Source organism: Ochlerotatus camptorhynchus, unplaced genomic scaffold (genome assembly GCF_037179485.1).
Source record: "Ochlerotatus camptorhynchus isolate MF236.1 unplaced genomic scaffold, CSIRO-AGI_Acam_v1.1 ptg000418l, whole genome shotgun sequence".
Classification (NCBI taxonomy): domain Eukaryota; kingdom Metazoa; phylum Arthropoda; class Insecta; order Diptera; family Culicidae; genus Ochlerotatus; species Ochlerotatus camptorhynchus.
In genome coordinates, this window is record NW_027040904.1 from 799,626 (window position 1) to 871,714 (window position 72,089).

At 42.8% G+C, this 72,089-nt stretch overlaps 2 protein-coding genes across 2 annotated transcripts; both read right to left on the bottom strand.

Moving 5' to 3' along the window:
- Positions 1-30,394: 30,394 nt before the first annotated feature.
- On the bottom strand, positions 30,395-38,466 carry LOC135711094 (uncharacterized). Its single transcript, XM_065233836.1, has 2 exons — positions 32,191-38,466; positions 30,395-32,133 (listed from the first exon to the last, which is right to left on the bottom strand). The coding sequence occupies exon 1, from the start codon at positions 34,694-34,696 to the stop codon at positions 32,399-32,401; it is 2,298 nt and encodes a 765-aa protein (XP_065089908.1). The 5' UTR covers positions 34,697-38,466; the 3' UTR covers positions 30,395-32,133; positions 32,191-32,398.
- Positions 38,467-57,309: 18,843 nt separating this feature from the next.
- Positions 57,310-58,848, bottom strand: LOC135711086 (uncharacterized). Its single transcript, XM_065233827.1, has one exon. The coding sequence runs from the start codon at positions 58,846-58,848 to the stop codon at positions 57,310-57,312; it is 1,539 nt and encodes a 512-aa protein (XP_065089899.1).
- Positions 58,849-72,089: the final 13,241 nt, after the last annotated feature.

Here is a 72,089-nt window from a genome sequence, read left to right on the forward strand (position 1 = left end):
TGAAAGAACTGCACCCACGGCAACATTACTCGCGTCAGTTGTTATGACGAATTTCTTTTTGAAATCAGGATATTGTAGAATAGGTGAGCTGATCAACAACGATTTCAACTCATTGAAAGATTGTTGACATTTTTCGCTCCAAACAAAACGTTCTTCTTTTCTCAGTAATTTGTTTATGGGTTCAGCTAGATTTGCTAAACTGGGTACGAATTTTCGATAATAGCTGAGAATTCCCAAAAACATTTTGATTTCTTTCGCATTCTTTGGTGTCGAAAAATGTTTAATGGCACATAATTTTGATTCATCGGGCAAAATGCCATTTGGTGTTATTTTATGCCCTAAGAACATAATTTCTTTTTGTAAGAAATTACATTTACTTGGTTGAAGCTTAAGATTGTGCTTCCTGAGGCAATCTAAAATTTCACATAGTTTTTCATTATGGGTTTTTAAAGTATCTCCGTATACGACTATGTCGTCCATGTATATGAAACATTTAATACCTTGCAGTCCTGTTAAAACTGTATTCATAAGGCGTTGAAAAGTAGCAGGTGCATTTTTTAATCCAAAAGGCATACAAACATATTCATAGTGCCCATAAGGAGTTGAAAAAGCAGTTTTGGCTGCATCTTGTGGATCCATTTTTATTTGATGGAAACTACTAGCCAAATCTAAATTAGAAAAGTATCTTGCTTTTCCTAATTGGTCCAAAATATCCGAAATTAAAGGTAACGGATATGCGTCACTTATTGTAACGTCATTGATTTTTCTGAAATCAACTACCACGCGCCACTACCACGCGCTAGCGCAGAGAAAAATTTGCAGTTTTAACTTTCCGACAAACTCACGATTCACTAAAAAAAATAGCTTTACCGCTGCCACCAAATGTGGCGTGTGATATCGTTGAATGACAATATGCGACTTGATTTGGACCAGGAGCATACGCTCCGTTTTATTTTTATATCGAACTTAATTCTAACAGTTATTCTCTCTCTCTTTTCTAGACCTTTTCTCCCTAATCCTAAAACTTGCGTCTATGCGCATATGGATCTCTAAGGGTGCTTTCCTTTGGACATTTTCTTATCACCATTTGTGGCACCATTTGGCCACATCTAACTTAACGGACATTTTCTTATCACCATTTGTGGCACCATTTGGCCACATCTAACTTCACTACTTTTTCACTGAGTTCTCCTTTTTAGGGGTTTGTCATCATCCACTGATATCATAAACTCCGTTTTGACTTTTGTCAAGACTCTCTCTAGACTGTCTCTAGACTGTCTGTGACTGTCTCTAGACTGTGTCTAGACTGTGTCTATACTGTGTCTATACTGTGAATTTCTTTATTCCAAACGGTTTTTATGTTTACAATGTGTTGTTCAAATAATCTAGTACTTCACCATTCTAATGAATGGAGAGGGATATGTATCGGAGAGAGTAATCGGTCTCGATTCTAATTGGTTGTTATTTTGCATCTTTCTTTCGTGCGCTCGGAGGGCTTAAGCTCATGCGCGCGAAAGGGAGAATTGTATTGTCGCGTGGGTGAGTTTTCTATTCCGTGGGAATGTTTGTCGTCGGTCGCGTGCTTCGAGTGGATGTCAGCGTTTACGTTTTCGTTCTTTGTCAACCGTTCTGGTTTCTTCATGTGTGGTGGGAATATGATAGGTATGCAGTTAGGATGGTCATAGTCACTTGTTCGTTCTGAGGCAATAAATTAACCTTTCGAAATCTCAAGTGTGAAATGATGATGGTTGTCTTTGGTGTTAGGAAATTGGTTCTGGAAAATGTTGTTTTACAGTGGGAATGGATTGTTGGGTACGTCTCGGATTGCAAACATGCATTTTGTGAATTTGGGTCGATCGGGTCTTAACGTTAATGTCTTCTGAAATTTATTGTCGTGGGATAGTTTTGTCTGGTCATGACTTGGTCGGTTTTGTGGGAACGTAATTTGCATGTCTAATTGAAATTGAAAAAGTTAAGGTTTGTACCTTACATTCCGCTTCATTCTAACTCTAATGCACTTACGTTACACAATCTGTTATTTATGAGGGTAGGTCATAAAATCAACCCTATGTCCTACGATACTGCATTCTAACAACCATATGTTCTACGAGACGCGTTATGCCTAATGCATACGCGTCCCTGACAGATGGCATTAATAGTTTTAAGTTAATTTATTGATTACGGATCAATATAATCAAAAGGGAGAGAATATCCCAACGGTTATAGCAGATGGCAACATTTTGCCACATTAATCTGTTACTTATAATTGCAAGTTTTCCTAAGCTTTTAAGTGTTAGATCGGATTTGTCACCCAAATTAGCTATTTTTTTGTTAATTATTTGTAATAGTTCTCCAGTTAATACCCTTTCAGTGCTTATAATTTGCTCAACTGTTTCGTTAGATATAGCATTTTCTAAAATTGATTAAGCATCCGCGATATTCTTTTTTGAAGCCTGAATTTCTAAGAGTTTGTTTTGTAAAGTAGCTCTTCGATATCTTCGATTAGGTGCTTTCCTAAAGTTTGTCTGGATTATTCTTACCTGGTCTAAATTATTTTCTATTATGTCCATTTGTGGACCATATTGAATAAAAAAAATGGCTTACTTAGTTTTTGATGATGGTTGTAACCTCCGCATGATTTGTCAACTGCGCCCTTATGTGATGTTCGTCCATATTGTTCGTCTATATTGTATTTCTCCTGTTGTTGACATCAAATTTTGCACATTCACGTGATTCGCACCTTTCTGTTCCACACACACTCCATCAGAAGGTCAATGTTAACGGCTTTGCTTGTAAACGTTCTGTACTTTCTGTTCCACGCACGCTCCATCAGAAGGTCAATGTTAGCGGCTTTATTTGTAAGCGTTCTGCACTATAAGGTTTCGTTAGCGTTTTTTTTTTTTTTTTTTCGTACCCGGTGGTGTGCCGTCAATAGCTTTAATTCTCACTGTAACTGTTCTGCCGTTCACTGCACAAATTGTTTTTCGTGAGCTAACTTTTATCTGCGTTGCATACAAACTGTTGGTTAACTCCTAAACTTCAATTAAATTTTTGTTGTGTTCGTCTAGGTTTTTTCCAAACACAATTATATCGTCGAGATAAATCAAACATCTCTCCATGCACAGTCCTGACATCGCGACTGTCATGAGTCTTGAAAAAGTTGACGGGCTAATTTTAAGTCCCATCGGAAGCCTAGTCATTTGAAATTGACCTGAGGCCGTTGAAAAAGCTGTAATTGGTCTGCTCTTTGGGTCTATTTCACATTGATAGTATCCCTGCGAGAGATCCAAATGCGTGAAATATTTGGCTCCCGCTAAGGAATCTATAATTTCTTCAATATTTCCTAATTCAAATCTATCATCTTGGAGGGCATTGTTCACCTTCCGGTAATCAATCACCATTCTCCATTTTTTCTTATCATCGCATGATTTTTTAGGTACAAGAAGCACCGGACTATTCCATTCAGAACAGGCTTCCTCTATTATACCACTTTTCTTCATGCTATCAATTTATTTTTCAATTTCCTCTTTTTGTGCATATGGCAACCGATACGGTTTTGTATACACGGGTTTTGTATTATTTTTAACAGAAATCGAAGGTGTTAAAACTTTCGTTACTGTCAACTTATCATTTTTTAGTCAAAAAATATCATTATATTTCAAACAAATTCTTTTGATTGTTGATTTCTCTTCACCGTTCAAATGGTCAAGTTTTAGTTCTTTTAATAATTTTTTAGCTCTATCTGGATTCCCCTGAAATTCCTCTAGTTGAATGATCTCATATTTATTAAGTGTTTCCATTTTTGGTTTTAGTTCCTTTAAAAAGACTGGTTTCCTTGAAACATTTAAAATCTTAACTGGTATCTTCCCATTTGTAGGTTGTTGTTTAACATTCACATTTAAATACATTGTCATTTCCGTTCTTACTGGTATACACATCAGCGATATTTCAGGAGAATTGAAGGGTATTTCTATTCTAACATTTTGTAAATTTGCACTCAAAACTTGTTTTTTGAAATTTAGTGTTGTCTCATATCCGTTTAGAAAATCTGTACCGAGCAAAGCAGGTACACTCGGTGTATAGTTTCAGTCCAAAATTTGCTCTTCCATAGCATAGGCTAATACGGATACTGCCTACCGCATAAGTAGCTCCATTAATTCCTCTAATTCTGATTGTGTCACTTTTATTGATTTCGGTTCCTTTTGGAACGAGTTGTGCGGTAATGATGGAACAACTAGCACCACTATATAAAATAAATGGTATTCGCTCATTGTTCCAGTATAAATGTATTGATGGTAGTCTTTTTCCATTAGTCACGAAAAAGATCAACGAGATTTGCCTGATCTTCTTCAGGTGGGTCCTGTCTTTGTTGAGGTGCTGGAACAGCAACGTTAGCATGTCCCTGTCTTCCTCTATTGTTATGTCCTCTTTGTTGTTGTTGATAATGGTTGTTGCCCTTGTTGTTTGGTCGCGTTTGGCTATGCGTAATATGACCTGTGAGTTTTGGTTCAAGTGGAATGACTTGCTGTTCTTACATGGAGGTTTTTGACTTGTACTTATTTATGGGTTGAAGATGTAGGGATGCACATCACACCAACATAAATACTTTTTAGTTTATTTGTTAAATTATCAACTTCATCACAAAGACTGTTTGCGTCGCCTTTCTGTTTAGTGCTTTTAAGTTTAGCCAAGATGTTCTCAGGAGACACTTGTTCCGAGCATCTTGCTTTTACGTCATTGATGATTGCGTCGATAGTATTCAAATTTTCAGGTAAACCTAATCTAGCCTTACCCGTCAGTCTTGTTCTTAAAAATCGAACAGCTGTTGCAACTTGTTCATTTTTCACATAATCCTTTAGTAAATTGGCTGCATCAATAAACGCGTCCAAATTGTCAGCTGTTCCATCGTACGTTTGTACGATGGACGTAGCTGTTTTCATGTCAAAAGCCATAATGTGTGTTTTTGCTAAATAATTGGACAAAATAATTGCATATACCGTTGATTTAAAGGAAACGGGTTTCATATGTTCGCTTAGTTTTGTTTTTAAGATCAATTGTATTTCACTGAATTCAGCTCTTGTTGCCTTGATGAGAAATTCACAATGTTTGCTGTCTACAAGTTTGTTATTAATATCATTATATAAACTTCTTGAAATGTTTAACTTGTTTTTTATTGTACTTTTCAGATACCTTCGAGAAGGTGCTTTGTTTAAATTTACTCTAATTTTGTGAAGTTGCCCTAAAAGAATTTCAATTTCTTTTGGTATATCATTCATTTACAAGGAAATATAAATGTAAAGGGTAAATAATTACTTATCTTTTCATTTTGTGGTTCTAACGGCGGAGGCGTTCTCCTCAACACACTTTCTCGATGGTGATGCTCATCGGGGTCTCGTTGTCTGTTCGTTGATAGAAACGGCGGAAGCGCACTCTTCAACGCACGTCATAGATGTTTTGATGCACTTTCACTCAATTTTTTTTTCGTTCTTCATCTTCTGGAGTGCTGACTCCATTTCGAAACTAATTTTGGCTGATTCCCATAGCCTGTCCGCATTTGCTCCTTGAAGAGGAGTATAATTTACTTTATTCAATTGCCTGAACTGTGTTCGGTAAATTTTATGATAAAACTGAACACCAAACTTGTCCATAAATTCAATGGCTTTTAATTGTTCTTCGATTTGAGTTTTTATTTCGTCCCAAGACTCAGACATTTTGGACAGTCATTAATGCTCACTTTAAAAGATAACTCTTCATTTTAACTTTACAGTCACTTTATGTTACACATTAGACGTTTGCAAATTGTGCAATCTTGCTGCGTTAACTGCTGCACGTTCAGTATTGTTTTTATTGTAATTTGAAAATAACTTGATAGCACCATAACCTAAAGCCACTGCGGCTAAAATGCACAACGCTACAGTTTGCGCAGTCATATGCTGTTCACCGATGCTACTATTTGATGAGGTAGAAATTACCTCGTCTGCACTGAACCAACCCATCACTAATGTTTAATTTGTTCTTCTTGTGAAAATTGAACAGAGTTTTGCACTTTCACTGCGTTCGGACATTCTCAAACTGCTTCACACATGTTTCAATAGTTGTATCATTTTCGGTCCACACTTTTCAACATCACCAAATCACTGCTGCATACTATTTTGATCACTGGAGAAGACTGCAGGCTTCGGCCGTCCTGTCACGGTCGCCATGTAATAAGACTTGTGATATCTTCCTTGACATCAACAATCTTGTTTGACGGTTCAATCTCGTCTCTTTATTCCTTTGCATTTCAGTTTACATGTCACTTAAATTCTACACATTTACATTTCTCTACACTTAGGTAGGAGGTGCCTGGAGTTGCTTCTAATCTTTGCTTAACCAATAAGGAATCGATTTGTCAAAGAGAAATCGACGCTAAAGCCAAACGAGAAAGAGAGTTCGGCGCCAACACGTGTAACATGATGCGCTTGGCGCTGGTCGTGCATATTCATGCGCACGCAAAAATTTATTGATTGGGTAGAAGTGTCCTGTGTGAGAACTTTGTGTTATGATAGAGAAAGAGTCGTATTACGTTTGGTCTTGTTTTTTTGAAGTGGCAATAACATGGGTCGTTGTTCTACGTTTCCCACGTTACATGAGAAAAAGTGTTTGCAATAATTTAGCTTGGAGTGGAGGTTTATACTTGTACAACAAAGTCATCAATTATAAACCTTCACGAAGCTAATGGTCAGAAGTATGGGAACATACGATTCAAAAATGAAGGCTTGGTTAATATTTGTAGCATGCATGTTTCGTGTCATTTGCGCTCAGCCTAATTTCAAGTCATTGGATATGCTACAACCAAATATGCTACAGTGGTTTGATATAATCTGTCTTTATTCAAAATATATTTTCTATCGCTAAGTTCTTTTAATCTAGTACTACGATCTATTTCTAATGAGTGGGAAAAGCTTGGATCGGTAATTATGTAGTGATCGACCAATCGGGTCGAACCAAAGTATGCATTCTATACGGCACGTATGTAGGAAGAGGAAGGGAACAAATGCAGTATTTGCATGTGTGGTATGTACAGCGCTTCGCTGCATGAGTAATTTCATGTATAGGTATCGAGATGTAATTATTTTCAAAATTCATGGTTAGTATTCATGAGTTATAATCAATACAGCATTTATAAGCTGCGAAAAAATCCCTTCCCAAAATTCCATCTGTAGGAATTGGGAAGTTATCATCAACAAGATGAAACTTATGTTGTATGTAATATTCATCTGTTTGCAAGTTAGTGGTAAGGCTTCCATAGGAATTTATTATACCTGTACCAATTCCTGCAATTGAACAATAGTCGTCAGGATTGTATAGTTGTTGCCGTTTAATTTTTGATGCTTTTAATACTGAGATGTCTGAACCGCAATCTATTATGAAACTACATTGCTGTTCAGAACATTCAATGCTTAGCAGCACGAAGTTTGTAGCGGACAAGTTCATTGCGTAAATTGTCCCTGGTGTGGACCTAAAAAAGTTTGTTGCGGTCCGGGCAGATTGTGTTGAATTTGTTGATATCCCTGTTGCATCGGTGGGACATTTTGTTGTTGAATGTTTTGTTGTGATGGATGCTGTACCATTAAGTACATTCCATGGTTGTTAGGGTGGCCACGTTGGGACCAATTTCCCCTTCTTTGCTGAGGATATTGGTGATATCCTCTGGATTGGTTGAAATTTCCCCGGTTGTTGAAATTCCCACGGGTGAAATTATGTCGTTGGAAATTATTATGATTTCCTCTGAAATTGTGGAATTGTCCACGGTTATTTCCACGATAACTCTGTGTGTTTCTACCACGGGTAGAGCTACTAATTCTTCCTGTCATGAACACTTTTGCTGCAGAGTTGTTATTTTCTAGAGTTTCGTTTTCCATCAGCTTCTGGATGGCATCATTTAAATGAGTGAACATCCCTGCTTTTAAAACGAGTTTTGCCTCATTACTCTTCGCACCCTGGCTGAGGGCGTCTATTCCACATTTAGTGGACATTTTATTCGCAGTCTCATGAGGAATTCCATCCTTCAGGTGAACTGATTTAATTTGGCTGCAGGTTTTATCAATTTTGTCACAGAAGTCAGCCAAATCGCCATTATGCTTTATTGTTTTTAGTTTCGCGATCAAACTGTCTGCTGAAACTTTAGACATGCAATTTGTTTTAATTGCATCTATCATCTGATCTACCGTGTGGTTATCATTAATCGCTTGTCTCGCCTTGCCCGTTAAGCGAGTTCGAACAAAACGCGCAACAGTTAATGCTGACGCTGCCTTTTGTTCCGGTGTAGCATCATTGAATGCTTGCTCGACGGTGTCTTTGAAAAGGCTAACTGCGTAATGATGAATCAAATAATTCTGGGGCACCATCATACATTTGTATGAGGCTGGTGCCCAATTTAATATCTACGGTAGGCATCTTTATATTTTGTTGCTTTTGTTTTTTCTTTTAGTTACTCGTTGAGAGCTATTAATAGTTGTTTTTAATAGATTTTTTGGACTCTTCGATTTTTGTGTATTAAATTTATTTTCAGCTCGTTTCAATTTGATTATTTGGTTCACTTCATAGGTCCATAATCTGGTTTGTTTGCAGATTGCATTAAATTGTCCTGAAGGGATTATAGTGCTGTTTTCTAGCAAAAATTTTTCTACCGCTTTAAATAGCGTTTCATTCAGTTGCTCTTTCTTGGTGAGCGTTTCTTCTGTAATTTTATTGTTTATGGATTTTTTAAAATTTGTATGAAGCTGTTTCAGGAGTTCATATTCCTCCATCACAGCTTTTAAAACTTAGTGTTAACGTCAACATACTTGGTTACTTCTGCTGTTGTCTCGAGGGTGGAGGCGCTTTCCTCGACACCCATCTGCTAGATGTTGCTAAAAAAAAAAAAAAAGCGGAGGCGCACTCCTCAACGCTCAGTTGATGTGGTTCCCTCCTTTCCGGTTGTAACCTGCTAGTCGGCTTGACATAGCAGTGGATGTAATTGTAGATACCGTATGTTGGTGGCGACTTTGTCGTCAAGCACTGAGCACTGTGTAACGGTGTTGTTTTATTTTGGGGAAAATTTCACTTTCACACATTTTAATGTAGTTTTTGTGGAGTTGTTGATAGTTCACACTTGTTGTAAATTGGCTATTGACCTAGCCATTTTTAGCGCCTGGGTACGTGAATAGCGTTTGTACAATTGGAACACTGTTAACGTAAGCTGCACTGCCACTATGCACAGAATAAGCATTAGTTTGAGATCGTGATCCTGTTGCCACTCTTCGTGTACATCAAGCTTATTCAAAATATTAACTTGGGGATCGCCCGAGTTCTGTGCTGTTTTTGAGCTTGATTTGCCCATTTTACTACACTCGATGTTCAATATCTGATGCTATCACTTCACAAAGTTTACTTGTTCTTCACGCACATTTAACACCAGCTTAAGTTTTGATTCACTGGATTTTTCCCACGTTTTAGTGTACACATCCAGCTGTGCACATTAATTTAGGCTGTCTTTCATCGTAACACTTTCGCGTTTTCTTGTTCGCGTCCAGCTATGGTATATCGCAGTGGTTTCACTTAGTTTCAACACATTTCTGAATTACTACACTGTCACTGATTTGAGAGTAGGTTTCATAATCACTGTCAAACGGTCAGCCATGAAACGTTCTTTCTGGCATGATTGTGATATCTTCATAGAATGACGAGACACTCTTGATCACTTGAGTTCTGAAATAGAAGTGTTTGTTTATTGCTTCATTTTTAGCGTTACAAATTCCTACTGGAGGAACTTGGAGTCAATTATGTATATGTTATTTACTCGATCACCAATCAGTGATCGATGTAAAGGGAGAGCGAGTAAAGAGAAAGAGAGATACTACGGAGAAGGCTATTAGCACCGAGTGCGCTTGACAACGACACTTCGAGTGCGTTGTTCTGGAAATGTAATATGAGTAGGACACCTTTTGTGCCCTGTCGTAATTTATTGAAAACTGCTGTGGGTCTTCGAACTGCTCTATGCACTCATTTACATTTGTTGCATAAGCGTTTCGAAGACATGGTATTAATTAGTTTGACGCGGCATGGTGCCGGTTGTATGACTGTATGTTTGTTACTAGGTGGGATTTGGCTACATGTGCATTCCGTATGCCACAGCACTGGTATAACTACTATGTATTTTGTAAGGTTACATTGTATTGTTAAAATTTACCTATTTCCATTATTTGTTATACCAAATGGTCCTGCTGTATCAATCGAGAGCAATTCGAAAGGTTTTGTAGGAGTCGTGGTAATAAAAGTAGGTTCCTTTGTATGTCTATGAATTTTGTTTATTTTACATTTTTCACAAAATTCTTTATATGTTTCACTTGAATATGATTCGAAAAGCTCATCTATAGAGATGGCGACCATGGTTTTTTTTTATATTTTCTTAGTAATTTTTCGATTTCCAGAAGTGCAAACTCTAGTGCTTGACTTCCATTTGTATTTGTATGGCACGCGCGTGTTAATGTTACATTAATTTCTCCTAAAACTTTCCTAACCAATCTTAAGATATTTTCTAACTTTCGAAGGATTCTCGGTTTGCCATGCCGTGAGGTGATCTTGTATATTGTTGTTGGAGTAGCGTTGATCTCAATTTCCTCTTAAATTATGATTTCTTCCTTGTTGGAAATTGTTCCTTTGGGTAGGTCTGTTTTGTTGTCTGTACTGTACGTATGGTTGTTTCTGTTTGCGTAATTATTATTAAATAATGATTTGGATGCTGTCTGACGGTGTTCGTCATCAGCACTAGGGCATTATTACTGTCGACATTTTCATTAACTTTGAGGATAGCTTCTTTCGTGAAGTTTCCTGCTTTCAATATGATTTTGGTCTCATTAGATGGGATTCCGTTTATAAGGGATTCTAACCCAACACGTGTTGCCATGTAGAGACTGTTGTCCCTTTTCTTTTAATTTGTTTCAGTGTAGCAATCAGAGATTCCGGTTTCTCCTGACTTTTGCAGCGAGCTTTTAGATCGTTTGCGATATCTTGGAGTGTATTTAGATTATTTCCAAGCCCTAATCTTGCCTTTTTTGTTAATCTCGTTTTAACAAATTTTACAGCGGATGCAAACTGATTTGCTGCCGTCAATTCCGTTAGTAATGTTATAGCATCAATGAATGCTTCTAAATCATCAGCTGAGCCGTCGTACATGGGTACGATAGACGTTGCTTGCTTTATGTCGAAAGGGTTTTGAATCTGATTTGCCATTTTGGTGGTTTTTGTGATCTTTGTTCTTAATGTTTTAAGAGCGTGTTCGTACGAAATGGTAGTTTTTGCGATGCCTGTTATTGAATGCGTAGGACTAGTTTTGTTTCTAGTCGTATGCAATTGAATTGCAATAAGAACGTGTTTCATGAAGGTTTGAAATCAAAGTATATTTTATTTTCATTCTATCGTACATAGGCCTCGCTGCGTTCGGATCGCGGTCGGTGTCTACGTGACACTTTTTGCTGCACTCAGCATAAACAATAATCGCCCGTTCTACGAACTTTGGGTCATTGCGGTTTATGCTGATCTTGCACACAGAAAGGCCCGTATCCACCACACGCTCTATCTAATAAAATTTAAAAAATTATGATCTAAGTATAAATTTTTAAATCTATGAATGTTCTAAGGGTTTCGATTTGGATATAATGTTTGCTTATTTTATTATAATATTTTATGTTTTATTCTTATCGTGTAAATTATAGTTTAAATGAAATGCTGAATATATAATACTGAATATAAGCATTAATGAAGAAAACAGACAATTCTTGTCGTTTTCCAATGAACAATTCTTGTACATATCAAAGCGTATATGAAACTTTACCTATTTTATCATTAATGTAATTTTTAATTAAGATAACAGACAATTCTTGTCATATTCGTTTAATATATTCTTAATAAGTAAGTAATCTATCTATCCACGACATGCCCCTAACATATAGGGCATATGTATTTAATCCTATTCTTCTCTTATTTAACTAACAAAGAAAGGTTTTACACGTGATTTGTGTATTGTATCGATGTTCTTATCTAGTTGTACTTCGACATTTGGGCCTTTATCTTTTATGATTTTATAAGGTCCTAAATAGATTTTATCCATTTTGGATCCAACTTCGTTCTTTAATAAAAGTAGATCTCCTTGTTTATACAACTTTTCTACTGCTGCGTTGTTATATTCATTTACGCGTTTTGCTTTCTCTTTCAACATTCTCTCTCTAACTTCTTTTTGAGAATATTGTAGTTTGTACTTTAGAATTTTTGAATAATCTTCCAAATTGTATGTTGGTTCTATTGCGTCAGGTTCAGATAAATTCGATGGTAATGTACATATTTTCCCAAAGACAAGCTCATAAGGCGTCTTATTTGTACTAGTATGCACTGTCGTATTAAATGCAAATTGGTAATACTTCACCCATGTATCCCATATCAATGGTGAATTTCCGCAGTATATGCGTAAGAAATTACCTAAACTTTTATGCGAATTTTCAAGCTGATGATGGTATGTCGTTGAATGTAATTTATTTATTTTTAATAACTTACATATTTCTAAAAATAAATCAGACATGAATTCCTTCGCTCTGTCAGTATCCGTGATAGGGCATCAGCTACATTGTTATCTGATCCCTTTTTGTACATAATATCGAAATCATACTCCTCTAGTGCAAGTCTAAATTTTGTTAATCTACTCGAGGGGTTATTGAGAGTAAATAAATAAACCAGTGGTCTGTGGTCCGTAAACACTTCAAATTTTCTACCGTATAAGTAGGGTCTAAAGTGTTTTATAGCCCACACTACCGCTAGCAGTTCCTTCTCTATTGTTGAGTAGTTGGTTTCTGCTTGATTTAATGCTTTACTGGCATATGCAACAGGTTTGCCTGTTTTGTTTGACAACACGGCACCTATGGCATATCCAGACGCATCTGTATGTAGATTAAAAATGTTAGTTGTAGAAAAATCTGGATATTCCAAAACTGGAGGATTTATAAAGTGTTGTTTTAATGTATCAAAAGCATATTGGCATTCGTTGGTCCAATTAAAAATAATATTCTTCCTGGTTAACACATTTAATTGTCTACAAATCTTTGCAAAATTTTGAATATTTTTCCTGTAATAGTTTGAAAATGCAACGAATCGCTTAACTTCGTTCGTAGTTTTTGGTATTGACCAGTTTTTAACTGCCTCTATTTTGACTAATTCCCGCTTTAGAAAATTACATTTTGCAGGATTCAGTTTTAAGTTTACTGTTCTTAATCTTTCAAAAACTATCATTAGATTTTTGTTATGTTCTGAAAGAGTTTTTCCGAAAATTATAATGTCGTCTAAATAAATTAGGCACATTTCTGCAAGACCAGACATTGCTACTGTCATTAGTTGTGAAAAAGATGAAGGGCTAATTTTAAGTCCCATCGGTAATCTTTTCATTTGGTATTGTCCCTTTCCGTTTGAAAAAGCGGTTACAGAGCGGTCTTCTTTTCTAATTTCACATTGGTAATAACCCTGGGAGCGGTCAAGATGTGTAAAATATTTTGCTCCTGCTAACGCGTCTATTACCTCTTCAATATTGGGTAGTGGAAATTTGTCATGCTGTAATACTTGATTAATTTTCCTAAAATCAATGACTAAACGCCATTTTTATTATCACCATTTCCTTTTTTGGGCACTACCAGAATTTGACTGTTCCATTCTGATTTAGCATCCTCTATAATGTCGTCATTTTTCATTTTTTCAACTTGTCTCTCTACTTCCTCTTTCTGAGAACGGGGTAGCCTATATGGTTTGGTATACACTGGATGTGTATTTGGTTTGATACTAATAGTCGGTTGATAAATATTTGTTGTTGATAATTTGTCATTTTTTAGACAGAAGATATCCGAGTACTTCGCACATATTTTCATAATAGTGCTTCTTTCCTCGTCCACAAGATAATCTAGTGGTACCTCTTTTAGTAATTCTTCCACTCTTTTTGTATTGTATCGGTCAATTTCGTATTTAATATTGTATACTCTGCTATTGGTTTAATTATTGGATTTAGATTGTTAAGTGTAACATTGGACTTCCTCAAGTTCATTATACGAACAGGTAGTTTTCCATTCGTAACTTTTCCTATAGAATTAGCAATATATACTGATGGTGCTAATTCCTGGTTCAGTACTAAAACTTCTCCTGTTTGAGTAGTACAATCTATATATGTTATCACCTCAGTTCTAGCTGGTAAATGTATTCATACTGAACTGTTTCGTGATAACGGTCTGTTAGTTTTTGAATTATTGTACTGTAGTATCAAATTAAATTTTTCGAAATCAATTTTCGCTCCATATTTCTGAAGAAAATCCGTACCCAACAGACCTTTGATATTAGGAGGTAAACTGGGTACTACATACATGTATCTTTATTGGAAATGTACTATTGTCATATTTTAAATTTGTTTTAATATATCCCAAGGACATAGTTATACCATTTATGCCTCTAATTTTTACTTTTTCTTCTTGATAAATCTGTATATTTCTTGGTAAATATTGTTGATCTAATATGCTGCATGAAGCACCAGTATCAACAATAAATTTTAATTTTTCATTTTCAAATATAAAATCTGCTTTTAAAGCTTTTGGGATTGATTTTTCGTTTACTTAACGAAATAAATCAATCAAATTGCTTTTGTGCTCATGTTGTTGTTGTTGGTTTTGTGGTTGGTTTTGGTTCTGTGGGTTAGCTTCGTCACTCATGCCTTCGGCTAAGTTAACGTTGCTTCTTTCCCGATATGTTCCACGTCCCCTACCAGTGTTTTGATTGTTTCCTCTGTATGTGTTATTAGTATTGTGGTTTCTGTTGTATTGATTTCGCACTCAGCATAAACAATAATCGCCCGTTCTACGAACTTTGGATCATTGCGGTTTATGCTGATCTTGCACACAGAAAGGCCCGTATCCACCACAGCGTGTTCGTACGAAATGGTAGTTTTTGCGACGCCTATTATTGAATGCGTAGGACTAGTTTTGTGTCTAGTCGTATGCAATTGAATAATTTCTAATTTCTGACTTATTATCTTCTGAATTTCAAGATTCCATAATCTAGTATTTTTCACAATTGCATTGAAATCTTCATCTTTTATACTGTTATGTTCTTCTTGTAAATAATTTTCAATGTCAGCTTTTAAAGCATTATTTAATTTTTCCTTCTGTCGCAGTAATTCTACAATTAATTTTGTGTTTACTGCTTTCTTAAAATATTGATATAAGTTAATTTTCTGTTTATAAAAATTATTGCTACGTGTCTGATTTGAGTGTGAATAAATGATTAAACTTATCACACAATTTAGTCAATTTATTTGAAATTTCTGGTTCTCAATGCGATAAATTCAATTCTTCTAAAAGTTTCTGAGTTCTATTGTTGTTAGCAGAGTCAACGTTGAAATTGAAAATGTTGTAATCTTCTAATGGTACACAATGATTTTAAATTTTTTTGTTCAACTTCACTGTTTCATTGGTTGTATTTATAAATTTAACTATTGTTTTATTTAAATTTACTATTGTGTTAGCACAGAATACACCTGACATCAATTCTCTAGAAGAAAAAAGATAATCGCCTTGATGTAAATTCAAATCGACTTGTCTAAAAACTTCACATCTAGGAGGCAAAATAATTTCATCTCTGAGATTATCCTCAATTGATATTTCAATTGCTTGATTTTTGTTAAAACAAGTTAAGGTCCATACTTCATCAGAAAGTCTCTACCCAAGATATCATCAGTAGGTATAGGAAAATTTTCTTCTACTACTTGAAATTTGTGATTTATTGTCGATTCATTTGATAATATTATATTAGATATTGTTGATCCGAGTGTCTGAATCGGATTGTTGTTTATTCCAGTTAATAGACATTTTTCGTTAAGTGTGACAATTTCATTTGGATTGAGTTTTGATAATTTTATTATAGAAATTTCTGCACCTGTGTCGATAAGCATCGTACACGGTGTACTGCAAGAATTAAAGTACAAATTTACACAATTAGAAAAATGTGTTTGTAGTTTGAAAACATTTTTCATTGCCTAGGTTGTCCTTGAGGCAACTGGTTTTGATAATAAATCATTGGTTGCTGATGCACTTGTTGGCCCAGTTGTAATTGGTGAACATGAGCATCTTGAGCAATTGGTATCTGTTGTGTTTGAAATTTTTCTTGGAGGCCCCCAACTGGATGTTGTTGCTGAGGGCCCAAAGAGTTTCCCGTTTGAGCAAAAAACATCCTTGGGTTGTTCCTATTACTTTGGAATTGATTTTGTGGAGGGAAATTTCTTCCTCTCCACTCAACAGTAATTCCTGTTTTGAGAATTGTTTTGTCTGTTTCTGAAATTAAAATTATTTTGTGGTTGTTGATTGTAGTTGTTTGGTTGATTAAAGTTGTTAGTTCGATTTCTCTGGAAATCGGGTTTTTTAACAAATGGTCGTTGTTGACGATTTGCTGAGTACTTCAAAACTTGTGCTGAATTGGACCCAGGCCATTGCTCATTTAACTTCTGTATAGCTTCGTTAATTGTACTAAAAAAACCTGCTTTCAGTATTATTTTTGTTTCCATATTGGTTATCTTTTCGATGAGCGCCTCCACTCCTGCCTTCGTGTGTTCCGTCGTACATGAAAGATTATCTGTTTCCAAAGCAAAGATGTCTTGATATTTCTTGCACAAATTCATTACATTTAATTTTACATCTTGTGGGGTGTGTTCCACATTTAGTTCAGATAATAACTGCTGATGCCTAGAATCATCGTTTGGTAATTTATTGAAAGAATAAATTTCATAGTTTTCAATATCGAATAAATGACAAGAAAAATTTCGTTTAACTTTGACCGTTTCGTTTTTAGTGTTCAAAAATTTCAAAACGGGGTTGTTGATTTGATTTTGTGGTTGAATCGGTGGATTCATCGTGACTATTCCCCCAGTTTGTTGTTGGGGGACTTGGTCGTTTCCCTGGCTATTGTAAAAAATTTGTCGACCAGGTCCTTGACGACGTGGATTGAATTGTTGATAATTTCTACCACGCCAATTATTATTGTTACCGTTCCTGTATTTTTTTTTTTTTTTTTTTTTTTTTTCTTTATTTTAGAGATTTTTAGCCTGAGGCTAGTTCATCTCTTACCGTTCCTGTAATTGTTATTGTTGTATTGATTAAAGTTTTGGTTACTATTGTAACGTCCACTATTGTTGTATGTTACTCTACCGCGAGGTCTATTTCCTCGGCTACTGTAACCACGACCTCGACCACGGTGGTTGGCATGTTCTCTTACATGAAAAATATGTGGTCGGGATGTATCTGCTGTCTCGTTCTCTTGCAGTTTTTGAACTGCGTCATTAAAATTGTCGAATCGTGCATGTTTCAAGCGTCCGAAGCAATTTGATAATTTATGAGTTGTTTTGTACAGCGTTTCATGGATGCTATGAGGATCCCTGCCTGGGGATTGTCATCAGATTTACGATGTAACATACTTGACGGTAAGAATGAGCATGCATTTATTCAATTTATTAAACTTATCCTAGGCTGTCGTTTTGGAGGCACTTGAAGTCTTATGTATTAATTAACCAATCACCAATCGATGGGTTATGGAGAAGGCATAAGTGGAAAAGAGAGTGAGAATTTGGGAGAGACCACACGGTCAGCATTCATACGCTGCCGGCGGGTTTGAAACAGCCATAGTATAATGACTCTGAAATATGATTCTTTTGTTTTGCAGTAAAACGTCCAATTGCAACATGCTAGTGCAATGGGTCGATGACTGACGAGGGTTATGGAAGAATTCGACTCTTCTCAGCATAAAGCTACAAGTGCGGCCTGCTAGCATTGTCTATGGGAAAAAGGGATTTGATGACATGTGGAATGCACATGTCACACCATCCTCCTATAGGGAAAAATGATTAAATTTTATGAGATCATTTTTGACTTCAAATACCTCTCACAAAATATTACGGTTATCCTTGCTTTTTTTTCAAAATCTTTATTTTTATATTATGTATTGCTCACCATCCCCTTTTGAGAGAGATGATTTTACGCGATGGCATTAGTTTCTATGTTTTCAATCTAAATATTGTATTTTAATGTATTGTTCAAATAGTGGAAGTACATTTTTCATAATTTTAAGCTTTAATTAATCTGTTCTTATGCACTATTTTCTTTTCTTGATTAAGTAAATTTTTGATAGTAACATTTGGATGATTTTCTTCTATAACTTCAAACGGTCCTGAATATACTCTGTCTAACTTTTTTCTGTTTTCTAATTTCAAATAGACTTTATCGTGTAATTTAACATCTATAGGGTTTACGTTTTGAGAATTATTTTTTATTCTAGCCGTTTTGCTTCTTTCTAGCAATTCTTTTGCTTTCAGTGCTGTTACTTGGATTTTGTATTTTAATTCTGTTAAATATGAATCATGATTATATTGTGGATCTATGGATATGATATTTTCAATGGAGCTTGGCGTGTTAGCTACTCTGCCAAAAACTAATTCAAAGGGGCTAAAGTTATGGGCTGTATGTATGGTTGTATTATAACAGAAAGTGTAGTATTGCAACCAGGTGTCCCAGTCATCATGTTGATCGTTAATGAAATGTCTTAGATATTCATTAAGGACGCGATGATTCCTTTCAAGACTACCAATGGTTTCTGGGTGATATGCTGTAGAGAATGTTTGATTGATTGAGAGAAATTCACAAATATTTTTGAACAGATCATTCTTATATTCTGTTCCGAGATCTGATTTTATAGTTATCGGGCAACCATATACCAGAATCAAATTTTCGACAAAAGCTTTCGCTAAAGTCTGTGCATTTTTATCTGGAATTGGTGCAATTATTATATATTTGGACAGATCGCATTGTATGGTTAGTGCGTATCTGTTCCCAAGTTTAGATTTTGTTAGTGGACCGATGGTGTCAATTGAGACTAGCTCAAAACACTTGATCGGAGTAGTTGTTTCTGTAAAATTTTCTTTTGTCTTTATTCGGTGTTTATTTTTTATGCACTTATCACATCGTTTTATATACTCTGTGATAGTACGTTTCATGTTTGTCCAGTAATATTTTGATCTGAGTCGTTGTAATAATCTATAAGTACCAATATGACCTCCCGTAGGTGTGTCATGGTTTTCAGAGATTATCCTTTGTATAGTTTCCTCATCATTAATCATTTGTGCTGGCACATAAAGTATAATTGTCGTATATTTTAACATTTCGTTGCATGCTTTTTTGAATGTTTCTCGAGGAATTAGGGTCAATATTTTGTCATTCATTTTCATAGCTAGCGTTTTTAATTCCATTTTCTTGGCCATATTATCTATCGTCTGCAGACTTTTTTGCAATTTAGTGTTGCTACCGTTATAGAATATTTGCGCTTGCGCAATTATTCTTTTCTGGTTCTTTGTCAGAAGTCGTATACATAACTTGTAGTCGTCAAAATCAAAAATAACTTTAGGCATATTAAAAGCATCTAAGTTATTGACTGATTCATATGCCCTGAGGTGATCAATCTCAGTAACAGGTGAATTAGTATTTGTGTTATCATTATGTTGGGTATTTTGTTGTTTGGTCATGTTTCTCGTTTGAACTGGTAAACATGAAAGGTTTTTGAGCTCATCCGAATCAATAGTAATACGTGAAAGAGCATCAGCGCTGACATTTTCTTTGCCTTTCACGTATTCTATGTCAAATGTGTACTCTTCTAATTCCAATCTCATCCGTGTCAGTTTTGACGATGGATCTTTCATTGAAAATAAGTATACAAGTGGACGGTGGTCGGTTTTTACTGTAAACCGTCTACCGTATAAATATGGTCTAAAGTAGGTTATCGCCCAATGAATCGCGGATAGTTCCTGTTCAATGGTCGATTTATTTTTCTCGCCTTTTGTAAAGCTTTTGCTTGCAAAGGCTATTGGTAGTTCAATATTTCCATGCATTTGGGTAAGAACTGCGCCACTGGCTATTTTCGACGCATCTGTATATAGAATAAATTTCTTTTTAAAATCAGGAAATTTCAAAATAACTGGATGTAAGAGTTTTTGTTTCAGGGTTTCAAATGCCTTTTTACAATCTGCAGTCCATTCAAATTTGACCTTTTTCTTTAATAAGTTGTTTAGTGGAGCGGCGATATCTGAAAAATACGGTATGAATATCCGATAGTAATTTGTGAACGCGACGAATCTTCTTACTTCGTCAGCATTTGTTGGTGTAGGAAATTTTAAAATTGTCGAGTATTTCGACTTATCTGGTTGAATTCCATTGCAAGAGATATGTTGTCCCAAATATGTAACATCAGGACGAAAAAAATTACATTTTCTAGGATTGAGTTTCAAATTATACTTTCGAAGTGCTTTGAAAACAGTTTCCAAATTTGATAAATGATGATCTATCGAACAACCAATGACGATAATATCATCAATATATAGAAAAGCGCATTCCGGAGGGAGACCACTTAGGGCTATGGTCATCATCCTCTGAAAGCTATTTGGAGAAATATTAAGGCCAAATGGTAGCCTACAAAATTCATAATGACCGGAATTGGTCGAAAATGCGGTATATTGTTTTTATTCATCTTCCAGTTCGATTTGATGAAATCCTGATGCTAGGTCTAGCGTAGTAAAGTATTTTGCTCTGCCCAGCTGGTCAAGAATTTCATCTATTCTTGGAAGTGGGAATTTATCACCAATTATTTTCTTGTTTAGTTGTCTAAAATCGACAACTAAACGCCATTTTTTCTCTTTGTTTATGGATTTCTTCGGAACGAGGAGTAATGGTGAATTATAAGGAGAAACTGAGTTCCGAATAATTCCATCATCTAGGAGTTTATTTACTTGTTCATTTATTTCTTGTTTGTGTGCTTCCGGTAATCTATAATTTTTTATATAGACCGGGCATCCGTCATTAAGATTGATTTGTTGTTTGTAAAAGTTGTTATGCGTTAGCGTGTCTGTTTGTAACGCAAATATATCGTTATATTTTTCGCATAGTTGAGTCAGTTTTCGTTTTGTGTTTGGATCAATGTTAATGTCTTTTATATAAAGTTCTTCAAAAAGTTTTTCATTTCGTAATTCTTGTTTACTTTGATCAAATGTTAGAATGTCATATTCAGTTAACGGTGTAATCGTTGTTGGACAAGTATTTTTAATTTTTACTGTTTCATTTGAAGTGTTTATTATTTTAACAATTGAGTTGTTTGGGCTAATAATAGCGTTTGAACAAAAAACTCCTGGTTTTAGTTCAGTTGCGTCTAAAACGAATTCTTCCTTCAAATGCTGTGTGTCTAATTTTCTGAAGACCTCACATCGTGGAGGTAGAATTAAATCACCGTTTAAAGTATCTTCGATTGTTAATTCAAAATTTTCTGACTGTTTAGAGTAACCAGTTAACATCCAAGTGTCATAATCAATTATGCACCTGTAGTTAACCAAAAAGTCTCGACCCAAGATACCATCTGTCGGTATAGGTATTTCTTGGGATACGATTTGGAATTTGTGTGGTATTTTATTTCCATTAGGTAAATTTATCAAAGTCGAAATTGTTCCTAAGGTTTCAATGGATTCCAGATTTATGCCTGTTATTTTACATTTCTCTTGAATGTTTACTAATTCAGTAATTTTTAAATTTCCAGTTTTTAGTAGAGAAATTTCTGCTCCTGAATCTACGAGAAAAGTGTTGTATTTATGTGAGGCTTCTATTCCCAATGTAATGAAGTTGCTATAAACAGTCTGAACAGTGAAAATTTTGTTTAACGTCTGGGTATTAATTGGGCTAGTGCCACTTGGTTTTGCTGCGGTTGGGCATGTACCACTTGAGTCTGCTGTTGTTGGGGTAGAGGTTGTTGAAACCCCAAATTATTTTGAGAGCTTTGAATCTCTTGCAGCATTTGGTTTGGTTGTGCTGAGTTGTAAAAAATTCTTGAATTATTATTATGGAAATTTCCACGGCTATTTGCACGACCGTTTCCACGATTATATCCGCGATAGTTTCCATTTGGATAATTGTAAGTTGTACGATAGTTGGATTGTTGGTTACGTCCTCGGAAACTTCTATCATTTCCACGCTGACGTCCACGTGAGTTTTGAATATTTCCTCGGTAACCGTAATAGTTACCTCTGTATCCAGAGTTGTTCGAGCGAAAATGTAAAATGTTGTTGGTCGGTGTTGGTTCATTTTCTGTAATTTTTTCTATTGCAGAGGACAACGAGGTAAATTGCCCTGCCTTTATTAGTAATTTGGATTCCTCGCTTCTTATGCCAGAAGCGAGTGCTTTCACACCGGCTTTGACCGACATTCTTGTGGCCGTATCCACCGGAACTTGTTCATTAAGATAAGCTCTTTCAAGCTCCAACGTGAGCTTTTCAATTTGTTCGGTGAATTTTGTTAATTCACCGACTTGTTTTGTGGTATTTAATTTCGCCATCACAGTTTCTGGCGCAATTGTTATTTTGCACTTTTCCGTAAGTTTTCTAATTATCTCATCTATATCCTGTGGGTTATCTCCCACTGCCGCTCTGGCCTTGCCTTCAAGTCGCGAGAGAATGACCTGAATGGCAACTGCGCGGTTTTCGTTTGTGATAAGTACCTTGCATGCGTTCAATGCTGCTATGGTACTATTCAATTTCTCTCCATCCCCATTAAAGGGCACAATTAATTGCGGAATAATTTTTACTATTTCCATTATGTTCGCCATCTTTTGACGATTAATTAATCTGTTTGTGAAAATGATCGCTGTAGCCACTCCTTTGAATGAGTTTAGTTTGGATTGATTTTTCTCTTTAATAATTCTTATAATTGTTTCATATACTAGTTTGGTCTTTTCAAGTATTAGGGCATGTTTTTCATTATTACCTAATTTACTAATAATTTGATTGTATAAATCCGTAGCAGTAGTTAATTTCTTATTTAAAATTCGGGTTGAAGACCTGACTTCACTCTTAGCCTTTAGTTCTTCAAGTAGTATTTTTAACGAGTCGTATTTGTCTTTCATGACAATTTTTCGAAATAACGGAAATGGTTTTAAAAAAAAAAAATAAAAATAACTCACAATTCATCTGCTTCAGCGGAGGTGGTTACCTTACACGCACATTTGTTGAAATCTTCCGGCCTCTGCTGATGAACGGCATCACTTTGCGTCCCCTCACAAGTTCATTCCAGGTGGAGGCGCACTCCTCAACACCTTATGGTTTTAGTTGTTGAATCGTCCGTAGCTTTGATGCTGGATGGCCTCGCCGAGCGGGGTGCTCCGGGCATTTGTTATCATTGACCGAACATGATTTGTCATCAGTGACCGAACATGATTGGAGAACCACTGCAGCCATACACTTTATCAAGGCGAGCGAAAATTTTCTGGTCACTACCGTACCGTACTGTCTGTACCGTAAAAATTTCTCTTGTAGCAATTTTCACCTTTCACTTCAACTTGTTCACATGTTTCAATTGTTTTTCAAGTGTTTAATTTTCGCGTTCAGTCTTTGAGACGATTTTCACTTTAAACTACATTTAGTGCCGCGATCGATCGGGCAGCATTTAACGCGACTTTCTTCTCTCGTTTTTATACTCTCCGTACAGTGTAATCACTAATTGAGCGAGCACAGTCATAAGAATTAACCATAGTAACAGATTGTGAAATTCGTGTTCTACACTGTGCTGTTCTTGGTTCTGTATTACGGTGACTTGCGGGTCACCGTTTTGGTTAATGTTTTTTGACTGGGGTTTTCCCATCGCTCAACTTTAACTTTTAATTCCGTACGGCACTGATACTATCGCACTGATTCTGGAACTTTGGCACTGTTTGGTTTGGAAAAAACTACTTAACACGGAACAACTTTACATGTCATGGTATGCCATATAAGGATCCCTGCCTGGGGATTGTCATCAGATTTACGATGTAACATACTTGACGGTAAGAATGAGAATGACTTTATTCAATTTATTAAACTTATCCTAGGCTGTCGTTTCGGAGGCACTTGAAGTCTTATGTATTAATTAACCAATCACCAATCGATGGGTTATGGAGAAGGCATAAGTGGAAAAGAGAGTGAGAATTTGGGAGAGACCCCACGGTCAGCATTCATACGCTGCCGGCGGGTTTGAAACAGCCATAGTATAATGACTCTGAAATATGATTCTTTTGTTTTGCAGTAAAACGTCCAATTGCGACATGCTAGTGCAATGGGTCGATGACTGACGAGGGTTATGGAAGAATTCGACTCTTCTCAGCATAAAGCTACAAGTGCGGCCTGCTAGCATTGTCTATGGGAAAAAGGGATTTGATGACATGTGTATACAGAATAAATTTTTGTGTAAAGTCGGGAAATTTCAAAATTACTGGTGATAATAATTTTTGCTTAAGGGTCTCGAATGCCTTTTGACATTCTCTAGTCCAATCAAATTTAACGTTTTTCTTTAGAAGGTTATTTAAAGGGGCTGCAATGTCCGAAAAGTATGGTATGAATCGACGGTAATAGTTTGTAAATGCGACGAATCTTCTTACTTCATCTGCATCTTTTGGTGTCGGAAAATTCAAAATTGTTGAATATTTGGCTTTGTCTGGTTGTATACCTTCAGAAGAAATTTGATGTCATAAATAGGTTACATCTGGGCAAAAAAATTTACACTTTTGGGGATTGAGTTTTAAGTTGTATTTTTGAAGAGCTTTGAAAACTGTTTCCAGGTTCACCAAGTGGTGATCTATTGAACATCCAATAATGATTATATCATCAATGTAGAGGAAGGCGCATTCCGGAGGAAGTCCACTTAGTGCGATGGTCATCATCCTCTGGAAGCTGTTTGGAGAAATGTTTAATCCGAACGGTAGTCGATTAAACTCGTAATGACCGGTGCTTGTCGAAAAAGCTGTATATTGTTTCGATTCATCTTTCAATTCGATCTGATGAAAGCCTGACGCTAAGTCGAGCGTAGTAAAGTACTTTGCTCTACCTAGTTGATCAAGAATGTCATCGATCCTTGGAAGAGGAAATTTGTCTGCTATAATTTTCTTGTTTAGTTGTCTGAAATCGAACTTGGTTGTTCTTGCCCACGTTGCGAGACCTTGACGATGGGAAATATTGTTGCTGTGCCACATCGGTTGGCCATATGCAGCTAAGATAATTTATGCACTACAGTACGAACGTATTTAATCAACATTTCATGTAGATTCTGAGGAGTTAAATCTTTTAACAGATTTGTAGCATCAATAAATGCGTTCAAATTTTCAGCTGAACCGTCATATGGATGGATTAATGCAGTTGCTGTTTTAATGTCAAATGTGGGAACCGGTGGATTCGCCATTTTGATTAAGCTTATTTTTTCGTTAATAATATTTTTAATTGTATGTATAGCGTCTCTTGCGCCTTTTGCAATAAAGGTTATTTCAGCATCAGTCAAGTTATCTTGCTGATTTAAGAGTTGCTGTTCTAAATCATTAGAAGTTTCTGTAGCGTGAGTTAACTTCGCATACAGTGTGCCTAATTTAAATTGTTTATTAATTGATTTTTTTTTTAGATTATTTGCCTCGGTGATTAAAATTTTGAAACCATTTTCGAGGTCTGTATATGTCATAATTGTTGTAAAAAGATTTTTTTTTCTCTTGTTTTGTTTGTTCCTTTTTCTTTCTCACATTATTAGGAAAAGGAAGTTTTTGTGTTACTATTTTTTTTTCACATTAATGGTAAAAGGAAGTTTTTGACTTACAACTTTTTCATGCTGTGTTCCCTCTGTGCTTAACGCAACGGAGGGTTAAGCGGATGTTGGTTGTTTAGTATTCAGCGAGCCGTCCTATGTCCACTAATGTTGGTGTATTTGCAAGCTTGTTCTGCCTGCCTGCTGCTGTTCCATTACCAGTCCGGTCTGTGATATAAAGAATTGCTATCAGAGATCGTTTCCTCCTTGCTGTTGATTACCGGTCTGGTTTGTGATATAGCGAATTAGAGAACGTTTTCTCCTTGCTGTCAGTGTTGGAAAAATCATTTTCAAAAAAAGTTCTATCACAGCTCATTGCAGAGATAAATCCCAAAGGAACTTCTCACAAAAAGTTCGCGAACGAAAGATGAAAAAAAGTTCATGAAAGCGTAGAGCGAGAGAAATTTTCATTTCGTATCGCGAAAGATCTTTCGTCCCTCCATCTCACATCATTTCACACGTACTCGTGATTCGAACCAACCAAATATCCCCTCAGCTTTGTTCTTTTTTTCCAGCGAGTAAAGGTAGGCGATGATCATGCGAGAGTGTCTGTTTGTTTTCTTCTCGTTCTCCGATATTTTTCGCATCCTTCACATTAAATACCATTTCCAGAGAACTTTGAGATTTGGGCGTAATTGCTTTTGTAAACAAACACGTCATTCAGCGATTTCTCACGAATCAAAGCACAATCTAGCGAACTATACTATACCAAATGAATCATTCCTCTACCTGTCTGTGTTGTTAGTTTTTTAGATTGAACTTTAATTCACGAGAAATCGGCGAATTAAGTGTGTGTTTACAAAAGAAATTACGCCCTAATCTCAAAGTTTTCCGGATTTATTTATAGTTTTAGTTCTCAATGCAACCAGCTAATAGTAGATACTTGTAACTCAGTGCTGTAAATTTTCATATCATTCGATTGAAGATGAACCACTACAACCATTCAATCAATTCTGTGTAAACGAATTCTCACATGACCATAATTTGAAGAGCCCCTTTCTCATTCGAAGCTCATTGTCACTGTCAATTGAGTCACTCAGTATCATTTGATATACGACAGTGGAGTATGGAAGAAATCCAGGAAAATGGTCCCGAACAGACAAGTCGACCCGATGTCGGATCAATGTAAGGCTAATTTAAGGTCGATGTCGACCCAATGTCGGGTCAATGTCGGGTCAATTTTGGGTTTATGTCGGGTCAATGTTGGGTCAACATCGGGTTGGGGTTTGATAGAAGTCAGGTTGGTGTCGGGTTGGCTTAGCTTTTTCGCCGGAATGTCGACCGCAACTGATATCACCCATTCGGAGGAGGTCCCCTTTGATAGCGAATAGCTACTTTTCTCATTTTCATCAAAAATGTTCAAATGATTTTGAGAATTTACAGCACTGGTAATAGCACAGTGAAAAAGTTCACCACCACCTATATTCCCAACCATCCCCCTGCATATAATTATTGCATAATAGCTTACAGGAACGATATTACGAACACTAGTGATGAGAGGAGCCATGCATTAACTGTATTTCGTGAAAATGAGGATACATTAGGCGCTCCTCCTTCCGCAACCCCCTATCCTGAGGAACGGTTTTAATATAAAAATTACTAGTCACAAAATCTTACACTACCCTCCCCGTTCCTCGTTAATGTCGCGTTGACACTTGTGCTGATTCATTCATTTTTTTTGCCAGAAACCTGGGGCATTGGGCAATCAGTTGCACAAAACTGTTCATCCTGATAACGGCTACTTTAAACAACAGGCGCCAGTAGACAGCCAGGTACCAGACTTATCAGTCTTTAGAGATTGTATTGATTTACTCGGGATAGCTTTCTGTCTATAATCTTTCCCTTGTGAAATGTGCAGTGCAATTTTCAAGAACGAATGTGGTGTAAAGAGATAGAGAGAAAAAATGATCTGATATTTTTCGTATCCTCACGTTGGTGATTCGAGTTAAAAAAGTTCGCGATATCTCATTCTCTCATCCCAGAAAGTTCGCTCAGGAAATATTGGAGTGTGAAACTAGTGAGGGAAAGTTCCCAAGAGAAAACGTATCGCAAGCGAAAATGATATTTTGGTGAGAATTCCATCACTGCTTGCTGTTAATAACAACTCTAGCTTTACTCGTTAATCGCGTTTTAATAAATCTCCAACAAGCCAACTCTAGCTTTACTCGTTAATCGCGTTTTAATAAATCTCCAACAAGCCAACTCTAGCTTTACTCGTTAATCGCGTTTTAATAAATCTCAATAACATTGGAAGGTGGTTTGCAGTAGTTAAATCTTTTAATAGATTTACTGCGTCTACAAACGCACACAAATTTTCTGGCGATCCATCATACGGTTGAAGTATGCTGGATGCCGTTTTAACATCAAACTGAGCCATTTTCGTTTCGTTGTTGTAATCGTTACTGAGTTTACGTTTTATAATTTCTGTTATTTCATGAATCGCTTCTCTTGATGCTTTTATGAAAAAATCTAATTGTTTTATGGGAATATTTGATTCCTAATCAAAGTTTCTTGTATGTCGTTGAATAATGCTGTCGCAAATTCTAATTTTGCTTGTACAGTCTCTCTTTTATATACTGTATTGATTGATTTTTTTAAATTATCAGATAATTTTACTAAGGTAACAACATCTATTTCAAGTTGTTCTAACATTAATAAAAATATTAATGTAATTAGTTTATCGAATAATCTTATAATTACATCTCAAATTTTAAATATAAATGTTTGTATCGTTAATCGTCGTACCTTTCATCCACTCGTCATTTGCCGTCCTGTGTTGAAGCTTTTTATTCGGTTACGTCTTCTCTCAGTATTCTCGTCCTTCGTAGACCCGCCTATCGGCCTCAGATAGTGGGCTCGCCTGCAGTTGATTGTTGGTAAATACCACTTTTAATTTTTCCTCATTTTCATTAACTTTTTCCACTTTTATTAAACGTTTTTTAGTTCGTTGTCGTTTTGTTTTGCTTTAAATTCGATGCAAACATCAGTGTAGGCATCGATTGACTCTTTTAAGCTATTCCAATCCATGCCTTGTTTCGGAACATAGGTCATGGTTCTATTGTATCTATTTCTGATGGGATTTATTCGGCGATATTCTCTGTATCCGTGATTGTCAATGAATTTTAACGCACTTATTTGGGCGTCAATTTGCGCCTTAATGTCTTCCCACGTTTCACTCATCTAACTAGAGTTCACACTTTAGAAGCACACGAACTTTATTTGTCTTTATTTCACTGCACTTTACCTTATACGGTGTGAATTGTGGCTACTGATTTTGCCGCTTTCAGAGCTTGTGATTTGGAGTGACTCTTGTACATCGTGTACGCAGTGATCACCAATTGCATAATCACTATCACAAGTATAATTATGAGCAATTTATCATGCTCGTCATGTTTTTCACTGTGCACTGCAAGCTGATTTAAAACGTTCACTTGTGGGTCTCCAGAATTAGAAACACTCTTCGATTGTGTTTTACCCATTTTTAAGTTTTCACAGTCACTTTTTATCACTTCTTTTAAATTTTTTTTTTTTTACTATTTTTCTAAATCTAGTTTGAACCTAGACTTAGACTGTCTACGGTCAGCCATGTACGGAGAAGGCTTGTTTCGTATAAATAAATGTCATACCTTTTAGGTTTGAAAAGAAATCCAGAATTGCCGTCGATTTATTTCCGTTTTAGTTTTATATCAGTTACAACGAGTATCTTAAATCTATGTATTGAGGAACGTGGATTAGCGTTCGGTAAAATGTTGACCAATCAGAAGTTAGCATTCTGATCGGTACATAATCGATTCTAGCATTTAGATGGATGGTGCATGGAGGGGATGATAGAAAGATAGAGAATGTAAACATAGAGAGAGTGAGTGCCCTAGCCCTAGCGCGAGTGACTTGTCATAGTCGCTTGCGCTATGCATTTCTCGAGAATGGAACTGTGTTAGCGGTGTGGTAATAGGACACTTTTTGCATGTTCTTCAGTTCTTAGCTTCAAGTGCTGTTGTGCTACTTGAGGTTTATTGCTTTGTATGAATGATTGGAACTGTCCGTGGGTACGGGTTAATATGTTGTAATTAGGATGGGAACATGGACTTGATGTTCTGGTGGGAAATGGTTGAGTTTAAAGAATGTGTTAGGAAATTTACGATGTGAAATGTAGGCTTTATGAGAAAGATTGTACTGTGAGAAAGTTTATGTCGGTAAGTTTGCTTACACAGGTCCTTGCCTCATTCCTCCCTCGTAGACCCGCCTATCGGCCTCAGATAGTGGGCTCGCCTGCAGTTGTTCTTTGGTAAATACCAGGGTTACTTCCACTCACTTCGCTATAAAAAATGTTTTTCGGAGTTATGGAATCATTGGATGCTATTATGAAAGTTTGTACTTGTCAGAAACAAGAAGAGGTTGGAAGGTATGTATTTGACACATAAAACCTGTCAATTTCGCTTTCAGTGCGTCACAATCAGCGAATTTATGACTCGTGAGCGTTCACTCAGAGTGAGCGCTCACGATTCGTTAAATCGCTGATTGTGACGCACTGAAAGCAATAATGACAGGTTTTATGCGTCAAACATCTAGTTTACAACCTTATCTTGTGACTTACAACTACTAACTATCATTATAATATCTAATTATTTCATAATTCCGAAAAATATTTTTTTATAGCAAGTGAGTGGAAGCAAGCCTGGTAAATACCAATCAATTTTTTTCTAGTTTCACTTGTTGTTATTTGCTTCTATGTAATTGTCTGTATACGCATCGATTGATTCACGGAAACTGTTCCAATCCATACCTTGTTTTAGAACAAAGGTTATGGTTCTATTATACACGCTTCTGGTTTGGTTCACTCGATAGTATTCACGGAAACCAAATTTCTCAATAAATTTTAACGCACTAATTTGAGCACTAATTTGCTGCTTGATTTCTTCCCACGATTCACTCATCTTTAAACATAATATGGTGCAGTCACTTACTTAACACTTTGTTGTTCATTAACGTTCACGAAACATTATGAAGTGTGGCAACTGACTTTGCCGCTTTTAATGCTTGCACTTTTGTGTAATTTTTGTACATTCCGTACAAAGTTATTAATTGTTGCACCGTCACTAACACGAAGATGATTATTAAATTTTTTTCGTGATTTTCATGCTTATCACTGTGCACTGCGAGTTGATTTAAAATATTAACTTGCCGATCACCGCTGTTAGAAACGATTTTTGATTGGGATTTGCCCATTTTCAATTTTTACTTCAACTTTCACTGGAAACTTATAATTCACTATCGATAACTGTCACGGTCGCCATGTTAGGAGAAGGCTTCTCTTCGTGGCATGTTTCGGTTGAAAATAAACTTTGCAGCCATTCCGTTTGAATGGGTAATGCGGTAATTCAGCTGGTGTGTAAAATATACGCGCATTCTCTTGGTTGTTATTTTGGTTTCGATAATGATTTCGATTTTGATTTGAATAATTACCACGACCTTGGTGGTAATTCCCACGAGAATGTTGACGCTGATTAAAATATCTAGGTTGGTGTTGATTCCCATGTTGAAATTGACGATTGTTTGCGTTGCGATACCCAAAACGGCTATTCTGATTTCCTCGAGCTGAGTACCCTCTGAGAGTTTACTTTCCGAAATTGAGCGTTGAAGATTTGTGCTGTAGGAGTTGTTGCTGTTTCATTAAATTTTTGGATAGCCTCTTGAATTGATGAAAATTTAGCGGCTTTCATAATTATCTTAGTGTCTGAATCGGTGGCTTTGCTTATTATGGATTCGACCCCTGTTTTTGTTGCCATCTTGGTAGCAACATCTAGCGGTATGTTGTTTTTGACATACAAAGAAGTTAACTGCGTGGTCAGTTGTTCAATGTTGAGTAAAAATTTGTCTTGGTCGCCGTTCGTTTTCAATGCCTTAATTTTTGCAACCACCGAATCTGGTGTTTCGGTGCTCGTGCAGTGTTGCTTCGCTGCCTGTACTATTTCATCGATAGTATTGACGTTAGCAGGTAGAGCTGAACGAGCTCTACCACTAAGCCTTGTTTTTATAAATTTAACAGCTACAGCTGTATGTGCTGCTGCTGTAAGTTCATTTAATAAGGCCACTGAGTCTGTGAACGCGTCAAGTGTACCTGGTGAACCATCATATGGTTGGACCAGGGCTGTGGCGGTTTTTAAATCAGAAGTTTCTTGTGGCTATTTAGCTTTTAGAATAATGGTAGATTCATAATGTAACTGTCGATGTTCGCAACGTTAGGGATTCTTGAAGCAAAGTCCTTTTATGGTTCAAGACAGGCTCAAGCTGTAAATTTTATTGATTAATTAACCAGCTTGAATAGTTCAACAAATTCGTACTTACAATTTAGTGCCCAAACAATTCTAGGTGCGAACAATATACGGATCTTTAAGATCTAGTTTTAATCTGTAGGTTTAGTCTGTAAATTCAATAGTTTTAAGGTATTTCATAGGAACAAATTAGTAAATAATCTTACGAAATTCGGGTAAATTCTTTCTCTCCTCACTCGAGTATTTCACTTCACATACAATATCAACAAATTTCAATCAGACAATAGACAATAGACCTATGTCTACTCCCTACATCTGACGTTCGTTCGTTGTACCGGTTGGGTCATCCTTTTGGCTCACTTGTCCGAGGGGCTTGCACGCAACATCCTCCCCCTCATGTCGCCTCAGCTTCCGCTAGGCGTCATCTTCCGGTTCCACATCCAGTAGTGCAAGCTTGACGACAGGCCTTCGTAGTATGCCACCCGAAGTCATCACCTCAGCTTGTCGCACTGTCCCATCCTTACCAGGATACGTACGCACCACCCGACCTCTCAACCACCTATTTCTGACCTTCTCATCCGCTATGACTACCAACTCACCCTCTTTAATCGGCCTGACATTTTGGAACCACTTAGTCCTCCTGGTTATCGTCGGCAGGTACTCGGTGATCCACCTTCGCCAGATGTTGTCCAGCGTGTACTGCATCATATTCCAACTGCTTCTTAGCGACTCTCCTTCACTAACCGGGGCCTTAATCGGTTGCTGAACCCCAGTTGAGCTTAACAGCAGGAAATGATTTGGAGTTATCGCTTCCTGGTCTGAAGTCTCCAGAGCAACGAAAGTCAACGGCCGCGAGTTTATCATCTTCTCAGCTTCAGCGAAGAGTGTTGCCAGCGATTCGTCATCCAGCTTACGCTCCGAAGGAATCGCTCCAAGAGCCGATTTAATGGACCGGACCATCCGTTCCCAGCAGCCTCCCATATGTGGCGCTGAGGGTGGGTTGAACCTCCACTGCGTATAAGTGTCCGTGAACGTGCTACTCAACTCCGCATTGATCTCCTTCGTTTCCTTTTCCAACTCCCGGCTGACTCCAACAAAATTTGTACCGTTATCGGAGTAAATCTCTTGCGGCGCTCCACGTCGAGCGATGAATCTACGCAATGCTTTTTTGCATGAATCGGATGTCAGGCTACTTGCTACCTCGATGTGTATGGCTCTTATTGTCAAGCACGTGAATACCACTCCCCAACGTTTAGCCACGCTCCGTCCAACCTTGACTAAGTACGGCCCGAAATAATCGACTCCGACGAAAGTGAAAGCGCGGACATGTGTCGTCAATCTCACGGTTGGTAGTGGTCCCATCTTCGGCGTCACTGGAACCGACTTGTACACTCGACACCACGTACATCGAGTCTTCGTCATTCGTACGCATGTTCTCAACTTGCCTACGTAGAACCTTTGGCGAACTTCGTTTACCACCGTCTCATCATTAGCATGGCGAAATTCTCGGTGATACCAATCCAGCAGGAGCTCCGTCACGCGATGTTCTCGTGGTAGTATGATTGGGTATCTTGCGTCGAGCGACAAATACTCCGCCGCACCGATCCGACTGTCTACACGAAGGACTCCGTTCTCATCCATCATCGGCGGCAACTTTGCAATCTTACTCGAACACTCCAATCGCTTTTCTTCGTTTCCCGGATCCATGTTACACTTCATCGTTGTCACTTCATCCGGATATGCATCCGATTGTACCAGCTTCCACAAAGTCATTTCCGCTTTCTGTAACTCATCTCTGTTTAGCTCTACAGCTGTTTCTCGAGTAGTTCCCTTGGAAGCTCGACGAAGATTGTCGATGAATCGATGAACATACGCAACGCTCCGCTTCAAACGCTCGAACTTGGAGAAGCGTTTAAATTCGACTGTTGGCTTGACGATGAAATGCGGACAGACGAATGCTGGTCGAAGTTCTTCGTTTGTATCTTCCACGTTTTCTTCTAACCATTCACCGTCTCGGTCGTACAGGAATGCAGGTCCACGATACCAGCGGCTTTCGATTTCGGTTGATGGCCCTTTGCCCCACTTTGTTGCTTCGTCAGCAACGTTGGTTTTCGTTCCGATCCAGTTCCATTCATCCACCGCAGACAAACTCAGGATTTCGTTGACTCTAAAGGCGACAAATTGGCGGTAGCGACGTGAGTCCGACTTAATCCAAGCGACTACCGTTGTAGAATCACTCCAGAAAAAGGTGCGTGTTATCTTCACGGAATGATGATCTACGATGGTTTGCCTCAGACGAGCTCCTATTAAGGCCGCCATAAGCTCTAGTCGCGGCATCGAAAGTGTTTGCAGGGGCGCTACTTTGGTCTTCGATGAGACAAGGGTGCATCGAACCTCTCCCCTGTCGACGATTCGGAAGTATGCGACCGCAGCGAAGGCCTGTTCGCTCGCATCGACGAAAATGTGTAGCTGGAGCGAATCGTAGCTGGCAGGATCGTATCCCGGAAAATAGCAACGGCTGATCTTCACCTTGGTCATCTCTCTTAGTACCTTCAACCATTGATTCCAGCGACAGAATATCTCCGATGGAATCTTTTCGTCCCAGCCAAGGTTTTCCCTCCAAAACCGGACAAGCTCGAGACACTGGTGAATTTCGGATTGGAAGTGCAGAATTTGTGCGGACATCTGAAGGCGGTTGGACTGGACTGGCATCTATCGAATCCCACATTGCTACAGGAGCTTGTCGACAAGTTGCCAGCGAACGTTAAGTTCAACTGGGCGATGTATCAGCAGCAGTTTCCGATGGTAGACCTCAACGTCTTCAGCGAGTATATGGCCCGTGTGACATCTGCAACCAGCAGCGTAACGCTATCTTGTATTCAGCAGAAGCATCCGAAGGATGACCGTACCAGAGCGAAGGAAAAGGCCTACGTGAATGCGCACACCACTACGGAGCGAGATGGATCAACATCGGTGACCAATGGCAATAGGAATGCGGGAAAGGAGCGGTTTTTGAACGCGAGCGGCAAGAAAACGGAGGAACTCAAGAAATGTCCAGCGTGCAATGCGGGAGATCATCAGGCTGATGAGTGCTCTAAGTTCAAGGGGCTTACTCTCGACAATCGTTGGAGCATTGTGAAGGAGCACAAACTTTGTCGACGATGTTTGAAGCCACATCTTCGTTGGCCGTGTAAAGGGGACGCCTGCGGAGTCAACGGTTGCCAGAAGTTACATCATCGCCTGCTGCACTACGAGCCATCGGCGGATTCAAGGGCAACCGAACAGATGACGAATGCTACGGTAACAATCCACCAGACGTCAGCGCCACTCACACTATTCCGAGTACTTCCTGTCACGCTTTACGGGAAATATGGTGAAGTCAACACCTTCGCATTTCTTGACGACGGGTCCTCAGTGTCTCCATTTTTCACTACGTATTTTATTTTATTTAGATCCAACGGTCTAGGGTTCATGTCCCTATTCGGGCGCCAAAAGAAACCATTCTTCTGAATGGGGTGGAGTTCCTACATTACACAATTGTCACTGTCGTTGGAGATCCAAAACGACATGCATCATTCACCGAATATGGCATTAACCAAAAAGACTTACTTGTATCAAGTCAGTAAGCATTTTGTTCGATTGTATTACTCTAGTATTGGAGGGCAAACTGAGAGTATCTCGCCATTTAACGTTCGGTCTAAGTTCCTTCCTGAACTTAAAACGCCGAAGCCGTTCGCCTTCTGTTGGAATGATAGCGATTGGGTTCCGTGCGTATTTCAAGTGGCTTGGATCTGACGTAACCATTATTGATTGCCTTAAAAATGGGGCATGGTTGAACCAGTCAAATAAATCATCAAGCTCAAAACAAGACAATCCGAGCTCACGGAGAGCTATTCTAGCGGTTGTCTTTCCAGACGCATTCGGAGCGAAAAGCACAATATTCCACTCCTGCTTTCTGGAATAATTCCTCCTCTGCTCTTCGGAGAATGGAAAACTCCGGAGCTTCTTTCCATCATTAATGTGCTTGTTTGCATGGCAGTTGAAACAGCCACAGCCTGTATGGCAGTACTTCGGTAATCCGATAGCAACCGGTATAGTGACAGATTCAACAAGAGCGGGTTCTCTACATCCCGTGTCACTAGCCCTGATCCGGGTAACTGCACAGTTGGCTTTCTTTCCAACTGCATAATAGTCATCAGCGCAGGCAATTGGTTCCATCACAGCTGGGAAACGCTTTGTACCTGGAGCTGGATTATTACACTCTGTGTACGTAGATATAAAAGTAGTGAGAGTCGTCTTTGTTATCTCTTCACTAATGGTAATATCCAGCGTCTTAAAAGCTGGTGTCGCTATACCATTCAAAATTGATTTCCCATTCCTGACTGAATTAACAAATTCATCCACAATATCAATATTGCAGGGTGGCGTCTCAGTGGTACGTGGAGAGTGTCGTCTATCCACGACATTACAATGAAGGGCGAAGGAGTGCCGCCTATTATCAAGAAGACTATCCACGTGGAATTCCCGTGGCTCCGCGAACATATTATGAGGAGAAGATAGTTAATTACTTTACCAAGGATGGCGTAATTAATGAAGACTTATTAAAGTCACAAAAATGGAACCAGCGACGTATTGCTGATGAAACTAGAGTCATGAATGTTAGACTATGGTTCACTTCTCTCGGATCTACCGCTCGAGAGTATCTTTTTAATAACTTGTCACTTAAGAAATCTTAATTGGGACTTACCTAATACCCTTGCCTTGGGTATTCGTTTTACACTATTCTTCAGAGTTTTTCTTATATATTTTTTAAAACTTTCACTTTGGTTTTACTTGTGCGGGTCAATGATATTGTTTTTTTTTTAACTAACAGTTTACTAAAACTGTTTTCTTCTGGCCTGTTCGAACCTTGCACTTGGCCTTTTGTTTATTTCCACGCACTTAGATATAGCTGGACTATATCTTTCTTCTTTAACTGTACCCTTCCAAAGGGTCACTTTGTAGTCCCTGGTCTGACTAATCTCGCCTGCTGGAAGAGGCGTTTTAATCCAGGCTTGATAGGCCTTGGAAGATTTCACTTTACTGACCTGACGGTCGATTACACTGAAGCGTTCGGCAAGATAATTAATTTCTTGCATTAAGTCCTTCATGAGGACTTGCTTCAATTTTTCAATTCTACACTTTTAAATTAACTTCTTCACTCTGGTCTTTTGGCGCCAGTACACCTTTTTTCGAGTTCACTTTTTTAAACTTTCACTGTAGAGGAAGTTTTCTCTCTGGAGCCACCATGTTGCTCTCTGGAGATCGTATTGGGATTGGGTTTTTGTTTTGGTCAGGAGTTGGGGATACTAGGTTGGTGATTTGCACCCGTGAGGGTCTTTTGGTTCCCGTTGCGAGAATCGTTTAGGGTTACGATTCAAACGGTTGCCAAGCCGATGCGAAGGTAATCGGCTCACGTGTGCTAGGATGGTGAGGTTTTGTGAGCAGAGTTTTCCTTCTTCAAGGATACGTGAAGTTCCAAGTTAACCAGATCTCTTCAATCCAGACTGCTGGCCAGTTGCCACAATCTGTAATTGATTCCAATTGGTTGGGTTCCACCTAAAGAGAGTCCGGTATCACTTGCCAAATTTAGTTGGTGGCGAGTTAAGGGGCTTCCGGATACAATCTTTCGGCTGGATTGCTAACCAATTCAGACTCAAGACCTGATATAACTTACCGATTGGGTTTCGGATGAGTGAGCCCCATGAACGAATAGTCAAAAAAACACACTGATTTTATTTCTCTTAAATTTTCTCTTATATAAGGAGTCGGGGTCCTAGAATTTGGACGTCAGTACATCGTGCGCATGTGCGCTTTTGCATCTATGCAAGGGTCTTATTCACCTACGCTCAAGTCCCTACGCACAAGTCCTATGGCCTTTGCTCTATCGCCTAAGTGACGATACGGTTTTATTTGGTTTCCGAATTTAATTACTTTTCTTCTAATTTCGGGAGTCGGGCGACGCGTGAGATCACCCCGTTCTACAATTCTTAAACAGCGCACTTCCCAGAGTACGCGCGGCCTTACCTCTTGCGGGTAATTTATTGAACCTTCCTTAACATCTCCTACCTAGTTCTATTAATGTGGCCTTGCTTTTGCGATACCGTTCTTCATTGGTACTCGACCGTACCACCGCGTATCGAATCTTTTACGACCTTTTTATGGGCTGTTACCGGCGGGTAACATTTTGTTTTCCATCATTAGATGTGGGGAGTAGGGTAAATAAAATTGTTAGTGTAGCTAACGGTCGATTTGAAGTGGGGGCGATCAACGCCCGACGGTGTGGATCGCGTGTGTCGTCTGATAGCAGTAGGTAGCTGATAGTGCTCTACGCTACCTACGATCGTGGGCGGATGGAGAGGATCGCAAACGACTGGCCGAAGCAGAACGGAGGAGAGAGATCCCGACTGAGCGACGAGTCAGTAAGTGACGAGCCTCTGCCGAGGACGTTTTCGGGATCAAAACCCCCGTTTCGACAAAAAGTGATTCAGCAACTGTGCTTGTCGGGTCGTCACCGAAGCGCCTAGCAAGAATTGGCCTCTCGTTGCCGTGAAAGCGCGGGCTGTTAGTTCCAGGAGCAATTCGACCAGTGTGGCCGCGTCGGCCTCTGCTGGCTCCGGGCGACCCCACAACCAAGGTCACATCGCCGTAGCCAGGCTTCCCGGCGGTTCAAGAACACGCCCTGCTGGTTCGCTATCCACCAGGCTATCATCACTCATGGTACAGCGTCGGCGGTCGACGACGCCGAATAGTGAACAAGCGCAGTTGAGCGCTGGGTCCATAGCCGCTACCATCGTCGCATCCATCACTGCCACCAACGCTGCAAGAATCGCTTCCCTTCCTGGCGACCGCCCGATCACCGTCTAGAGCAGCACTACCGCCCGTCATCCCGCCCGAGCTGCCAACCTCGGTATTCTTCAGCCACGTTGGGCCGAGATCCAACCATCACCCGATTTCTGCACCGCCCCCACTACCATCACTGGCCGAATAAAGCGTAAGGTAACCAAATTCGCATTTTTCTAGGTCCCCTCACATCCGAAAGGTCTCCCTCGCCCAAACGCCCTGAGACCCGGAACCTTTGTGGCTTTGTGTGCCCACCCTGGAAGCTACCGTCGGCTCTAGACCAGTAGCTTGGGGTCTTGGCTGTTCTCCTTATGCTCGAAAACTGCATTTACGGTCTTAACACCCTTAATCTGGGACCACACTTCAGATGTAAGGGCTGATGCTTCAGGACTGTAGCACAACGTTCCAGCTGTCGTTGCGTCATTAGCGAAACTACATTCGCGCATCCTCGCTAATCCATTCCTATGTACTAAATTAGTTGGTTGCCATCCCAACAAGTTTTCATTTGCAACCCCTCCTTCGGGGATCCAAGCTTCAGGGAGTGGGATCCAATTGGCTGCTCCTCCTTCCTGGTTAAAATGTAACGTGGCATTAATAAATCCTTTCGTTACGTATGGGCTCCAATTCGCCTCATAAACATTGTGGTTTTCAGCGGTAATCTGTCCAAACGTACCGCTGCTGCACGTATCCTCGATGGGCCCCTGTGGTATCGAGACCGACGGCAGGTTCAAAAACACTTTGTCTCCGGTTGGAGTCAGTGTCTGGCCAATGGAATTTAGGTATTCGAAAATTGGCTTTGGAATAAGCATATCCTTCGCACGGATAGCCTCCAGTGCATCCTGCTTATTCGTCAAGGATGGATGGGCTAGATCATTCCTCTGAATGGACATGATTCTAGCATTCAATAAAACGGCCATGGAATGTTGGAACACAGGGAACGGGCACATTTGGTCCAAACGCGATTCCAAGGTGCGCGAGTGGTCGTATGTTGCACGGAGTACAGTCGAAAAACTGGCAAAATCGTAGTTCTGGCACACTGTATGCCGAACCGGGACTGCACCCAAGACTTCTCCTGTGTATAAGTCCTCATCCTGAGGCTCTGTCTGAGTAGTAGAACGGCCAGGTATTTTCTCAGCTGGTTTACCTGGTCCCTTTTGCTTTGGATTCTTTCGCTGGTTTTGACGCCATTTTGGCTCACTAGCTTGGAGCTTAGTGCCTGGCTCAGCAATCCTTTCCCACTGGTCTCCAGTGTCGGTATTTCTACTCTCATTGAACGTATTCATTCGTTCGTAATCCCGACGCGATAGCGCTCGACGATTATTATTGTTGGTCCGAGCAGGAGGTGTTCCGTCCATATCTCTTCCCCGAGTTTGACCTCGATTGTACGCCATAATAGCAGAAGTATTCTTTTCAGTTAAGTATTTAGAGTGAACAGAAAAAGAACCATTGTATACGCTTCTTTTTTCCCTGACCGGAGGGGGATATGTTACCGGCGGGTAACATTTTGTTTTCCATCATTAGATGTGGGGAGTAGGGTAAATAAAATTGTTAGTGTAGCTAACGGTCGATTTGAAGTGGGGGCGATCAACGCCCGACGGTGTGGATCGCGTGTGTCGTCTGATAGCAGTAGGTAGCTGATAGTGCTCTACGCTACCTACGATCGTGGGCGGATGGAGAGGATCGCAAACGACTGGCCGAAGCAGAACGGAGGAGAGAGATCCCGACTGAGCGACGAGTCAGTAAGTGACGAGCCTCTGCCGAGGACGAATGAAATTTGGCGAAAAGCCAGACGTTTTCGGGATCAAAACCCCCGTTTCGACAAAAAGTGATTCAGCAACTGTGCTTGTCGGGTCGTCACCGAAGCGCCTAGCAAGAATTGGCCTCTCGTTGCCGTGAAAGCGCGGGCTGTTAGTTCCAGGAGCAATTCGACCAGTGTGGCCGCGTCGGCCTCTGCTGGCTCCGGGCGACCCCACAACCAAGGTCACATCGCCGTAGCCAGGCTTCCCGGCGGTTCAAGAACACGCCCTGCTGGTTCGCTATCCACCAGGCTATCATCACTCATGGTACAGCGTCGGCGGTCGACGACGCCGAATAGTGAACAAGCGCAGTTGAGCGCTGGGTCCATAGCCGCTACCATCGTCGCATCCATCACTGCCACCAACGCTGCAAGAATCGCTTCCCTTCCTGGCGACCGCCCGATCACCGTCTAGAGCAGCACTACCGCCCGTCATCCCGCCCGAGCTGCCAACCTCGGTATTCTTCAGCCACGTTGGGCCGAGATCCAACCATCACCCGATTTCTGCACCGCCCCCACTACCATCACTGGCCGAATAAAGCGTAAGGTAACCAAATTCGCATTTTTCTAGGTCCCCTCACATCCGAAAGGTCTCCCTCGCCCAAACGCCCTGAGACCCGGAACCTTTGTGGCTTTGTGTGCCCACCCTGGAAGCTACCGTCGGCTCTAGACCAGTAGCTTGGGGTCTTGGCTGTTCTCCTTATGCTCGAAAACTGCATTTACGGTCTTAACACCCTTAATCTGGGACCACACTTCAGATGTAAGGGCTGATGCTTCAGGACTGTAGCACAACGTTCCAGCTGTCGTTGCGTCATTAGCGAAACTACATTCGCGCATCCTCGCTAATCCATTCCTATGTACTAAATTAGTTGGTTGCCATCCCAACAAGTTTTCATTTGCAACCCCTCCTTCGGGGATCCAAGCTTCAGGGAGTGGGATCCAATTGGCTGCTCCTCCTTCCTGGTTAAAATGTAACGTGGCATTAATAAATCCTTTCGTTACGTATGGGCTCCAATTCGCCTCATAAACATTGTGGTTTTCAGCGGTAATCTGTCCAAACGTACCGCTGCTGCACGTATCCTCGATGGGCCCCTGTGGTATCGAGACCGACGGCAGGTTCAAAAACACTTTGTCTCCGGTTGGAGTCAGTGTCTGGCCAATGGAATTTAGGTATTCGAAAATTGGCTTTGGAATAAGCATATCCTTCGCACGGATAGCCTCCAGTGCATCCTGCTTATTCGTCAAGGATGGATGGGCTAGATCATTCCTCTGAATGGACATGATTCTAGCATTCAATAAAACGGCCATGGAATGTTGGAACACAGGGAACGGGCACATTTGGTCCAAACGCGATTCCAAGGTGCGCGAGTGGTCGTATGTTGCACGGAGTACAGTCGAAAAACTGGCAAAATCGTAGTTCTGGCACACTGTATGCCGAACCGGGACTGCACCCAAGACTTCTCCTGTGTATAAGTCCTCATCCTGAGGCTCTGTCTGAGTAGTAGAACGGCCAGGTATTTTCTCAGCTGGTTTACCTGGTCCCTTTTGCTTTGGATTCTTTCGCTGGTTTTGACGCCATTTTGGCTCACTAGCTTGGAGCTTAGTGCCTGGCTCAGCAATCCTTTCCCACTGGTCTCCAGTGTCGGTATTTCTACTCTCATTGAACGTATTCATTCGTTCGTAATCCCGACGCGATAGCGCTCGACGATTATTATTGTTGGTCCGAGCAGGAGGTGTTCCGTCCATATCTCTTCCCCGAGTTTGACCTCGATTGTACGCCATAATAGCAGAAGTATTCTTTTCAGTTAAGTATTTAGAGTGAACAGAAAAAGAACCATTGTATACGCTTCTTTTTTCCCTGACCGGAGGGGGATATGTTACCGGCGGGTAACATTTTGTTTTCCATCATTAGATGTGGGGAGTAGGGTAAATAAAATTGTTAGTGTAGCTAACGGTCGATTTGAAGTGGGGGCGATCAACGCCCGACGGTGTGGATCGCGTGTGTCGTCTGATAGCAGTAGGTAGCTGATAGTGCTCTACGCTACCTACGATCGTGGGCGGATGGAGAGGATCGCAAACGACTGGCCGAAGCAGAACGGAGGAGAGAGATCCCGACTGAGCGACGAGTCAGTAAGTGACGAGCCTCTGCCGAGGACGAATGAAATTTGGCGAAAAGCCAGACGTTTTCGGGATCAAAACCCCCGTTTCGACAAAAAGTGATTCAGCAACTGTGCTTGTCGGGTCGTCACCGAAGCGCCTAGCAAGAATTGGCCTCTCGTTGCCGTGAAAGCGCGGGCTGTTAGTTCCAGGAGCAATTCGACCAGTGTGGCCGCGTCGGCCTCTGCTGGCTCCGGGCGACCCCACAACCAAGGTCACATCGCCGTAGCCAGGCTTCCCGGCGGTTCAAGAACACGCCCTGCTGGTTCGCTATCCACCAGGCTATCATCACTCATGGTACAGCGTCGGCGGTCGACGACGCCGAATAGTGAACAAGCGCAGTTGAGCGCTGGGTCCATAGCCGCTACCATCGTCGCATCCATCACTGCCACCAACGCTGCAAGAATCGCTTCCCTTCCTGGCGACCGCCCGATCACCGTCTAGAGCAGCACTACCGCCCGTCATCCCGCCCGAGCTGCCAACCTCGGTATTCTTCAGCCACGTTGGGCCGAGATCCAACCATCACCCGATTTCTGCACCGCCCCCACTACCATCACTGGCCGAATAAAGCGTAAGGTAACCAAATTCGCATTTTTCTAGGTCCCCTCACATCCGAAAGGTCTCCCTCGCCCAAACGCCCTGAGACCCGGAACCTTTGTGGCTTTGTGTGCCCACCCTGGAAGCTACCGTCGGCTCTAGACCAGTAGCTTGGGGTCTTGGCTGTTCTCCTTATGCTCGAAAACTGCATTTACGGTCTTAACACCCTTAATCTGGGACCACACTTCAGATGTAAGGGCTGATGCTTCAGGACTGTAGCACAACGTTCCAGCTGTCGTTGCGTCATTAGCGAAACTACATTCGCGCATCCTCGCTAATCCATTCCTATGTACTAAATTAGTTGGTTGCCATCCCAACAAGTTTTCATTTGCAACCCCTCCTTCGGGGATCCAAGCTTCAGGGAGTGGGATCCAATTGGCTGCTCCTCCTTCCTGGTTAAAATGTAACGTGGCATTAATAAATCCTTTCGTTACGTATGGGCTCCAATTCGCCTCATAAACATTGTGGTTTTCAGCGGTAATCTGTCCAAACGTACCGCTGCTGCACGTATCCTCGATGGGCCCCTGTGGTATCGAGACCGACGGCAGGTTCAAAAACACTTTGTCTCCGGTTGGAGTCAGTGTCTGGCCAATGGAATTTAGGTATTCGAAAATTGGCTTTGGAATAAGCATATCCTTCGCACGGATAGCCTCCAGTGCATCCTGCTTATTCGTCAAGGATGGATGGGCTAGATCATTCCTCTGAATGGACATGATTCTAGCATTCAATAAAACGGCCATGGAATGTTGGAACACAGGGAACGGGCACATTTGGTCCAAACGCGATTCCAAGGTGCGCGAGTGGTCGTATGTTGCACGGAGTACAGTCGAAAAACTGGCAAAATCGTAGTTCTGGCACACTGTATGCCGAACCGGGACTGCACCCAAGACTTCTCCTGTGTATAAGTCCTCATCCTGAGGCTCTGTCTGAGTAGTAGAACGGCCAGGTATTTTCTCAGCTGGTTTACCTGGTCCCTTTTGCTTTGGATTCTTTCGCTGGTTTTGACGCCATTTTGGCTCACTAGCTTGGAGCTTAGTGCCTGGCTCAGCAATCCTTTCCCACTGGTCTCCAGTGTCGGTATTTCTACTCTCATTGAACGTATTCATTCGTTCGTAATCCCGACGCGATAGCGCTCGACGATTATTATTGTTGGTCCGAGCAGGAGGTGTTCCGTCCATATCTCTTCCCCGAGTTTGACCTCGATTGTACGCCATAATAGCAGAAGTATTCTTTTCAGTTAAGTATTTAGAGTGAACAGAAAAAGAACCATTGTATACGCTTCTTTTTTCCCTGACCGGAGGGGGATATGTTACCGGCGGGTAACATTTTGTTTTCCATCATTAGATGTGGGGAGTAGGGTAAATAAAATTGTTAGTGTAGCTAACGGTCGATTTGAAGTGGGGGCGATCAACGCCCGACGGTGTGGATCGCGTGTGTTGTCTGATAGCAGTAGGTAGCTGATAGTGCTCTACGCTACCTACGATCGTGGGCGGATGGAGAGGATCGCAAACGACTGGCCGAAGCAGAACGGAGGAGAGAGATCCCGACTGAGCGACGAGTCAGTAAGTGACGAGCCTCTGCCGAGGACGAATGAAATTTGGCGAAAAGCCAGACGTTTTCGGGATCAAAACCCCCGTTTCGACAAAAAGTGATTCAGCAACTGTGCTTGTCGGGTCGTCACCGAAGCGCCTAGCAAGAATTGGCCTCTCGTTGCCGTGAAAGCGCGGGCTGTTAGTTCCAGGAGCAATTCGACCAGTGTGGCCGCGTCGGCCTCTGCTGGCTCCGGGCGACCCCACAACCAAGGTCACATCGCCGTAGCCAGGCTTCCCGGCGGTTCAAGAACACGCCCTGCTGGTTCGCTATCCACCAGGCTATCATCACTCATGGTACAGCGTCGGCGGTCGACGACGCCGAATAGTGAACAAGCGCAGTTGAGCGCTGGGTCCATAGCCGCTACCATCGTCGCATCCATCACTGCCACCAACGCTGCAAGAATCGCTTCCCTTCCTGGCGACCGCCCGATCACCGTCTAGAGCAGCACTACCGCCCGTCATCCCGCCCGAGCTGCCAACCTCGGTATTCTTCAGCCACGTTGGGCCGAGATCCAACCATCACCCGATTTCTGCACCGCCCCCACTACCATCACTGGCCGAATAAAGCGTAAGGTAACCAAATTCGCATTTTTCTAGGTCCCCTCACATCCGAAAGGTCTCCCTCGCCCAAACACCCTGAGACCCGGAACCTTTGTGGCTTTGTGTGCCCACCCTGGAAGCTACCGTCGGCTCTAGACCAGTAGCTTGGGGTCTTGGCTGTTCTCCTTATGCTCGAAAACTGCATTTACGGTCTTAACACCCTTAATCTGGGACCACACTTCAGATGTAAGGGCTGATGCTTCAGGACTGTAGCACAACGTTCCAGCTGTCGTTGCGTCATTAGCGAAACTACATTCGCGCATCCTCGCTAATCCATTCCTATGTACTAAATTAGTTGGTTGCCATCCCAACAAGTTTTCATTTGCAACCCCTCCTTCGGGGATCCAAGCTTCAGGGAGTGGGATCCAATTGGCTGCTCCTCCTTCCTGGTTAAAATGTAACGTGGCATTAATAAATCCTTTCGTTACGTATGGGCTCCAATTCGCCTCATAAACATTGTGGTTTTCAGCGGTAATCTGTCCAAACGTACCGCTGCTGCACGTATCCTCGATGGGCCCCTGTGGTATCGAGACCGACGGCAGGTTCAAAAACACTTTGTCTCCGGTTGGAGTCAGTGTCTGGCCAATGGAATTTAGGTATTCGAAAATTGGCTTTGGAATAAGCATATCCTTCGCACGGATAGCCTCCAGTGCATCCTGCTTATTCGTCAAGGATGGATGGGCTAGATCATTCCTCTGAATGGACATGATTCTAGCATTCAATAAAACGGCCATGGAATGTTGGAACACAGGGAACGGGCACATTTGGTCCAAACGCGATTCCAAGGTGCGCGAGTGGTCGTATGTTGCACGGAGTACAGTCGAAAAACTGGCAAAATCGTAGTTCTGGCACACTGTATGCCGAACCGGGACTGCACCCAAGACTTCTCCTGTGTATAAGTCCTCATCCTGAGGCTCTGTCTGAGTAGTAGAACGGCCAGGTATTTTCTCAGCTGGTTTACCTGGTCCCTTTTGCTTTGGATTCTTTCGCTGGTTTTGACGCCATTTTGGCTCACTAGCTTGGAGCTTAGTGCCTGGCTCAGCAATCCTTTCCCACTGGTCTCCAGTGTCGGTATTTCTACTCTCATTGAACGTATTCATTCGTTCGTAATCCCGACGCGATAGCGCTCGACGATTATTATTGTTGGTCCGAGCAGGAGGTGTTCCGTCCATATCTCTTCCCCGAGTTTGACCTCGATTGTACGCCATAATAGCAGAAGTATTCTTTTCAGTTAAGTATTTAGAGTGAACAGAAAAAGAACCATTGTATACGCTTCTTTTTTCCCTGACCGGAGGGGGATATGTTACCGGCGGGTAACATTTTGTTTTCCATCATTAGATGTGGGGAGTAGGGTAAATAAAATTGTTAGTGTAGCTAACGGTCGATTTGAAGTGGGGGCGATCAACGCCCGACGGTGTGGATCGCGTGTGTCGTCTGATAGCAGTAGGTAGCTGATAGTGCTCTACGCTACCTACGATCGTGGGCGGATGGAGAGGATCGCAAACGACTGGCCGAAGCAGAACGGAGGAGAGAGATCCCGACTGAGCGACGAGTCAGTAAGTGACGAGCCTCTGCCGAGGACGAATGAAATTTGGCGAAAAGCCAGACGTTTTCGGGATCAAAACCCCCGTTTCGACAAAAAGTGATTCAGCAACTGTGCTTGTCGGGTCGTCACCGAAGCGCCTAGCAAGAATTGGCCTCTCGTTGCCGTGAAAGCGCGGGCTGTTAGTTCCAGGAGCAATTCGACCAGTGTGGCCGCGTCGGCCTCTGCTGGCTCCGGGCGACCCCACAACCAAGGTCACATCGCCGTAGCCAGGCTTCCCGGCGGTTCAAGAACACGCCCTGCTGGTTCGCTATCCACCAGGCTATCATCACTCATGGTACAGCGTCGGCGGTCGACGACGCCGAATAGTGATCAAGCGCAGTTGAGCGCTGGGTCCATAGCCGCTACCATCGTCGCATCCATCACTGCCACCAACGCTGCAAGAATCGCTTCCCTTCCTGGCGACCGCCCGATCACCGTCTAGAGCAGCACTACCGCCCGTCATCCCGCCCGAGCTGCCAACCTCGGTATTCTTCAGCCACGTTGGGCCGAGATCCAACCATCACCCGATTTCTGCACCGCCCCCACTACCATCACTGGCCGAATAAAGCGTAAGGTAACCAAATTCGCATTTTTCTAGGTCCCCTCACATCCGAAAGGTCTCCCTCGCCCAAACGCCCTGAGACCCGGAACCTTTGTGGCTTTGTGTGCCCACCCTGGAAGCTACCGTCGGCTCTAGACCAGTAGCTTGGGGTCTTGGCTGTTCTCCTTATGCTCGAAAACTGCATTTACGGTCTTAACACCCTTAATCTGGGACCACACTTCAGATGTAAGGGCTGATGCTTCAGGACTGTAGCACAACGTTCCAGCTGTCGTTGCGTCATTAGCGAAACTACATTCGCGCATCCTCGCTAATCCATTCCTATGTACTAAATTAGTTGGTTGCCATCCCAACAAGTTTTCATTTGCAACCCCTCCTTCGGGGATCCAAGCTTCAGGGAGTGGGATCCAATTGGCTGCTCCTCCTTCCTGGTTAAAATGTAACGTGGCATTAATAAATCCTTTCGTTACGTATGGGCTCCAATTCGCCTCATAAACATTGTGGTTTTCAGCGGTAATCTGTCCAAACGTACCGCTGCTGCACGTATCCTCGATGGGCCCCTGTGGTATCGAGACCGACGGCAGGTTCAAAAACACTTTGTCTCCGGTTGGAGTCAGTGTCTGGCCAATGGAATTTAGGTATTCGAAAATTGGCTTTGGAATAAGCATATCCTTCGCACGGATAGCCTCCAGTGCATCCTGCTTATTCGTCAAGGATGGATGGGCTAGATCATTCCTCTGAATGGACATGATTCTAGCATTCAATAAAACGGCCATGGAATGTTGGAACACAGGGAACGGGCACATTTGGTCCAAACGCGATTCCAAGGTGCGCGAGTGGTCGTATGTTGCACGGAGTACAGTCGAAAAACTGGCAAAATCGTAGTTCTGGCACACTGTATGCCGAACCGGGACTGCACCCAAGACTTCTCCTGTGTATAAGTCCTCATCCTGAGGCTCTGTCTGAGTAGTAGAACGGCCAGGTATTTTCTCAGCTGGTTTACCTGGTCCCTTTTGCTTTGGATTCTTTCGCTGGTTTTGACGCCATTTTGGCTCACTAGCTTGGAGCTTAGTGCCTGGCTCAGCAATCCTTTCCCACTGGTCTCCAGTGTCGGTATTTCTACTCTCATTGAACGTATTCATTCGTTCGTAATCCCGACGCGATAGCGCTCGACGATTATTATTGTTGGTCCGAGCAGGAGGTGTTCCGTCCATATCTCTTCCCCGAGTTTGACCTCGATTGTACGCCATAATAGCAGAAGTATTCTTTTCAGTTAAGTATTTAGAGTGAACAGAAAAAGAACCATTGTATACGCTTCTTTTTTCCCTGACCGGAGGGGGATATGTTACCGGCGGGTAACATTTTGTTTTCCATCATTAGATGTGGGGAGTAGGGTAAATAAAATTGTTAGTGTAGCTAACGGTCGATTTGAAGTGGGGGCGATCAACGCCCGACGGTGTGGATCGCGTGTGTCGTCTGATAGCAGTAGGTAGCTGATAGTGCTCTACGCTACCTACGATCGTGGGCGGATGGAGAGGATCGCAAACGACTGGCCGAAGCAGAACGGAGGAGAGAGATCCCGACTGAGCGACGAGTCAGTAAGTGACGAGCCTCTGCCGAGGACGAATGAAATTTGGCGAAAAGCCAGACGTTTTCGGGATCAAAACCCCCGTTTCGACAAAAAGTGATTCAGCAACTGTGCTTGTCGGGTCGTCACCGAAGCGCCTAGCAAGAATTGGCCTCTCGTTGCCGTGAAAGCGCGGGCTGTTAGTTCCAGGAGCAATTCGACCAGTGTGGCCGCGTCGGCCTCTGCTGGCTCCGGGCGACCCCACAACCAAGGTCACATCGCCGTAGCCAGGCTTCCCGGCGGTTCAAGAACACGCCCTGCTGGTTCGCTATCCACCAGCCTATCATCACTCATGGTACAGCGTCGGCGGTCGACGACGCCGAATAGTGAACAAGCGCAGTTGAGCGCTGGGTCCATAGCCGCTACCATCGTCGCATCCATCACTGCCACCAACGCTGCAAGAATCGCTTCCCTTCCTGGCGACCGCCCGATCACCGTCTAGAGCAGCACTACCGCCCGTCATCCCGCCCGAGCTGCCAACCTCGGTATTCTTCAGCCACGTTGGGCCGAGATCCAACCATCACCCGATTTCTGCACCGCCCCCACTACCATCACTGGCCGAATAAAGCGTAAGGTAACCAAATTCGCATTTTTCTAGGTCCCCTCACATCCGAAAGGTCTCCCTCGCCCAAACGCCCTGAGACCCGGAACCTTTGTGGCTTTGTGTGCCCACCCTGGAAGCTACCGTCGGCTCTAGACCAGTAGCTTGGGGTCTTGGCTGTTCTCCTTATGCTCGAAAACTGCATTTACGGTCTTAACACCCTTAATCTGGGACCACACTTCAGATGTAAGGGCTGATGCTTCAGGACTGTAGCACAACGTTCCAGCTGTCGTTGCGTCATTAGCGAAACTACATTCGCGCATCCTCGCTAATCCATTCCTATGTACTAAATTAGTTGGTTGCCATCCCAACAAGTTTTCATTTGCAACCCCTCCTTCGGGGATCCAAGCTTCAGGGAGTGGGATCCAATTGGCTGCTCCTCCTTCCTGGTTAAAATGTAACGTGGCATTAATAAATCCTTTCGTTACGTATGGGCTCCAATTCGCCTCATAAACATTGTGGTTTTCAGCGGTAATCTGTCCAAACGTACCGCTGCTGCACGTATCCTCGATGGGCCCCTGTGGTATCGAGACCGACGGCAGGTTCAAAAACACTTTGTCTCCGGTTGGAGTCAGTGTCTGGCCAATGGAATTTAGGTATTCGAAAATTGGCTTTGGAATAAGCATATCCTTCGCACGGATAGCCTCCAGTGCATCCTGCTTATTCGTCAAGGATGGATGGGCTAGATCATTCCTCTGAATGGACATGATTCTAGCATTCAATAAAACGGCCATGGAATGTTGGAACACAGGGAACGGGCACATTTGGTCCAAACGCGATTCCAAGGTGCGCGAGTGGTCGTATGTTGCACGGAGTACAGTCGAAAAACTGGCAAAATCGTAGTTCTGGCACACTGTATGCCGAACCGGGACTGCACCCAAGACTTCTCCTGTGTATAAGTCCTCATCCTGAGGCTCTGTCTGAGTAGTAGAACGGCCAGGTATTTTCTCAGCTGGTTTACCTGGTCCCTTTTGCTTTGGATTCTTTCGCTGGTTTTGACGCCATTTTGGCTCACTAGCTTGGAGCTTAGTGCCTGGCTCAGCAATCCTTTCCCACTGGTCTCCAGTGTCGGTATTTCTACTCTCATTGAACGTATTCATTCGTTCGTAATCCCGACGCGATAGCGCTCGACGATTATTATTGTTGGTCCGAGCAGGAGGTGTTCCGTCCATATCTCTTCCCCGAGTTTGACCTCGATTGTACGCCATAATAGCAGAAGTATTCTTTTCAGTTAAGTATTTAGAGTGAACAGAAAAAGAACCATTGTATACGCTTCTTTTTTCCCTGACCGGAGGGGGATATGTTACCGGCGGGTAACATTTTGTTTTCCATCATTAGATGTGGGGAGTAGGGTAAATAAAATTGTTAGTGTAGCTAACGGTCGATTTGAAGTGGGGGCGATCAACGCCCGACGGTGTGGATCGCGTGTGTCGTCTGATAGCAGTAGGTAGCTGATAGTGCTCTACGCTACCTACGATCGTGGGCGGATGGAGAGGATCGCAAACGACTGGCCGAAGCAGAACGGAGGAGAGAGATCCCGACTGAGCGACGAGTCAGTAAGTGACGAGCCTCTGCCGAGGACGAATGAAATTTGGCGAAAAGCCAGACGTTTTCGGGATCAAAACCCCCGTTTCGACAAAAAGTGATTCAGCAACTGTGCTTGTCGGGTCGTCACCGAAGCGCCTAGCAAGAATTGGCCTCTCGTTGCCGTGAAAGCGCGGGCTGTTAGTTCCAGGAGCAATTCGACCAGTGTGGCCGCGTCGGCCTCTGCTGGCTCCGGGCGACCCCACAACCAAGGTCACATCGCCGTAGCCAGGCTTCCCGGCGGTTCAAGAACACGCCCTGCTGGTTCGCTATCCACCAGGCTATCATCACTCATGGTACAGCGTCGGCGGTCGACGACGCCGAATAGTGAACAAGCGCAGTTGAGCGCTGGGTCCATAGCCGCTACCATCGTCGCATCCATCACTGCCACCAACGCTGCAAGAATCGCTTCCCTTCCTGGCGACCGCCCGATCACCGTCTAGAGCAGCACTACCGCCCGTCATCCCGCCCGAGCTGCCAACCTCGGTATTCTTCAGCCACGTTGGGCCGAGATCCAACCATCACCCGATTTCTGCACCGCCCCCACTACCATCACTGGCCGAATAAAGCGTAAGGTAACCAAATTCGCATTTTTCTAGGTCCCCTCACATCCGAAAGGTCTCCCTCGCCCAAACGCCCTGAGACCCGGAACCTTTGTGGCTTTGTGTGCCCACCCTGGAAGCTACCGTCGGCTCTAGACCAGTAGCTTGGGGTCTTGGCTGTTCTCCTTATGCTCGAAAACTGCATTTACGGTCTTAACACCCTTAATCTGGGACCACACTTCAGATGTAAGGGCTGATGCTTCAGGACTGTAGCACAACGTTCCAGCTGTCGTTGCGTCATTAGCGAAACTACATTCGCGCATCCTCGCTAATCCATTCCTATGTACTAAATTAGTTGGTTGCCATCCCAACAAGTTTTCATTTGCAACCCCTCCTTCGGGGATCCAAGCTTCAGGGAGTGGGATCCAATTGGCTGCTCCTCCTTCCTGGTTAAAATGTAACGTGGCATTAATAAATCCTTTCGTTACGTATGGGCTCCAATTCGCCTCATAAACATTGTGGTTTTCAGCGGTAATCTGTCCAAACGTACCGCTGCTGCACGTATCCTCGATGGGCCCCTGTGGTATCGAGACCGACGGCAGGTTCAAAAACACTTTGTCTCCGGTTGGAGTCAGTGTCTGGCCAATGGAATTTAGGTATTCGAAAATTGGCTTTGGAATAAGCATATCCTTCGCACGGATAGCCTCCAGTGCATCCTGCTTATTCGTCAAGGATGGATGGGCTAGATCATTCCTCTGAATGGACATGATTCTAGCATTCAATAAAACGGCCATGGAATGTTGGAACACAGGGAACGGGCACATTTGGTCCAAACGCGATTCCAAGGTGCGCGAGTGGTCGTATGTTGCACGGAGTACAGTCGAAAAACTGGCAAAATCGTAGTTCTGGCACACTGTATGCCGAACCGGGACTGCACCCAAGACTTCTCCTGTGTATAAGTCCTCATCCTGAGGCTCTGTCTGAGTAGTAGAACGGCCAGGTATTTTCTCAGCTGGTTTACCTGGTCCCTTTTGCTTTGGATTCTTTCGCTGGTTTTGACGCCATTTTGGCTCACTAGCTTGGAGCTTAGTGCCTGGCTCAGCAATCCTTTCCCACTGGTCTCCAGTGTCGGTATTTCTACTCTCATTGAACGTATTCATTCGTTCGTAATCCCGACGCGATAGCGCTCGACGATTATTATTGTTGGTCCGAGCAGGAGGTGTTCCGTCCATATCTCTTCCCCGAGTTTGACCTCGATTGTACGCCATAATAGCAGAAGTATTCTTTTCAGTTAAGTATTTAGAGTGAACAGAAAAAGAACCATTGTATACGCTTCTTTTTTCCCTGACCGGAGGGGGATATGTTACCGGCGGGTAACATTTTGTTTTCCATCATTAGATGTGGGGAGTAGGGTAAATAAAATTGTTAGTGTAGCTAACGGTCGATTTGAAGTGGGGGCGATCAACGCCCGACGGTGTGGATCGCGTGTGTCGTCTGATAGCAGTAGGTAGCGTAGAGCACTATCAGCTACCTACTGCTATCAGACAACACACGCGATCCACACCGTCGGGCGTTGATCGCCCCCACTTCAAATCGACCGTTAGCTACACTAACAATTTTATTTACCCTACTCCCCACATCTAATGATGGAAAACAAAATGTTACCCGCCGGTAACAGGGCTATCGTTCTATTCACATTTCCCTATCGAGTGGTGCCCTTCGCTCTACGCACGGTTCAAGTGCACGCTTAGCGCGCTGCATGCTATGATGCCCCTTTAAACGGAGAAGCGGCAGAGAAAGTAAAAGTCTATTCTTATCGGCATGCATTCGTACTGTACGTACGGTTGCCTTACTAGGCATGGGCTTGCGGTTTTGCTTGCCGGCGCAAGGCTGAGCAGTACACGTGTGTATCTATGCCGTCCTTTGGTTTGTGCTACCTCGGTCGTAACATGGATTGACTTTCGTCACCATGCGCCGTTTATTTGGGTGCAGTACCAGCAGGACCTCTTCCGAGCAACGGCTTGCCTTTGGTTTCTTTTGCCTTTTTTTTAAATAATAATTTCTTGCTTGCGCAGGGCCGTATCCACCACACGCCCTATCCGAATGAAATTTAAAAATTTATTCAACAGAATTGGCGACCGTGACAGGACTAAGAATCATTTTATTACTTCTCTCTTATGCTAACTTAATTTTTTTTTTTTTTTTTTTTTTTTTTTTTTTTTTTCCGATATCAGTTCATTTTATCAGGCACTTACTATCGCTTCCCTTTTTGTTCTGCAAACCGGCAACGACGACGATGACGACTACGTTCTCGTCGTTACAGCACGGCGACTCACTTAGGGCTTCACAGCATCTACGGTCATCTTGAGGCCGTTGTAGGCCCAGTTTAAGTCCTCGATGAGGCCTGCCGACCTTATCCTCAGGGCAGCTCCTGCTGCCAGGTTGTATACCGCTTCAAAGATTGCACGCTTCGCGGCCATCACTTCCACAGATAGTTTTTTGTCTCTACGGGAAATTCGTTCCCAAAACTTTTTTTTCGCGTTCAAATTGCTCTATCGCTTGAGCAACTATAAAGAAATCGATACTGTCCACATGTTCAATGTTTTTTTTTTTTTTAATTTTTGTTCACTTTGTCTTTTACGGTTCGCCTTTTTTTTTCTTCCATGCGCACTCGTGGGGTGGTGGTTTATTGTAAATTTCAGCTTCCACTGGACTTTAGCCGCACTTCCAATAGCACTTCGTAAGATTTCCCAGCAGTGGCTTCAAATATTTTTCCTTGCACTTGAATATCGGTCAAAGTTTTGTCAATTTACTTATTGAGAGGAGTCCGTCTTCAAACCCTAAACTTGCGCATTCACACGGCGTGCCGCCCTCTCGGCAACGCGCTCAGTGTTGTGGCGGTTGATCTTCGCTACTCCTTTGAAAATCAAATAGCCAGCGGCAAAGACCGCCATGGCACACAGAGCCACTGTTTGGGTTGTATGATGTCCACACTGGGGCTGTGGCTGTCCCCCACTCGCGGCGGCTGGTGCGGCGACGATTTCGTCCGCACTGAACCAACCCATATTGTCACTCGCGGTTTCGTTTGATTACTAAATTTTTTCCACTGTTTTCACTAATTTAACGACCATCTATCAGGCTTGGCTGTTGTAATTGTAGTTTATTGGCCTGTTAATCACAGAAACTTTCTTTTCGCGACCGGTTGGTTTTCTGCCGCATCGCATCGCAGTGCACTCGCTGTTCGAACTCGATCAAACACACTTTGTGTTCGTCATTAATTATCACTTTTCGTCGCGGCGGCGGTAGCGTTCAATTAACGGCACACAATTTGCAGCACTCATCTACTGTTCCTTAGAGCTCCTGGCAAGATCGCCATGAAAAGTTGTCCCTCTATCTGTTAGTATTAGCCACTTGGCTTTCGGTATGATAAAATGAACTCAACTGCTCGCCTCCGTGTCAGAACTAAGAATCATTTTATTACTTCTCTCTTATGCTAACTTAATGGCGATCCTGCCCTTTCTGCTGGATCAGCACAAACTGCGTTCGCTGCCCGAGTGGCGTGATCGCGTTTATGCTGATCTTTTTGTTTACATACATTTTATCGTCCGTCTGCGCATTGCTTGCGCAGGGCCGTATCCACCACAGCTGCACTCTGCTTGGACCAAAGAACAGGATTATAACCTGTTCGGGTCTGAAACCCGTGGGTGGGCCAGTGGTTTACAGCTTCTGCGTAAGTGTTGCGAGCCTCTACACTCAAGGGTGCCAAATCGGGTTGGTATCCCAGCAAGTTCGGGGTGGGATTACCGTTTTGTGGCGTCATGTTGTCCGGAAGCGGGGTGTAAACGATACGCCCATTAATGGGCTCGTTCATGAGAAGAGCGTTAACAGTACGCCTAGTCACTAGAGGTGAGATGCTAGTCTCATAAGAGTTATGAGAGTCAGCTTCTGGTAGTCCAAAGTCACCTCCATCACACCTTGCTCTTTTCTTTTTCGGGACAACGGCCAAAGGAACGTTGGGGGCGTAAGAGTACCCTGTCTTGTCCTGAAACGTTCCAAGACCCTTCAACCAGTCGTGAACTTCGGTTGGAATTAGGACCGTATCGGAGTTGAGCAATTCCTCCATTTCCTTAATCTTAAGGTCCTCTTCTGCATGGCTCCAAGTGGAGGCCTGTCTGGTTTCGTGTGCCACTCGTTGAACGTGGAGATGGTATAACTGGGTCATGTTGTGGACGAATACTGCCTGTGGCAGTACATCTGACATGCGACCATCAAGTTTCGTCATCTTTCGGTGGCTCTGTTCGACCACGTTCAGATATCCTTCAGCCGTGAAGTTGTACAAAGCAAAATCACGATCTGGAATCATACCAGTCAGGGTTGGTACCGTATACCTTAGCTCGTCCGAAGGGGGAGACTGCTCTTTGGCTACGTACTTGGTCGCTGGGTCTGCAGGTGGGCCAGCTTTCTCTTCCTTCTTTTGGAACGGCTTATGTCCGTGGGAACGTCGGACACCTTTGCCACTCCGGTTTGTGGCTGGGGGATTCGAGTACTTATGTCGCATCCATAGGTCGCTGGTTCAGATCCGGCTCGAAGGACCAAGTGTTGCGAAGACGGCGAAACTTGAAACCAAATTCTATGAATTTATTCCGTATTGATGGAAACAATTATAAAATTCCTGCGAAAGAAACTCTTATAAACAATGTTAACATTTTTGTTATTTTTACCTTACTATTAGCGTTTCTAGTCTCGTAGTTTTCTCGCGCAACAATTGTTCTAATGTCCTACTTGTCCTCTTTTTTTTACTCCTCCTCCATTAACGTGGACTGTTCTCATAGGTTTTCCTCCACCTTTTCGTCTAGACAAAGTAGAATACGAGGTAGAATAACATATAATTTTCACTCATCTCTCATTACCTAAAATCTCACCTAGATTAAGCTTTATCGAGAGGCACTAAGTTAAATTAGGTTTAAGAATAAATTCACTTTAGCTCATAGGAATTAAACTAGTATAAGTATTTTAATTTCACTTTTGAAGCAATAGAATTTAATTTAATCTGAAACCTTTCACCTTCCGCGATGGCTATTTGTTTACGATTATCTTCTTTTTTCGTCCACGTATTGTTTATCCTTGGTATCGCAGCCGATCCCTTCGCCAGCGCCAGGTGTGGCGCGCAGTGATGCAGCGTCGAATGGGGGCACCGACACTCTTTACCGACGGGGCGTAGTCAACACTCCCCCCGGAATGCGCGAAGGATCATCCGATAGCGTATTCGTCCTAACGCCTACGTCGAGCACAGCCAATGAAATGGCCGGGCGCTCGTATATTCCACCAGACGCTGTTTGTACTGTCGCCGACCGTACCTGTCCGTCTGGAGCCTGATGCGTAGCAATAACTCTTCCCTTAGGCCAGCAGTTTCTGGATAGCTTCGCGTCAACGATCACCACAGTATCACCGACAGTAATTGGAGTCGCTGGAGTGAACCACTTCGTTCTTCGCGTAAGACAGGGTAGATAGTCTCGTACCCACTGCTTCCAGAACTTGTCAGCCATAACTTGTGACTGGATCCAGCAGTTCCTCCGTAGGATGGGATTATCGTTGAACGGAACCCATGATCTGAGGCCGTTTGCTGACCCTAGCAGGAAGTGGTTGGGTGTCAAAACGGGTGACTCGTCATCTTCTACGGGAAGGTCCGTTAATGGTCGAGAGTTGACGATGTTTTCAACCTCCACCATCGCATTCTGCAACACTTCGTCGGTCGGTAGTCTGCTAGGTTGTACCTTAGCTAGGTTTTGCTTCACGCTACGGATCTGCCTTTCCCATGCTCCACCCATGTGTGGTGAAACCGGTGGAATAAATGTCCACTGGGTACGACTCGTAGTGAATTCGCTGGCCAGTCTGTTTTGATCGAGTAGCTCGATTGCCACCTTTAGTTCCTTGCTGGTGGCCTGGAAGTTGGTCCCACGGTCGCTGTAGATCACAGCAGGAACTCCTCTCCTAGCCATGACGTTTCGGATTGCCATTACGCAGGAGTCGGTGGTCAGTGTGTGAGCGATCTGCAAGTGGATGGCGCGTGTGGTCAGACAGGTCGCGAGAACCCCCCACCGTTTTTCAGAATGTCGGCCCACCGATACTAATATTGGACCGAAATAATCCACCCCCATGTAGGTGAAAGGACGACTGAATGCAGCCAGGCGTGACTGCGGAAGATCGCCCATCATCGGAGGACGTGGTTTCGCTAGGTCATTCTTGCACTGCTGACAGTCTTTCCGAACAGCGTTGTAGGTCGCTTTCAGCCGAGGAATGCGGTACCGTTGCAGGAGCTCGTTGACAATCGTTGCGTGGTTCTGGTGGTTGAACCGCTCGTGGGCCTCAGCTATGATTAGTCGGGTGACTTGATGATGACGAGGAAGAATAATGGGTTCAGCAGCATCACGATCGACGAATGCGCACGCCTTCGTTCGACCTCGGAATCGGGCAACTCCGTTTTCGTCCAAGAAAGCGGTACGAAAGAGTGGGTTGTTTCGAATGATCCTTCCTTGGGTGCTCGTTTGGTGATATCCCGCTGCCAGCGTGGCGATCTCGTCCGCGTAACCTTCGGACTGTGCTAGGCGGAACAAGTAGTTTTCAGCTCTAGCCAGTTCCTGCTGAGTCAGCGACCCATTGACACGTTGTTCCTTTCTTGTGGACCGCTTCAGGTTGTGAACGTACCGGAGGACGTATGTTCGCGACGCGCGTGTCACGTTCATCAGACGAAGCCGAAGGGGCTTCGTCCTTTATTATTATTTTTCGAGAGGAACTCGCAATCCGCGAAGGATCACGCGGCGAACTTTCGGCGTGCGGTTATTCACAGACCAGACCGGAGGAAGGGGTTCGAATGCCTCACGGAGGATCCTAATCGAATTGGTAGGTTTCGACTGGCTTCGAGCTCGTCGTTCCAACAGCAGGAACCGATACCACTTGAAGCGAGATTCGCCTACTTTCGAACAGGATTCCTTAGGACTTGGCTGAGTGCTCTACGGTTGGGATATGGTTGGACGGTAGCTGCCCAGCTCAGATGGGGGCAGTAGCGCGATTCCAACAGATACACCAGCGGTAAACCTGATCAGCCTAGTCGGGGAGTGCCCAAACTCTGAAACGGGTTCCGACCAATAAAGGTGCTCGGCCGGTACTTGCCCAGCTCAGATGGGGGCAGTAGCGTCGATTCCGAGGAAACTCTTATTGGAAACGGATTACCGCGAGAGAGTTTGATAGGCTGGAGGCGAAGAGTGTTATTGAGGTGATATGTAGGAGTAAGGGTGGACCTGGCGACAAGTCCGTACACTTGGATAGGATAGTGAAAACTGAATATATTTTGGTTGTATCAAAACGCTTTTATAGCGTCCCTTAGACCTAAGTTTTGGGCGTCGGTGCCCACGTACGCATGTGCGTCTATCTTCCCGCACAGGGGTTCTAGACGCACTTTCTTCCTAATTCTAGATTTCCCTTGGTCACGCATCCTAGTAGGGGAACGTTTTCATTTTTAACTTTTATGACCCAAGTTCTCGCGCCTCGCTGGTGCATGTAAATTACTTTAAATCAATCCGCACCAGGCTTCCTGTTTACATTGGCCCGCTCCCCAGATCTAGCCTATAGCTTGGATGCGTACGCATGCATCGCTGCCTATCTAGGCCTAAGTGCATTTTTCCATTGATTTTGCTCTCTGCGGTGGAACCGTCGCTAGCTCGGTTTTATTGCCCTTTGTGTTTTTGGAAGGATGCCGAACGCAAGATTGTCCCTTGGGACGATTTCATTGCTTTCTATTAATGCTTCAACTATCCTTCCCAAGACTGGTTCTATTACGATAATTCGTTTATCTTGGCGTTGTTACGCATCTTTTTAGGGAACCAGATTTTATTACCTTTGCGCCAGGCTCGCATTGCCGGGCGCACCGAGCTCCATGCGACCGATTCATTACCATTCCATTCACATAGCACGCGGACTGCCTTGGCATCGAGCGTCTAATACACCGCAGCGCTGCACGCATTGCAGGGCTGCATATGGTTCACCGTGGAGCGAAGAAAGTGGAAAGTAAATGCGTACTGATTCTATATGCGTCAGCCAGATCTGGCGGTGTGGCATGTTTACTTCTCGTTTACGAGGCGTGAGTTAGGGTAGGTTTGGTCTTGACTTTGTGCTTCTTGCACCTCTCTTAGACAAATTTCTTGCTTTCGCTTATTTCCCGTACGAGGGCGGTGACCTATCGTGGGAACTTGAAAATGCATAATGAATTGCGATATTTTACGTTGCATCTGCAACATCCCGGGCCTCGTAATTCTTACTAGATTTACTAATCTAAATCATATGTTAATATTGCAATTTTTCATTATTGGGATGTTACATTGCTCCGAGTGTTTAAATTCCATGTTTTACATTTCAGTGTTTGATCTTGTATGTAGTCATTAATTTTTCTAATATGTTTATAATTTTCCGTACTTTCGTACTGCTTTTACTGATCATGATATATAATTTTCGTAACTCTAATTGAGTTGATTTATATGTCTTTGTACTTCTACGTATTTGTATGCTTGATATATATCTGTTTTGTTTTTATGTTTATATCATGTCTTGATAATTCTTTCATGTTGAATCGGCTCGGTTTTGAAATGCCGATTCTGGTGCAATGTTGTCTAGTTGATTCGTCATCTCGTTGTTGTCGGCATTCACTACTGGATGTGAATGTTGGTTTCTGGCGGACTGGCTGATACCCAGTCGTCTTGTTATCATATGCGTATTGGCTGACTTCTTAGGCGGGTATCTTCTATCGGGGCATCGTGAGCGCTACATAGGGGTGCGCAGGAGGGTGGGCGCGAGCCACCGTCTGTGGTTCTTCATCGGATAGTGGTGTGTTTTCTGAAGGATTGGTCCCATCTTCAGGCGTCGTTACATCATATGTTCTGGTCGTTGACTTCTTGATGTTCTTCAGAGTGTTCCTATGCGTGAGGAAGGTTGTCATGGAGTCCCACAGCGATGCGATTAGCTGCCATCCGAATCCATAGATGTCATACAATATGCGTCCGTGCATCAAGGTATCTACAAGAAACTTGATTATTCTGCCAATGATATACAGCCCGATGGCTGTAGATGTTATATTACCCAACCAAGATGACAATGACACAAGTTTTTCCCAATACTTGTTTATCATGTTGTCAATTAACTTTTCTGACATTAGGGCTTCGAAATGAAATCCCTGCTTGCTGGGATTTTGTCCAGTTAATATCTTATGTACCACGTTTGTGGCTATGCGACGGTCACCCTGATCGTATATCATGGTTCGCATCTTTTTCAAACTATCAGCGTCGTAAATTCCGCTTTCCATTAAATTTGGAAGAGGTGTGTAAGTCCATTTGGTCACTATGTCCGTGGCCAGTTTTTGTGGGAATGTAGTTTCTCTTATCTTCCCATCAAATGTGTACCATCTGCCTCCAAATTGGAATTTGGCTGGTAACAACGGTGTACATTCAATTTCCGTTCCTCGCATTTGTAGTGTACGTGTGACTGGGGTTAGAAACATTGTGACATTTCCGAACTTCACTGGAAGTTCTTGATAGCACCTTTCTGATGCAAACGGTTGCACGTAGACCGGCTTGCATTCCAATACGTGTAGCACTTCTCCGGCTACTACCGCGGAAAAACCCGTTCTTTTCATTATGCTATTAACGAATTCTGTTGGGTTTATGCGGGCAAGTGTAAGTTTTGTTTCCAAAAGTGCCTTGTCTAATTTACACATTTCAGTCATTACTGTATTGTATACGTCGTCGAGCTTCTGACCGACGTAATTCTCAACTAGAGTTATTTTAGAATTGAAGTATGTGAAAATGTCATGATTTTTTGCACTTGATGGTCTTCTAGCAAATGGAGACTTGAACTCCGCTTCTTCCAATATGAATATTCTCGGGTGGTCTGTGCTATAACCCTTGTATCTGCATATCTTCGCTGTATCTTTGGTGCGAATTGAAAACAAATGCGAATCGGAAATGGAGGTATAAACGGCATGTGGATTTGGTTTATTTCCTTCTATATTTATTGTCTTGTTAACCTTTCCTTCATATATAACTTCGAAATCGGTGTCTTCACACCGTTGGTTTAGGCTCACGTCCCAAGTGGAGTATCCATCTTCTGAGTCTAGGCACTTTCCATGTGAATATGGACATACTAGTCCGTGTCGGAGCATAATTTGATCATTCTCGTTATCGATTGTTGCCATGTAGTTATACAATGCGATTTCATATTCAAAGTATACTAACGCATTGATCCAAGTATACTCCGGTGTTTTATACACGCCACCGCTGCAAGAACTAGCCCATACGCTACCTACGACTAAGGTTTCTCCTCTAGTCGTGTGGTTTCTCTTAAGTTCGAGGAGTCCCGCGCTCAATGTTAAGGGAATAGCTCCCGTGAGTTGAGTGCGTCTACACTCGTCGGGTGTAAACTCCTTTACTATGTAAGAGTATCCGCGCTCATAGTCCGAGGTGTGCGAGTGCATTCCGCAGTGCCTTATTGATCTCTTAATGATCATTTTGCACTGATATACCATTGTGCTTCCCTTAGAGCTTCTTTGAAGTACTTGAATAGGTACTTCAGATATTGAAAGATTCTTTGTAGAAGGGATACAAGACGTTACGTCCAATAGTGAATAACTTGTCATATTCACTTCTGGGCTCGCGCAGTCATACGCGATAAGCCCGGTTGGGTATTGCCCTAACGCTGCCGTTATAAAAAATAATACCATTATTATGGTCATATACCATGGAACATGGATTTTAGTTTTGTTCGTTACATTTCTAGGTTTTTGTTTCGAGTTCATTCTGTCTCTTAGTTCTTTAACCTTATCGATGTCTACTTTACATCGTTTTCCCCAAGAATTAAAGTTCTTTCCTGCGCGTTGATCCATTGTCAAATTAGCGCTTGGTAACTCGCCCTCCACCTTTCTTTTTCTATTTGCGGAGACTGGACCTATATCGCCGTCCTCGTACTCCCGATGGTGGTTTATACGGTGGATTTCCACTGGTTGATTTACCACCTTTCTTTTACGTTTAATTGGTGGTGCCTTCTGCCCTTTGCCCTTATCTTGAAGGGCTGGTTTAGTTTCCCTTCGATTCTTTGTACATACCTTTGGTGCTTCTTGGTGAAGGTTTATGTGTGCCGTAGTTGTTTCGTCCTTAGTCGTCGCTGCGCTCTTTACGTCAAGCACTGCTATTTTCGTGGCAGGTCTTACGTAATTTCCTTGTATCGTTTTAACTTCTGCCGACCTAACTTGTCCGTCGGAACTTGTGTGAACTTTCACAACTCTCCCTTTGAGCCAATTGCCGGGTAGAGTTCCTTTGTCCGTTATGACCACAATGTCGTCGACCTTGATTGGCTCGACTTTCTTGGTCCACTTATTTCTTTTGATTATGGTGGGGAGATATTCTTTTCGCCACCTATCCCAGAAATATTTTGCGTAATGAATAATACGCTTGTAGTGTGCTCTACTTAAACTGTCTGTTGTTAGTGCGGTTGGTGCAGGAGGGTTCTTTGGGTGTGCTCCTAAGAAATGAGAAGGAGTAAGAGGTTCGTCATCTGCTTTGTCTAGCGATACATGGGTTAGTGGTCGTCTATTCAATATGCCTTCGGCTTGTATTAAAGCCGACCTTAATTCGTTTTCTGTTGGCATATGGTGTTGGCGTGCTTTAGCCATTTCGTACAGGCATATCTTTATGTTTCTAATTAACCGCTCCCAAGCTCCGCCGAAATGTGGTGCGGCTGGAGGGTTAAAGTGCCATTTAATGCGCATTTCTGCGGCCTTTCCTTCTCCCATTTCCCTTTCAATTTCCTGAACGGCTGTCTGCATTTCCTTTTCGGCTCCGATAAAGTTCGTACCATTATCGCTGTACAGATGCTTGACCGGGCCTCGTCTGACTTGAAAGTTCCTCAAGCAGACTATAAATGCGTCTGTGTCTAATTTTTCAGCCAAGTCTAAGTAAACGGCTCTTGAGGTTAGGCACGTAAATATAACGCCCCACCTCTTTTCTATTGACCGTTTTACTTGTACTTCTATTGGCCCAAAATAATCTACTCCCGTGTGTGTAAACGCGGGGTTGTATATATCCAGCCTACAATCGGGTAGGCATGACATGAGCGGTTCGCTAGGTGAGACCTTCTCATTCTTACAGTGCTGACAATTTGCCTTGACTGTGTTATGAACTCTTCTTGGATCTATTATCCAATATTTTTCTTTTGCCGCGGCTAAAATAGTTTGATCACCGTGGTGCAGATTTTCTTCATGATAAAATTTCATGATCAGTCTGGTAATTGGGTGTTTGGTGGGTAAGATCATTGGTTCCCGTGTTGATAGCGGTACAATGTCTGTGTTTGCCAAACGTGATTGGACTACCATAACCTCATGATCGTTGATTCGTGGGGTTAGACATCTTAACCTTCCTGATTTAGTGATTTCACCGTGCTTTGTAATGTCATGCATTTCGTCGGTGAAACCTTCCCACTGTGCCTTGCGGACAATAGCATATTCGGCTATTTGCATGTCGTCTTCGCTTATATTTTTATCGAAGTTTCTTTTGTCTTTTATCCAATCGACAAACTTCTTCAAAATGCAGACTTCCTTGAGTAACTTCTCCCAATTAGAGTAACGATACTCGCGGATAAATTTAAAGTCTGATTCGACTTCTTGGTGAAACATTACCGACTCCTTTATTTCTTCGGTCGTTTCTCGCATAAACCTTGATTTTGGCCACATACATTTTTCTTTCCAAATGAATGTTGGACCTGCTAACCATTTAGGTTTTCCCTTGGCTAGCTTGGTTCCTTCGTCTGCTGGATTTTCGTCCGTGGGTACATAACGCCACTGCTCAATTTTTGTTTCTTCTAAGATTTCTCCTATGCGGTGTGCTACAAATTCTTTATACTTTCGGTGGTCAGAATGAATCCAAGACAGCACCGTTTGCGAGTCTGACCAATACGTAATTTTGGAAGGCTTCTTGCGCAGCTCCTTCTTCAACGTTTTGGTGAGCCTTGTGCCTAAAACTGCTGCTAGCAATTCCAACCTCGGAATTGATAGTTTCTTAATTGGTGCTACTCTTGATTTAGCAGCTAACAGACGAATACTAACAGTCTGACCGTGGCTACCTAATCCTCTGACATAGGTGGCCGCTGCGTACGCGTATTCTGACGCGTCGACGAAAGTATGTAGTTCAAATTTTTGTACCTTTGGAGCTAACATCCATCTAGGTATCTTCACATTTGCTGCTTGTTTTATTATTTCTAAAAATTGTTTCCATTGATTGTAAGAGCGCTCTGAAATTTCTGCGTCCCAATCCGGCGTTTCCTTATGCAGCTCTTGGATAAGTATCCTACCATGTATGGTAAGATTAGCGATTAATCCCATTGGGTCATAAACGCTCATAACGAAGGATAATACCTCTCGTTTAGTCGGCTTTTTAATTTCATGGCGTACATCTACTGGTAGCCGATTAAATTTAAGTTGGTACTGAATACAATCTTTACTTGTATCCCAGTACATTCCAAGAACCTTTTCACCTTCGGACTCCTTAATCTCGAAGGTTTTAATCTTGTCCACTTGGACCCTATTCTTCGGAAGTGAAGCTAGCACTTCTTTACTATTAGAAACGAAATTTCTGATAAAGAATTTCGCCTTGTCGTGAATTTCCATAACGTCTTTGATCGTTTGCGTTGCCTCTTGAGGCGTGTCGAAACTATCAATATAATCATCAACGTAATGCTGTTTTATTATTGCCTTTACCGCCTTGGGTTTTGTTTCGGCGTATAGACTGGCGTTGTAGTTCTTAACAGCTTGCGCGCAGGCTGGAGAGCTGGTAGATCCGAAGATCATAACCTGCATGACGTACACGTCAGGCTCTCGGCTGTCGTCACAATCACGATATAAGAAGCATTGCTTCTTCTGGTCCTCTAGACTAATTCCCACCTGACTAAACATTTCCTGCACATCTCCAGCGGATGCGATAGCCCCTTCCCGGAAATTAGTGGTGACGCCAAACAAAGAGGTTGTAGCGTCGGGACCCGCTAACAACGCGTCATTTAGAGAAATGCCCCAAGACTTTGCGGCCGCATCGAACACCAAGCGTGGCTTAGGAGGTGTTTTATTTTTATTTACCACGATAAAGGTTGGGAGATAAAATATCTCTCCAGCCCATTCCTCCTTTTCCTTTGGTGTTAATTTGCGCGCGTAGCCCTTGGTTACATAATCCGCAATCGTGTTGTTTGTCCAGTTCTTCAGTTCTGGATCTTTTTTCAATTTCGCTTCCAAATTTTGGAGCCTCTTATAAGCTTGTATGTAACTCTCTGGTAGATGCGTATCATCCTCTTTCCAGAGTAACCCGACTTCGTATTTTTCCCCTGTATATTTTAGGGTCTTATTTATTATCTCCTTGGCTCTAATTTCATTCTTGGTCTCAGGAAGTTTTTCTGGAATTTTGACTCCAAAGTCCTCCACTGAAAAATATCGTTGCATTAGATCATTCATTTTGTCATCTTCCTGAATGACCATTAAATGTTCTGCTTGTGCGGTATGTTTGATATTACCAAATATCAACCAGCCAAGCTTAGTTTTGATTGCGATGGGTTCATTCACTCCCATCGCTCGTCTTTCTAACGGATATAATAAATGGCTATGATTTAGCCCAATAAGTAATTTTGGCTGTGCATTCTTATAATTCTTTATTGGTAAATTGGCCAAGAACGGATATTTGTCTGCCAAATTATCGTAGTTCACGGTTTGAACCGGTAAGTGAAGATTACTTGCGGTTCTGACGTTTGTCAACGTGAATTCATTATCGGAATTGCCTTTAATTTTTAATTTGACCCTCCTGCTAGTTTTCTCTTCCCTAGACACATTCTGGGTCCATTTTATTTTGAGTGGATCACGTACTCCTTCTAACTCAAGTTCCTCAGCAACCCCTTCATCTATTAAAGTTAAGGAGGATCCTGGGTCTAGGAAGGCGTAGGTTTCCACCTCGCAATTCTTATTTTTAAGTGTTACCGGAATGATCTGGTAAAACACTTGTGCCCTTTGCTCCTCGTGTAAGTTTGAAGTTTCGGGTCGTGGTTCGGTTGGCTCGCCGGAGGCTGTTATCTGTCTTCTTTCCGGTCTGCTACCTTGATTATGAATATCCCTTGGGATATGTAGTAGCCTATGATGGTGCTCGTTGCATCCATTTATGCCACAGTTTCTTTGAAAATTACAGTTTCCTTTGTGTCTGAACAGACACAATGGACATACTCGCAATTTAAGTATTTCCTGTCGTCTGTTTTGTACAGACATTTTTCCAAATTTTTGGCACTCTCTTAGTCTATGTGTTCCGTTACACATATAACAACGTACGTTGTTTTCTGAGTGCACATTGACTCTATTCCTTTTTTCGATCGGAGCTCTATTAGAATTATAGAGCTCACGATGAATGTCGGCCTTAGGCTTTAGCCATTTAGCCAAATCTTTAAGGGAGGGTACTGAATTGCCTTGTTTGGCATTAGATTCTACTACCTCCAACCATTTTATCTGGGTGTCGCAAGACATCTTGCTTACCAGTTCCTCAACTAAGCGAGGATCATTTGAGTACGCCATCTGATTGGAGGCGGTTAAATGCGCTATCAAATTTTCTAGACCATTCGATATCTCGACTATCGCTAAGTGGCCTCCTGTTCTAATACGCTCGAGATCGTCTCGCAGCTCCTTATAGACCCGTTTTGACTGTCCAAATTGTTTTTCGAGTCGTTCCATTATTTGCGGTACGTTTGCTTGATCAAGCATCATGGACTGTACCGCCTTAGCCGCTGGGCCCCCTAGTGCCTTTTGCAGCCGTATCAAATTTTCCAAACTGGTATATTTCCCCTGCTCGGTCGTGGCCTCGAACATTTTCTTAAATGCTGGCCACTCTCGAGCGTTCCCAGAGAACTGGGGCAGACCCATTTCTTGCCGTTTTAAATACATAGCTACGGAATCGTCGTCCGCAGCTGTCTCTTTTCTTACGAGTTCGTTTTCAAGCTTGACTTTATTCAGCTGGATCGCCTGAGCGATGTCCAGCAATACGTCTCGCTTGTCCTTTTCTTCCTTATGTTTAGATTCAAGCTCACGTTTGTAGTGCGCTAGCTCCGTCTCCATAGACGTCGCGTGAATCTCGGAGGATTTCTGTGCCTTTGCACGTGCCTCCAGCTCTAAAGCTATATTTGCTAATTTATTCTTCATCTGAATAAGTTCGTCGGCTTGCGCCTTCTTAATACTTTCATCCATGCGGCATTTCGCACACGACCAAGGTTCTTTTTTATCAGGTAGACAGGTGAGTTCCACGCATCCATAGTGGAACCACCTATCACATTGGTCACAAGCGACCATATCTTGCACCTCGTCCTTACGAGTGCATAGGCGACAATGGCCGAGCACATTGTCTACAAAATTCATTGCTATTTTGTTTGTGTTTCTTTCTTTTTAATGACTTTTCTTTCTTACACCCTTTCTTTCTATCTCACTAGAGATTTTATATCGGTTTTACGTGCACCCTTCTGTTGCTCAAGTGAGCCTGTTTTTCTTATTTTCCGTTTCTCTTTTAACGAGTACGTTGACTCGTTATGCAATAAACGTTTCGGGTTTATGACCCGCCTGGCGGATTTCTTACAGGGAATCGATGGGTTCGTTGACCCGTTTTTATTCTCCTTCCCCTTAGAACTTCGTAGGCTAATTGCCTGTTTAATTTTCCTCGTGATCGTGTTCTCTAACGAGGTGCATTTTGTTTATTTCCTGCTCAGGAGCTGGAACCCTTGGGAACTTGTCCCGAATAGTCACTATTGACTTCCTCTTGCCCCGGATTAAACCGCAGACCTGTGCAGGATTTCCAACTCAGGAGCTGGAAATCCGCTAAAACTATCTCGGATTACACCGCAGATGTTTTACTATGGCATTCACGAACCTTTTGTTCGGAATCCTTCCTGTGAGTCCCTCCTATGTGGACTCCCGACTTTCACGGTGGGTCCCTGATAATTATTCTCGAATTTTTCCTATATAAATTCCGATAATTATCTCCCGTATTCCTGTGGGTTCTGACAAATACCTCCCGAACTTCTTGGGACTGATAAATATCCCCACCAGCCTTCCTTACGAAGGTTGCCCTACCTACTGTCGGGCCCGGCCTACTTATGTAGGCACTGTTTCGAAACTCCCGGCTTACGCCGTTGCAGACGTTTCTTCCTTGGGCGTTCGCGTACCTTCCGTGCGGAACCCCGTCTTACTGGAACCTATCCCGGATTAACACCGTGGACGTTCCTAAACGAATTGTGTTTTTGGGTTTTTAAGCCCCTTATAGTCCGGAGACTGCTGTTATGTTTGGGTTTTTAGGCCCCTTATAGTCCGGAGACTGATTCAAATCACACTTTATCTTAAACACTTCACTTTAGCACTTGATTAGTTGGGTCCTAATTGGCAGGGTGTTATTGATTTGTTACTTATTAATTAGGAAAAGAATAATTACTTACCTGATGACCCTGCCGGTGCTAGAGTCTCCTTATTTCACTTAAGCCCGTAGGCTTTCACTTTACTATTAGACTTTCTTCCGGTGTCGGAACACCTACACTGTGAGTTCTTATAGCACTATTGTTCCTCTCTGGAGCCACCATATGTTCGCGACGCGCGTGTCACGTTCATCAGACGAAGCCGAAGGGGCTTCGTCCTTTATTATTATTTTTCGAGAGGAACTCGCAATCCGCGAAGGATCACGCGGCGAACTTTCGGCGTGCGGTTATTCACAGACCAGACCGGAGGAAGGGGTTCGAATGCCTCACGGAGGATCCTAATCGAATTGGTAGGTTTCGACTGGCTTCGAGCTCGTCGTTCCAACAGCAGGAACCGATACCACTTGAAGCGAGATTCGCCTACTTTCGAACAGGATTCCTTAGGACTTGGCTGAGTGCTCTACGGTTGGGATATGGTTGGACGGTAGCTGCCCAGCTCAGATGGGGGCAGTAGCGCGATTCCAACAGATACACCAGCGGTAAACCTGATCAGCCTAGTCGGGGAGTGCCCAAACTCTGAAACGGGTTCCGACCAATAAAGGTGCTCGGCCGGTACTTGCCCAGCTCAGATGGGGGCAGTAGCGTCGATTCCGAGGAAACTCTTATTGGAAACGGATTACCGCGAGAGAGTTTGATAGGCTGGAGGCGAAGAGTGTTATTGAGGTGATATGTAGGAGTAAGGGTGGACCTGGCGACAAGTCCGTACACTTGGATAGGATAGTGAAAACTGAATATATTTTGGTTGTATCAAAACGCTTTTATAGCGTCCCTTAGACCTAAGTTTTGGGCGTCGGTGCCCACGTACGCATGTGCGTCTATCTTCCCGCACAGGGGTTCTAGACGCACTTTCTTCCTAATTCTAGATTTCCCTTGGTCACGCATCCTAGTAGGGGAACGTTTTCATTTTTAACTTTTATGACCCAAGTTCTCGCGCCTCGCTGGTGCATGTAAATTACTTTAAATCAATCCGCACCAGGCTTCCTGTTTACATTGGCCCGCTCCCCAGATCTAGCCTATAGCTTGGATGCGTACGCATGCATCGCTGCCTATCTAGGCCTAAGTGCATTTTTCCATTGATTTTGCTCTCTGCGGTGGAACCGTCGCTAGCTCGGTTTTATTGCCCTTTGTGTTTTTGGAAGGATGCCGAACGCAAGATTGTCCCTTGGGACGATTTCATTGCTTTCTATTAATGCTTCAACTATCCTTCCCAAGACTGGTTCTATTACGATAATTCGTTTATCTTGGCGTTGTTACGCATCTTTTTAGGGAACCAGATTTTATTACCTTTGCGCCAGGCTCGCATTGCCGGGCGCACCGAGCTCCATGCGACCGATTCATTACCATTCCATTCACATAGCACGCGGACTGCCTTGGCATCGAGCGTCTAATACACCGCAGCGCTGCACGCATTGCAGGGCTGCATATGGTTCACCGTGGAGCGAAGAAAGTGGAAAGTAAATGCGTACTGATTCTATATGCGTCAGCCAGATCTGGCGGTGTGGCATGTTTACTTCTCGTTTACGAGGCGTGAGTTAGGGTAGGTTTGGTCTTGACTTTGTGCTTCTTGCACCTCTCTTAGACAAATTTCTTGCTTTCGCTTATTTCCCGTACGAGGGCGGTGACCTATCGTGGGAACTTGAAAATGCATAATGAATTGCGATATTTTACGTTGCATCTGCAACAACGTACGTTATGCGACGAAGGAGAGGACTCCAGCGAGAGAAGTATTGTGGATCGATAACTGGTTTTGTTGTTGATTCGTGGAATAGCAAGTGTGGGCGCAGCTCTTCGTCGGTAGTTTTTCCGAAGCCTGGTGAGACAGGCCACTCCTGTTGTTCTCGCCAAAGGAATTCTGGCCCCCTGAACCAGCGACTGTCTGCAGATAAATCTGGAGTTCGTGCCCACTTTGTTCCATCATCGGCCACGTTCAGCTTCGTTGGAACCCACCGCCATTCACTAATCTCCGTCGACTCTAGGATCTCGCTGACCCGGAAGGCGACAAATTGGCTGTATCGCCGATGGTCAGATCCTAACCAGCAGAGCACGTCCTTGGAGTCCGTCCAGAAAAACCGCTTCGAGACCTTGATGGACAGAGACGACAGTATTGTGTCTGCAAGTCGCGCACCAAGAAGAGCCGCTTGGAGCTCAGATCGCGGGATTGACAGGAACTTCAGTGGAGCTACCCTAGTTTTAGCTCCCGCCAAGGCACATTCGATCGTGTCTCCCTCAGTGAATCGAAGGTAGACGACCGCTGCAAACCCATTCTCACTGGCGTCGACGAACGTATGCATCTCAATCTCTGCTTCAACGGATTTCAAGGATCGGTAGCATCGGGGAACCTCGACGGAACTCATCTGTGGAAACACTGCCAGCCATGTCAACCATTTTTCGAACTTGAATTGGATCATCCCAGCCG

Bases quoted from the DNA above. Each gene is read 5' to 3' on its own strand.
- LOC135711094 (XM_065233836.1), bottom strand. From the start codon at position 34,696: ATGCCAGTCCAGTCCAACCGCCTTCAGATGTCCGCACAAATTCTGCAC.
- LOC135711086 (XM_065233827.1), bottom strand. From the start codon at position 58,848: ATGAACGTGACACGCGCGTCGCGAACATACGTCCTCCGGTACGTTCAC.